This window comes from Papaver somniferum, unplaced genomic scaffold (assembly GCF_003573695.1).
Source record: "Papaver somniferum cultivar HN1 unplaced genomic scaffold, ASM357369v1 unplaced-scaffold_158, whole genome shotgun sequence".
Classification (NCBI taxonomy): Eukaryota; Viridiplantae; Streptophyta; class Magnoliopsida; order Ranunculales; family Papaveraceae; genus Papaver; species Papaver somniferum.
Genome location: NW_020625264.1, coordinates 474378 through 546466, shown reverse-complemented (window position 1 = coordinate 546466; position 72089 = coordinate 474378). Strand labels below are relative to the sequence as shown.

General features: G+C 36.3%; 6 protein-coding genes across 11 annotated transcripts in view; 1 reads left to right on the top strand and 5 right to left on the bottom strand.

Moving 5' to 3' along the window:
* Positions 1–20119: 20119 nt before the first annotated feature.
* Positions 20120–23848, bottom strand: LOC113337174 (disease resistance protein RGA2-like). Of its 2 annotated transcripts, XM_026582870.1 has the most exons (3): positions 23441–23848; positions 20519–22686; positions 20120–20427 (listed from the first exon to the last, which is right to left on the bottom strand). In XM_026582870.1, the coding sequence occupies exon 2, from the start codon at positions 22546–22548 to the stop codon at positions 20596–20598; it is 1953 nt and encodes a 650-aa protein (XP_026438655.1). In that variant the 5' UTR covers positions 22549–22686; positions 23441–23848; the 3' UTR covers positions 20120–20427; positions 20519–20595. The 2 variants fall into 2 exon arrangements, with proteins under 2 accessions (XP_026438655.1, XP_026438656.1); XM_026582871.1 differs by having other exon boundaries at positions 20519–23848.
* A 16549-nt stretch (positions 23849–40397) lies between these two features.
* LOC113337012 lies at positions 40398–42686 on the top strand. The gene is made up of 2 exons (XM_026582714.1): positions 40398–42134; positions 42591–42686. The coding sequence occupies exon 1, from the start codon at positions 40434–40436 to the stop codon at positions 41853–41855; it is 1422 nt and encodes a 473-aa protein (XP_026438499.1). The 5' UTR covers positions 40398–40433; the 3' UTR covers positions 41856–42134; positions 42591–42686.
* Positions 42687–48567: 5881 nt separating this feature from the next.
* On the bottom strand, positions 48568–49832 carry LOC113337266 (putative disease resistance protein RGA3). The gene has a single exon (XM_026582973.1). It carries the CDS (start codon positions 49799–49801, stop codon positions 48698–48700), a length of 1104 nt encoding a protein of 367 aa, XP_026438758.1. The 5' UTR covers positions 49802–49832; the 3' UTR covers positions 48568–48697.
* A 516-nt stretch (positions 49833–50348) lies between these two features.
* Positions 50349–55289, bottom strand: LOC113337267. Of its 5 annotated transcripts, none has more exons than XM_026582974.1 (6): positions 55149–55289; positions 53504–53642; positions 52113–52364; positions 50869–51045; positions 50630–50759; positions 50349–50489 (listed from the first exon to the last, which is right to left on the bottom strand). In XM_026582974.1, exons 2-5 carry the CDS (start codon positions 53638–53640, stop codon positions 50630–50632), a joined length of 696 nt encoding a protein of 231 aa, XP_026438759.1. In that variant the 5' UTR covers positions 53641–53642; positions 55149–55289; the 3' UTR covers positions 50349–50489. The 5 variants fall into 5 exon arrangements, with proteins under 5 accessions (XP_026438759.1, XP_026438761.1, XP_026438760.1 ...); XM_026582976.1 differs by lacking the exon at positions 50349–50489 and adding an exon at positions 54945–55021 and having other exon boundaries at positions 50601–50759; positions 55144–55262; XM_026582975.1 differs by lacking the exon at positions 50349–50489 and adding an exon at positions 54945–55021 and having other exon boundaries at positions 50601–50759; positions 55149–55249.
* Positions 55290–63855: 8566 nt separating this feature from the next.
* On the bottom strand, positions 63856–67252 carry LOC113337234. Its single transcript, XM_026582942.1, has 2 exons — positions 66412–67252; positions 63856–65787 (listed from the first exon to the last, which is right to left on the bottom strand). The coding sequence occupies exon 2, from the start codon at positions 65467–65469 to the stop codon at positions 64045–64047; it is 1425 nt and encodes a 474-aa protein (XP_026438727.1). The 5' UTR covers positions 65470–65787; positions 66412–67252; the 3' UTR covers positions 63856–64044.
* Positions 67253–71684: 4432 nt separating this feature from the next.
* LOC113337035 overlaps positions 71685–72089 on the bottom strand; it is a 1458-nt gene continuing 1053 nt past the window's right edge. Inside the window, exon 1 of the mRNA XM_026582727.1 lies at positions 71685–72089. This exon is cut by the window's right edge and continues 1053 nt beyond it. Within this exon, the coding sequence (XP_026438512.1) occupies positions 71685–72089 (405 nt within the window).

Here is a 72089-nt window from a genome sequence, read left to right as displayed (position 1 = left end):
CCAACATTAATTTGCAACGGAAAATCATAGTTTTATCATGGAACTTGGTGAAGCCAATGGACAACTTGGCTTGATTGGATTTTACCCAGATTTATATGGACGTAGTGCCCTTATTAATGGGAGGTCAAAAATGGGTGAAGTTACTTTAGTACCCTGTACTAATTAATCCTATTACTTAATTAGATAACCCTAAACTAAAAAATCTAAAAAATATGTTAATCTTCTCTTCTTCTTCTTCATCTACATTTTCCATCAAAATCATAGAAACAAATCTCTGCAAATCATCCAATTTGACTTTCTTGAAAAATGGTTGATTCCAAAGATCAAGTAGCAGCACAGATTCAACATGACATATCAAAAAATCCAAACCAGAGAAAAAAGGTAAGGGAAAAGTTGGAACTAGTAAACCCGAAAATCCAATCCCTGAGAATGTTGAAAAGAAACCTCCACAGGTGAAAAGAAGACTGTAAGTGATTTCTAAACTCAAACCCATTATTATTTTGTGTTTTTGATTGTTATATTCGATGAGAATTCGAAAATGATGATTTTCAGGGTTTTTGGTCGGCATGGTGTTTTAAAAAATAGGATGTTGGCCTTGGGATGTAAGTATTAGTCGGTAGGGTCGTAACATGAAGATCATGTCGGCTTTCCATAACATCCATGGCGACTGTGAAACATTAACTAGGGCCGGCATGGTATTCAATAACCAACCCTGCCGAGTTTTTTCTAGTCGGCATATTCTTAGACTTGTACCTTTCCGACTTTATGTCATAGAACCTTAGTTTCCTGAGTTATCAGTCGGCATCTTTCTTGAATAGGACCCTACTGACTGTGTGTTAGTCGGCTTGGTATATGATTACAATCTTGCCGACTAATACTTAGTCGGCAATGTTTAGATTCTCGACCTTGCCGACTTGGTGACCAGAACCATGTTTCAACGTGTAGAATTTTCATATCTTTTTTTTTGTGTATTGTTTAGGTCCCCATATGAACAAATAGAAGATATCCCTCGTCTTGTTAACAATGCAGAAGAGTTGTTAGAATTCATTGACAAGATTTATCCTTCTTTAGAAGATTCTAGAGATAAAACTGAAGAGAATTGCCCTGTAAGAATCAAAATTGCATGAATAAAGTGAATTACATCTTCCCATGCTCTGTTTTCTATTGGGTATAACTAAAGGTCGGCAAGGTTACATTGCCGACTATTAGACAACCAGTAATGTTAGAAATTATTTGTGTGCTGATTATTAGTCAGCCGACAGGGTAAGAAATATTTATATGTCGACTATATGATAGTCGACAGTATAGGAAATATTTATATGCCAACTATAAGATAGCTGGCCCATGATAGTCGGCATCTTCTTCATTCATAGACCTTGTCGGCGCAAGATAGTCGTTATTTTCTTCATCCGTAGACCTTGCCGGACAAAGTTAGTCGGCACCATATTTAATCGTAGACTTTGCCGAATTTATAACATTTTCAGAATCAAATTTTTTGATCGAACTCATAAGACAAAAGGTTTAATCTGCTGAATTCATAATTTCATAAGTTTTAATCTAAACTAAATTAATTAAGTTAATTAAATTTGTTAGTGTTAATTAAATAAGGATATATTAGCCATTTTGAAAATACAAGATTAATGGGTGGCTTCTTTTACATCAAAATGACCTAGCTTTTGTCTCATTAGACACACCCAATTAATCTGGGTATACCCCAATCAAGCCAGGATGGACAAGTCCCTTGATCGAATGAAGATTTATTCAATTTTCTAATCACAAGAATAGTGAAAGCAAGCCAATATCCATGACATAACTCTGAAATTCACTTCCATATATTCACGTATTATGTTCTCTTCGCGTAACATTCCAAGTGGATGATTTCCCCTTTACATAAATCCATACATGGTCACTCAAACGAATTTTCTTACAAACAATTGGGCTATTAAATGTAATTCAAAATCAGAATGATTTTTGGTACGTCAATATTTGAGTGAAGGAACTCGGCTTCAATAGTGGTGTTGTTGATTCAGTTTTCTCCCGCATCTAAAGAAAATTGAAAGCAAGCGAATATCCATGGCATAACTCTGAAAATCACCTTCATTTATAAGCTATGTTCATGCATTATATGTGGGGTTCACGAAATTTATAACTATCTACCATTCTGAAAGAATGATTTTCCCTTTACATGATCCATGCATGGTCATTCTAGAAAGTATTTCTAACAAACAATTGGGCAAATGAAGTTTCAGCTACAGGCCCACTGCTGTGTAATTTTGGTGAAGTGACTGATCTACCGTAAGACTGAAGGGATAAACTGAAAAGACAAATATCATGTAATCCTAATTTGGTTAAGCAATCGGTAATCTTATGGTCTTGTGACAACGATATTTTTAAGTATGTGGATCCTATTATAATTTGGAGCAATTTGGACACTTTAATGTGCTTTTTATTTTTTTTGGAGATAATTTGTGTTACCTCCGGTACAAAAAAATACGTGTAAGTTAGTGCTGAGTCAGCTAACTTGGAATAGACATGATTATTGATGAGAGAAGGTTTTGGTAATTTTATTTTTATAGTGGAGGTAATGCAAATTACCAATATTTACAGGGGTATTTGAGAAGAAGAAGTAGATTTTACGTTTCTCCCTCAAAATAAATAACTGTTTTGCATTACCCTTTTAAATCCATAATTGGTGAATGCCCCTTTATGTCATAATTGGCGTTTTTTAAGTAACTGACCATTGATCGTGGGATTTTCCCACTATCTTGCATAATCTCAATTCTTATATTTTTATTTCTTTTTTTGATTTGACCCAGTTGGACTCGATTCTTTTTGTGTTTGAAAGTGTAACTGTGTATAATTTCCTACCTAGCTAATATGTTCCTCTGCAGGAAATCATGATGCTTGGAATGCAAAATTTTCATAACACGTAAGCTCGGTTTTTATACAAGGACGATATGAAAAGACAAAAAAACATCAATGAAACACAGACCGGTAAGAAGACAATTGTGTCTTGACTATACATTGAATAACCACCCTGCACAAACTAAATTCCAGATATACAACTTGAATTCTTCCGAGTAGGTAGTAAGTGCAATTGACTGACTTGGTGGAGTAAGAAAGAGAGAATTGGGTTATGAATGGCCAGTCAGTCAGTCCTTGACATCAGTGACACCTTCTGCAGATATCTGAAACCGTGCTTCCGCTTCAGCTAAACATGGGGAGCTGATTACTTTACAGATACGCTCCTCTGCTCTTCCCTTACGCAGTGCTAGTCTGACATATAATTTTTATTAGCATCTGTGTAGTATTATCAACCGAAAAAAATGCAGTTGAAGGATATAAAAACTCGCCAAAAAGAACAAACCTTGTAGTAGAAGCATGAGCCTTGATGTTTCCACCAATTGGTTTAATTTGTGGCCCAGCAAACATAGCAGAACCGTCAACTTGCGCAACGACTTGGTTTGTAATAACTACAGCAACACCGAACTACAACAACACAGCAGCAACCCCAAACGATAACAGTTCAGAAGAAAATCTTTCAAATACGAAACAGAGCAGTCCCCTGTAAAAGAAGGATGCATTTCTGTATGGAGTTGCAGTAATAGGTTTTACCTCATCAGCCAACTTCTGCAGGCTCCTTAAAAACTTCACTAGATGCATTTGCCTAGCTGACAGCTCTCCTCTTCCAGAGAAATCTGTCCTATAAAGAGCTGTAGCACTATCCACAATCACAAGGGCAAACCTGTGTCCCATAAAAAATCCGTAAAGATATTACATAAGTCGGTCAGTTCAACTGATCCAGAATGGCTCAAATAAAACTATATGCACATTCAACAGGATAAAGTACCCGTTAATGCAGTACACCTAAGACACTAAGCTCACTATCTAGTCTAACGAGCATAATAATATAGGATAATTAGTTCGGATCAAGAAACTTGGTTTATCCTAGGTTTCTGGTGTTACCAGCCATGCACCCAACAAAAAATCCATTAAGATGGCGTCAAGAAAATTGTGGGAGCATTTCCTAAACCTATTGGAGTCAAGATGGCGACCGCCGGATTCATGTATGGAGCTTCTTATCTCATGGCAGTTGAAACTCAACATTGAACCTATTGAATTCCTAAAATTTTGCCTGCCTTTTGCTTTATGGCAACAAATTTGGAAAGAAAGGAACGAAAGAATCTTCCGTAACAAAGAAAAATCAGTGGAGCGGATTATCCTTCAGGTGAAAGCTTCTCTATTCAGTTGGGCAAGTGTTCATATTTCCTTTAAGCATTTCAAGTTTGCAGATTTCATCCATGATTGGCGGGCTTTTAAACGATAATGGATGGTATCTTGTAATAGGGAAAAACTTTTATGTGTTTTTTTAGTTTCTAGCATGCTGTTGTTGTAAGTTTTTAGTGCTTTCTCAGCACTTTCTTCAATGAATTTTATCTTTTCCAAAAAAAAAACAAAAAATCCATTAAGATATTACATAAGTCTGTCAGTTCAACTCATCCAGAATAGCCCAAATGAAAGCATACGCACATTCAACAGGATAAAGTACCAGTTAAATGCAGGACACCTAAGACACTATGCTTACTATCTTATCTAATGAGCGCAATAATATAGGATGATTAGTCCAGCTCAAGAAACTTGGTTTAACCTACTACATCTGTTGTGTTACCAGCCAGCACCCAACATAATTTATCAAGTTTATCTCTCACCCTAGGTTTCGCTTAAGTAGGAAGCCTGAAAGTTACCAAGTGTTGTTCTAGAACATTGTAGAAAAATCATGAGAATGTGATCCAATCAAAAGAGTAACATACCTCGTCTCTACCATCATAGAAGCTGCTTCAAGAAGAAGTCTTGACTGACGATCAGTGTTGGATGAAGTCAGTTTATGAGTCAGATCCAGAGTCTGAGTCAGCCAAAAAACAAACAGACCGTAAAGAGTCTACTTCATGGGACAAGTATGAGATGTTTGGTTTGATCCATTTTTCTTTCTCCTTTTTTTTTTTGACTAGACATCCTCTGAAGAGTACTACTCTCTCAGTGCCACTATTTATTGACCTATTTATTTTTAGATTTTGTCCTACATTCGTTACGTAGGTGTGGAAGTATAGGATCGAGCAAGAGAGAGGAGAGCATAAACGCGGAAGCATTAAAAGACTACATTGATAATAATCTTGGTATATCTTTCTCATTAATTCTCTAGCTATTTATACAATCACAAGACTTGGCTCTCAAGATAATTCCTAATATAACTCTCACAACCTAAATGCATATCTCCTAAATATAGACTCTCATATATTATTTCCTAATACCCTCCCTCAAGATGGAGCATGTAGATCACGAATGCCCATCTTGGACCAAAGAAATTTAACTTCGGTTTTATTTCTTTTCTTTTCTTTTTTTTTCAACGCTTTTGCGGAAAAAAAAAATCTTCAGATCATAGTTTAAGGACGTTTCGGTCCTCTTCGTAGTTTAAGGACATTTTGGTCCCCTTCGTAGTTTAAGGACATTTCGGTCCTCTTCGTAGTTTAAGGACATTACGGTCCCATCTTCGTAGTTTAAGGACATTACGGTCCCATCTTCGTAGTTTAAGGACATTTCGGTCCTCTTCGTAGTTTAAGGACATTTCGGTCCCAATGCAAGTTTAAAGACATTGCGGTCCCATCTTTGTAGTTTAAGGACATTGCGGTCCCATCTTCGGAAGAATACTTCTTGTACTCTTGTTTTCTTGGTTTCTTCGATAGAATACTTTGTGTACTCTCTCGACAACTCATAGGATTTTAACCTACTATTGTTGTTCTTTTTCTCATCACCTCTTGGTGATTGTTTTTTTTTTTTTTTTTTTCTTCACAACATGAATGTTGTTTCTTCTTCTCTTGTTCCAGTCACGCTATTGTTGCGAAACCTTCACACTTCTTTGTTCTTCAAGATTCTCTCACAATCCTGTCGTCTTTACAAAGTCTGCCACACTTTGTAGGATCTCCAAGTTTCTGCCACAAACTCTTCAACCACACTTCACTTCTTCCAACATGTTTAACAGCTTTCTGCAATACCTCTGACAGAACTGTGACACTTGCTTCTGTTACGCTTCTGTAACGATTCTTCTTTGTAACATCTCTTCTCTAACAATTCTGTAACTGTTACCGACTTTCAATAACACCTCTGACAGAACTGTCACACTTGCTTCTGTTACACTTCTGTAACGATTCTTCTTTGTAACATCTCTTCTCTAACAATTCTGTACTGTTACTGACTTTCAATAACACTTCCTCACAAACCCTAAACATCACGTACTGTGATTCTTTTTTTTTTTTTTTTTTTTTTTTTTTTACGTATAGTACTGTACTTCATCTATGTTTAGGAAACCCATAGCTCCAACTTCAAGGAAATCACTTCATATGATTCAAGACTCTCTCTCACTGCTTAACTTCGCAGCATCATATCACAGCATCCATAACAATGCCTGCCAATCTCTGTTTTCCCGGATAAAGCTTGTCATCTCTGTTCCTACGTTAATGGCAGCAGCAAATCATCCTGTTTTGCGTTATAAAACTCTAACTCGTAGCACCACCTTCTCTAACTGATGACACCAACTCATTCTCGACCTTCTCTGTTTTCCTCAACATCATCACCATCACCATTGTGATTAGTGGCAATCACCGAGGAACAACATCACTTCCTCAATGGAAAACCATTCTTCCCCTTCAACTATCCCGTTTCGCAACTAAACCACAGCTTATTCTTTCTCCATTGCATCAATGTCACACTTAAAACTCGCAGCCAATTTGAAACACCGACTTCACTATCTCTTAGCACCAAAAATCCATATGCCAGCGGTGATCACCAGCTCGAGTATCATCATCTCTCATCACGTTCATCTCAGCACAACTGCATGGCATCACTAGTCAACAACAGAAACTCAGCTCCATTGTCTACGTGATCATCGTTGTCTTGGTCACAGGAAATCAATATAAACCCTAACTTCACCATCTGGAATTCTTTTACCAACTTGAACGAAATCTCCTTATTGATCTCTTGGTATCATTCAAATACCATCAAAAATTTTCGAACACTAGTGATAAGACAAATCAACACGGCTTGACAAGCCTTCGCACAGATCATCAATCCTCAGCACCAATTATCATCACGTTCACTTTTTTTTTTTTTTTTTTTTTTTTTTTTTTTTTTTTTTTTTTTTTCAAACCCTAAAACCATGAAAAACAATGGAACTTCTTTTCTTTCTCCTTCTCCTCTCTCTTCCTCTCACCTGGCTCTGATACCATGTTAAGGATCGAGCAAGAGAGAGGAGAGCATAAACGCGGAAGCATTAAAAGACTACATTGATAATAATCTTGGTATATCTTTCTCATTAATTCTGTAGCTATTTATACAATCACAAGACTTGGCTCTCAAGATAATTCCTAATATAACTCTCACAACCTAAATGCATATCTCCTAAATATAGACTCTCATATATTATTTCCTAATAGGAAGTATATACTGTATATTGATATGATTATGACATCCGTGAAATGAGGCTTGGGTGTGGAAGTAGGTAGTAATATTGTAATTGATTATATAGTTACCTGGATTAGAAGCTCATCAGAAGAAGGCACCATTCTACGGGCGATTGAAGTGATGAGATGGCACTGCAGGTTAACTATTGCAATTGTGGTCATTATCATTACAGATGAGCAAGGAGTCGGCAGGGTATAAAGGTCCTTCCATTGCAAAGTGAGCTCGTTAGAAGAAGGCACCATTCTGTGGGTGATTGAAGCGATATCAACAACAGGATTTGCAACATAGAGATTGACGACGAAAAGGTGATCAAGCAGCTCAATCTACAGTATCATTAAACTCGAAAATGTGGACTTATTTTGTTATTTTAGAAACTTTAATTGTATTCCTCTAAGGGCAGGTGTGGATGCCAAACCTTTTCGTCGTCAATCTTCCATAAACTGATGAAGTGTATACAAAACTGGAACAAGTGAACAACTCAATCACAATCCACCAATTGCTAATGGCTAGTCAATGTATACAAAATTGCAGACACTAAGAAGTCAACAACAAGGAAAATTAACAGCAAAATTTTATCATAACCCCTAATTCACTCAAAAGAGCTAAAAAAAAAATCCAAATCTGTAGCGAATTATAAAATCACTCACCGAGATCATTTCTCATGGTTTCCGAAAAGCAATCGAAGTCGGGAAGGGAGAATCAAGAGCTGCTTCTACTGAGTGGACACCTGAGCTATGAGATAAAGGGAGAGATGGTCCAGTCTCCCTTTCATCTGGATGTTTATCAAGAATGACCAACGATTCAATTCTTTGCCGAGGAACCGTTAAGTCAATCAGCTCAAACTGAGTGGATAATAACTACACGCTAAAATCCAGTAGTGTGGTACAGAAAGACAACAAAATGCTTCTGAAAATTACTAGAAAAATGGAAACAAAATTCATTTTCCATTTAAGGTTTCATTTTCCCATCTATAATTTACAGCTACAATCAAATTCAAAACCAGTCGATAAATCAAAATGTTTGTTTATAACAGCAAAAACTGGAATAAAGAATGATAAAACAGACAACTGTGTCTCTTCGGCAATCATCTCTCCTTAATCTCATATTAGACAATGCTTAGTAAAACTTTTACTTTTATCTCCTTATGGCAAGTTAAATGTGGAAATTGCTAAGTGGGGCTAGTGCTTTTGATGAGAACATGACAGAAAGAGGAATTTCAAATGCTTCAAGATGCATCTAATTGTGTCATAAGACGGAAGAAAGTTTCAACCATTTAATTGTGAGGTTTATTACAGCTTGATTATGGTTCATCCAGATTACGCACCAAAATGCTGCTGACCTAAAAAAAAGTTTGATTGGATGCTAATTTCAGTAAATCGAATAGCATAAATGAAGTAAAAAACATACCCAGATGTAGTGATTTCATTAGCCTCCTCCTCCTCATCAGACCTTACAATTCGAAAAGATTCAGAAGTACTGTTTGAGGAAGGGTTGTGCTCGAGTTTACTAATCTGAACTTCTTCTACAATAGGACTGTAAAACAAAATCAAAATCAAAGCACTTAATGAGATTAAATGTACTACTAAAGATATAAGATGAGTAGTAGGAACAGGAGTTAAAAATATGTATTTGTTACACCTCATGCTCAAACACTCAATTCTGATGCAGGGAAGCAGGTCTATGCAAAGTAAGGTTATGCTCAAATCAGTACTGAAAGTTAATTTCTATAGGCATAGATATTTGTGACTTACCAGTTCCAACTAATGAAGTGAATGAGTGAATTTGGACTGGTAATTTGTAAATGATTTCCGAAATTGTGATACAAATTTTTTTTCAAATCATTTGAGAGGACACCTGAGCTATGAGATAAAGAAAGAGATGGTCCAGTCTCCCCTTCATCTGGATGTTTATCAAGAATGACCGGTGATTCAATTCAATCAGCTCAAACTGAGTAGATAATAACGACACACTAAAATCCAGTCGTGTGGTATAGAAAGACAGCAAATTGCTTTTGAAAGTTGCTAGAATAACGCAAACAAAATTCATTTTCCCATCTATAATTCGCAGCACCAATCAAATTCAACACAAGTCGATCAATCAATATGCTTATTGAACAACAAAAACTGGAAATCTAAAAAATGGAGAAACAGACAACTGCGCCTCTTCGACAATCATCTATCCCCAATCTCATATTAGACAAAATGCAGCAAAATTTAGTGGAAATGGTGAGCAACTGTGGAAATCCAGTGGTACTTTTACTTTTATCTCATTATGATGGCAAGTCAAATGTAGAAAATGGTATGTGGAGCTTGTGCTTCTGATGAGAATATGATGGAAAGAGGAATTTCAATTGCTTCAAGATGCATCTAATTGTGCCATAAGAAGGAAGAAACTTCCGATCATATAATGTGCGAATCAATGTGAGGTTTGCAAAAGCTTAATTATGGGTTCGTCTAGATTACACACCAAAATGCTGCTGACTTAAAAAACAAGTTCGATTGGATGCTAATTTCAGTAAATCAAATAGCATAAATGAAGAAAAAAACATACCCTGATGTAATGATTTCATAAGCCTCCTCCTCCTTTTCCTCATCAGACCTTACGATTCGAAGTTTCTCTAATTTAGCCTTTTCCCTTTTGTTCTTTTTTAGCTTTTTTCTATAAGCCTTTTTGCTCTCAGAATGATACCTTGCCTTATTCGTCATATCTGCCATCAACAAAACAAAACAAAAAAGCTAACGAAAAACAACAAGAATATAGATCAGAAATCACAGATCTACACATACAAAGATTCAAAAAAACCCTAAAACAGAGAAAAAAAAAAGCAAAGCTTTTTAAGAGAAATAACAGCTAAACCTTGATCTTTTGAGTTAAGGGGGGTAAAGCACTGGGGTTCTGGATGGGTCTTATTTCTTATCGTCTTTTGCGGTCAAACTCAGTCGTTATAGACACTAAGAGTCTCTTTTATGATATAGAAATACGAAACGATAATAGTTTTGAGTACCGAAAAACAGAGAATCCGATGAATTATGCATAGAAGTCACAATCTGCATCCCATCATTTTACTAAACCTACATATAATTTTATCAGGTTTTTATTCTAGCCATCCACAGAACAAGAATATCAGTTTGAAACATAGAGCTTACAAGAAACATAAGCAATAAGCACGGATTTATGTTGTTTGGTTATGATTTAACAAGAAGTTTAGCTAATTGCAAGAGAAAACTAAATAGTTCACCACCCAATATCGTCCCAAAGAGTTCAAGTTCCCAACGAGACGTTATAGCTCAAGGAGTCTGCTTCCTGAAATAGTTATTGATGCAGAGTGCTACTGCTACTACACATCTCAGCCATTCTAAAAGCATACTGCATAGTCAGTGACCAAATGTACTGGGAAATTGCATGTGCTCTACTCAATTACTTATAAAGACTATAAAGAGATCAATTTGATTATACCAATGTATATATTCAGCGAATTCAGTTGTTATAAACTCGGACATTTCAGCTTAAGTATTTACATGAATGCCATGAGACATGAAGTAACAGTTGTTAGGTCTCTTTCATACAAACCAATTAAAATACGATACTCATAATTATCAGGTTAACATATTTCAGTTATCCTGACTTACTGAAATCTGAACATTGTCGATAACTCAAAATTGAGGACCCAATCTAATAAAGAACGCCCCATAGACGAACATAGTCTTGCACATGAGTCCTACAGCCAAGAAATTTAATTCTTCAGATGGACAGTCATGTCTAGAATCTTGTCAGTATGAAGTTGCAATTCTCCCGTTGTCAATGGCATGACCAAATTATACAACAAACATTTTCTAAAATGTTTTTGCTGATCAAGTCACTAGTAAACCGTCTTTCGTACAAAAATCCATCCAAGCTTAAAAATGATTGAAAGCCAGAAAAAAGAGAAACGAAATTTCGATGGAGTAGCTAAAAATCCCAATTCGATTCGAAATTGATCATACCAAAAAAAGGATATTTTTTTTTTATAAATCTCTTTACTAATATAAAAAAAAAAATCATGATCCTAAATAGAAAAAGAGAAAGAAGAAGAAGGAGTGAGCTCAGCTCAGCTCAGGGTTTCTTCATTTCAGGTTTCTTATCAACACTAACCTCTGATATCTTAGACCTCCAGTCTCTACATTTTCCTGGTTTATGTTTATTGTTAAGTAGATTTGATATCAATATCTCCCCAAATTGTTTCTTTGTGTTTAAATCCCTAACAGCAATCTCAACGCTTCGGAGACTGTTCATAGACCATTTTTTAAGGTTTGTTCTTTTCCAATTGCAACTTCTAAGATGCTTTTTTGTTGTTGTACTAGTTAATCAGCAGCTATCAATTTCATAGAAAATGGTTTATTTTTATCAGTATCTTCTCATTTTGTATTGTCTTAGTTTCTCATCAGTGGGTTTGATTTGGTTTCAAATGTGGACATTTGTTTTCCATTTTTGTGGCTTCCAGAAGGAACTATGATTGTGTTCCTTCTAATTGACCATTGCAGCTGTGAAGAATGCTGTCAAATACAAAACGGAAAGAAAAAAAGAGTACAGAAAACTTTGTTGGAAATGATTTTGGAGTTAATGGGCTAAATGGGTATTGAAAATGATTGGAGAATGGGCTCACAGACACTCAACTGAGGTTTAAGAGAAATGAAATTTTATTGCTCTCAAAACTTTGTTTGGTGGTACAAGACCTTACTTCTTACACACACTCCCTTTAATTCTCACCTTACCACTAACTTTGGTTTTCACTGAATTACATTTTCCCCATGATGTCTATTGCCCTATTATAGGAGCTCTTAACCAACTCTTCACTACTCTAGTTTGGTCTAGAATATTCATGACTCATTCACTTTACAACTAACTAGAATATTCTAGAGAACTTGGGCTCTAATAGTCATGAAGTCTCTAGATGGGCTAGAGTATTATGAACTAATCTACAATAGACTAGTTGGGCCTAGATAATTCTAAACACTTCTAAATTAAAATCAAGTTTACATTTTTAACAAACTTAACTGGAAGAAGAAAGTCCAAAGAAGAAAGGAAGCTGCTCAGGTCAATATCACTTCCAATATATGGTTGCTGTATTCAAAAAAATTTCATTTGATTCCTGAACCTAATTACTTTCATTGCAGCGTTTACAAGAGGAGTTGAAACTAAACCCGGGATCTCATCCTTCTAATGCGGTAAATCATCTTTAGTTTTGGTTGATTTTCATATGGGCATTATTGCTTGCTTAATTCCGAGATAATGCAAACTTGTTTAAAACTCACTAGTGTTTTATGGGTTGCCATCTTTATTTATTTTGCAATAAGACGGGATATCATATAATGAATCTGTCAATTTTGATCCTACCCGCGTCTAAATTTGCTGTTAGAGCTAAATATAAATACTAGGGTAACAAAGACGAACAGGATAGAAGCATGGTTACTTAGAATCTCAAATTGTGACATCTGTTATTCTAGCCAAGTTGTCATGCCTTCACCAATGTAGCCTCCAAGTACCGTAAAATCAGTTGCAAATGCAATAGCTGCCAGAAGTGTTGCCAATACCATAGGAGCTTGACCCTCTAGATCTTGTAGGTGTTCATTATTTGCTATTTTTCCTTCTGCCCTATTCTTCGGAGAAATGTATGGAAGATGCCAAATCAAATGGCATAACCATACATTCAATCCTTGGTAGTGATAAATCCGGGCAATCCAACTGGTCATGCATAACAACAAGATACAATTAGTTTGTTCTGCACTGCACATTTGCTGACGTTCGTTGCAAGTTTCTTGAATGTTTCTGTTAGGTTCTTGTTGGTGATTGTAGATTATTGTGGAGGAAAACCAGCGGACAATTGCGGAATTGCCTGGAAGGATGTGTAGGCGTCACTTCTTACTGAATCAAGCAAATGACATCATCTCTATCTAGAAGTCATGCTTCAACTTTTGTTGTTTACTAAAACTCAATTCTTGTTGTAAATTTGATGATCTAAGAACTTGTTTTCTTTTTGAAAACGGACTCTTTATAATTGAATTATTATTTTGCTGCTGTTTTCTGATACGGTACTGACTTACGAGGGCATATAAGATTACTAGCACCTCGATCGGGTTCTTCTAATGAGTCAACTCATTATATTACGAGACCATGCATTGAAATTGGCTAGCGACCATGATCAAGCTAATAAATTGTTGGAGCTTTTGCTCGCAAGAACCGTTGTTGCTTGAAAGAGAAAATATTGGTTTAAACTTTGTTTTTTTAGTGGCAGCAGGGGTATATATAATATTTTTAAATATCGTTTACGCAATTTATGGTTTTACCGTAATTGGGAATGCAACACTGCACCTAACGTATGCAATTTTCAGTTTCATTTTGTTGGAAAATGATTAATAAAAAAATAATTTCTTAAAGTTTTAATAAAAAATTATAATTTATTGTTTTATTTTGTGAATGAAACTTTTTAGTCCCACATCGTGGAGTTTCCAATTTTTAGTAGTTTTAAGAAACTATATAAAGCTTTTAGTCCCACATCGGGGAGTTTTTCTTCTTAAGTTGTATTTGTCAATTATATAAAGAAATTCACTACTTTTGTAAAATATATGGGAAAGGGGTTGCTCTATATTTTAGAGGGACCCCTAAGGGAAAATATTTTATAGCGGTTTTTAAGCATTCGCGATTTTCCTTAACGGTTTTTTCGGAGTTGTCAAGCTCAAGTTGAGCATCTACTACATATGCTAGTAGTAGGTGTATTAGGGTGTTTTATCCTGGAGATATCCGTCCTGTGAGGGCTATAGCATCACTCTTGAGTGTAGCCGGGCGCTAATGTCTTAAGGACAGCGTGTTGAACACGTGACTCACTCTATTTTCCAAAGTTTTGCCTTGTTGCTGTTGCGGAGATACGGGAGGCTTGTTCGTTTCGTCAAAGCAATCACTTCCATTATAAAGGAGCTAAGTATCAATAACTTTTGCTTATTTGATTTTTCTTTGTTTTTGATTATTGCCCAACAATCTTAAGACATTAGATTTGTAATAATCGAAAACGATTGATTGGTTTGTGAATCATGGATGTTAATTGTGGAGTGAAAAACAAAAACGAATTTCTGGTCAGCTGTGTAGAGTTTCAATTTTATCTTTTAATAGAAGGAATTTCGATGAACCCTTTTGACACAACGTAGTAGACATCCTGATAGTTACCCGCGTAAAATTTCAGAATTTTTGGAGTTGTAAAGTATTTTTTGATATTTTACAAAACAGAAAAACGTTTCTGAAAAATTCTGACGAGCAGCAGAAAATTGTTGTTAACTAAATTAATTTTTGTGGGGTAACCATGAGTTTTTTGAAACGCTGATTCAAACGAAGTTTGTATATATAGATGTTATCTTCAAAACTCATATTTTACTTTCTGATTTGGAATTGTGATTTGTGAATAAAGGTGTCATCTCCGAGGGACATGGCTAATAGCCGCATGTGGTTGGAAACAAATCTTCCAAAGATGGCAAAGGTGAGAACATCGAACGCAACTCTAAGCATGGTCTTCATGATAAAGGTATATTTCGTAAACCTGAATCCGGAATTACTTTAGTTAAGGGTGAGTGTTATGTTTGTAAAATTCCTGGCCACGCGGCAGTAAATTGTAGACAACATAAAAACCTTAATAAGTAGAAAGTTAATGCTAATTTAGTTGAAACAAACTAGAACGAGTTTTGGTGGCATGATGTCGGAAGTTATTTTAATAACCAATGTGAGAGACCAGTAGGTGGACTCTGGAGCCACCAAGAATGTTTGTTGAAACAGAGACCTGTTCACCTCCTATCATAGGATAGGGGATGTCGAGAAACTCTTATTGAGTAACTCATATGCAATAGAGGTTGCATAAAAGGAAAAGGTCGAGCAGAAGCTCATATCTGTAATATTCTCACATTGAATGAAGTTTTCATGTTCCGAGCATATGCGAAAATCTTGTATCTTGTTCTGTTGTAGATGGAAAAATATTTAAGATCTTAATTGAATCTGGAAAACTTGTTGTAACTAGGCAGTGATTTTTTAAGCAAGAGTTATAGGACTTTGGGTCTATATAAGCTTAACGGAAAAACTGATGATGTGAACGTAGTTGATTCTTGTGATATCTTTGTGTGATTGATTGTTTTACGTGGTAGACTTGGAACCGTAAACTTATAAGTCAATGCTTAACTGGCTAGCATAGGCTTCGTACCCAAATTTAGTTTGGATTTTGAACACAAAAGTGAAATCTGTGAAGAATCAAAATATGCTATAAAATCTTTTAGCACAAATGTTCAGAGTAATTCTAAGCCTTTAGAATTAATTCAGTTAGGCCTAGTTGACATGAGTTCAACCCAAAACCACTGTGGTAAAAGATGGTTATAACTTCCGTAGATGATTGTACGAGGTACTATCTTGTATACTTGCTTAGGATAAGGATGACGCCTTAGAAGCCTTAAGATGTATAAACTTGAAGTTGGAAACCAATTAGAAGCCTTGAACATAACAACCGTATCCTTAAGGAGATGATAATTTCCATGTTGATTAGTTCAGGATTACCTGCGGCCTTGTGGGGGGAGGCAGTCCTCTTAACTAGTATATCCTGAATAAAGTACCCTTTTAAGAATCAGATGAAACTCCATATGGTTTATGGAACGGTAGATGACCTTCTTATGAATGTGTCAAAGTGTGGGGGCGTTTGACTAAGATTGTAATTCCTCTTCCTAAAAGAACTAGATTGAAACCAAAAATGTTGATTGTGTTTTCGTATAGGGTATATTGAGTATACTTCTACAAATAGATTTTTGGTTGTGTGTTCTGATTTTTTCTGACATTGGTGTGAATATTATTACGGAATCTAGGGATGCTGAGTTCTTTGAACATGTTTATTCTAAACCTGTACCTCATTAGAGATGTGTTGTTGATCCCCTAGATTTATTTCAAATAGTCAGAACTTATTTTAAAGGAAGATGAAGTTGATGTTGAGCCTAAGAGAAGTAAAATAATTAGACTTGAGACTTCTTATGAAACCGACTTCATAACATGCCTAGCTTAGTCTGAGCCACAGACTTGTAAAGAAGCCTTGATATCTACTGAAACCCCATTCTGGTAAGAAGCTTCATTTTAGTGAAATGGACTCAGTCCGTTGGAACCAGACTTGGGAGCTTGCTAGTTTACCTCCAGGTTGTAAGACCATGGGATGTAAATGAGTCTTTAAGAGGAAACGATAGGTAGATGAAACTGTGGAAAAATATTAAGCTAAGTTGGTAGCTAAAGGCTATAAACTAAAAGAAGGTGTAGATTTCCTTGATTCTAATTCAATTGTGACGGAAATTACTTCCGTTGAGATACTAATTGTTATTGCTGCCATAAAGAACGTAGAGATACATCAGATGGATGTTAAGACAGCTTTTTCTAAAACCGTGAATTAGGTAAAGAAATTTACATAGATCAACCTGAAGACTTTGTAGTGAAAGGTTGTGAATACAAAGTTTGTAATTTGAAAAATCTTTGTATGGTTTTCAAATAAGCACGTAAACAGTGACATGGAAAATTTAATCATGTGATAATGGATAGTGGATTTAAATTAATGAATCTGACAAGTATGTTACAAGTAACTTGTTAAGGATGTCTGTGTAATTGTATGCTTGTATGTTGATGATATGCTTGATACAAACATAGATGTGATCAATTCCACTAAAAACATGCACTGAATGAGAACATTGACTTGAAAGACTTGGGCCCTTTTGATGTAATCTTAGGGATGAGGATTAGAAGATAATCAAACATTTATAAGTCTTAGTCGTTCTCATTATGTTGAGTTGTGCTTAAGAGATACAATCAGTCTGATTGTAAACCTGCTTGTACTTCGTACGATTATTCTTGTAGTCTCAAGAAAAATAAGGGTAGTGGAGTATCTTAACTTGAATACTCAAAAGTTATAGGATGTCTGATGAATTTAATGAACTGTAAGAGTCCAGACATTGCCTATATTGTGAGTAAGTTAAGTGGATATAATTGTAGTCCAGAGCAAGAGAATTCAGATGCACTGAGTAGAGTATTATGGTACCTAAAATACTCTTTTGATTTATGAAAGGTATCTTGTTGTCCTTGGGACTTTATGATGCAAACTGGATAGTTGACTCAGAGGAGTCTAAGTCTACGAGTGGATATGGTTTCACTCTAACATGTGGGTTTGTTGTTGGAAGATTTCCAAACAAACATATCGCTCAATTCATTATGGAATCTGAGAGTATTGCGTTAGATAAAGCATGAGAGGGGGCCGAGTGCCTAAGATGATTTTTAGAAGACATTCCTCTTTGGCATAGGCCTGTGCCAGCTATATCTATACATTGTGTTAGCCAAGCTATAATAGTTAAAGCTAAGAAATAACTAATCTCAATCGGCGTTATTTCCATTGATTGGATAAAGTCCAAGGAGAATATCGCGCAATCTTTGACGAAAGGTTTGTACAAAGAGATAGTTAAAAATGCATCGAGGGGGTTGGGGCTTAAGCTCATATATTAAACTTGCCATGAAGGATACTCAACCTTGCTGACTGGAGATCCCATGATCAAGGTTTCGAATGAGACAACTAATTTGTGGTGGGTAAAGGTAAACACTATCAGAGATTTTCATTCTCTGTCCCTTCCCTATGGTGTAGACGTGATAGTGTGACTGCATGTGGAGGATGACTTTTTAATAAGTCTTAATGAGTTCTATAGTTTCAATTTAAGATTGAAGTGGGGTGTAGCAGTAACACTCTTTATGGAAACTCACCTATCTGAATGAGGAAGTGGGTCGCTTCCTGTGAGAATATGAGCTGATTCTCTAGAGCATTCTGAGAAACAGGATACGTCCAGGGCCAAAACGGACAAAACGGCACGAGCTTGGCAGCAATCTTGGAGATATCACCCGTGGTTGTTATCACGAATTACATCAAATGCTAGCAGTTCAAGACATAGTTCACTGTCTCTAGCAAGTAATTCTGGTAATATCTCACTAAGCAAAGGTTCAAGACCTCATGGACACCTCTGCCTAAAATGGTATTTCCTGCGTTTTTTATGTGATTTTCATTTTGATGGTTTTGGTATTACTGGAACTTAGGACCTAAAGGTCACTAAGGGTTCACTAGTTCATGCTTTTTCACTTTGGTGAAAGATACCTATAGTCTCACCATGTGAGAATTAAAGATGAAAGCTCTCAATACTATTATGATTTATGCAATCCATAGTATGACCCTGGGGTCAACACACTTTTGTGTGAGGGAGAGGACGTAGAAATGACTAGTATGATTTCAACACTTGCACGATCAGTCTGTTTGGATCGTGAGGTTGGGATGTTTATTTACCAAGATCTATCTGTGTTTTCATGTTTTATTGAGTTTTCATTCATGTGGGGGATTGTTGGAAAATGATTAATAAAAAAATAATTTTTTAAAGTTTTAATAAAAAATTATAATTTATTGTTTTATTTTGTGAATGAAACTTTTTAGTCCCACATCGTGGAGTTTCCAATTTTTAGTAGTTTTAAGAAACTATATAAAGCTTTTAGTCCCACATCGGGGAGTTTTTCTTCTTAAGTTGTATTTGTCAATTATATAAAGAAATTCACTACTTTTGTAAAATATATGGGAAAGGGGTTGCTCTATATTTTAGAGGGACCCCTAAGGGAAAATATTTTATAGCGGTTTTTAAGCATTCACGATTTTCCTTAACGGTTTTTTCGGAGTTGCCAAGCTCAAGTTGAGCATCTACTACATATGCTAGTAGTAGGTGTATTAGGGTGTTTTATCCTGGAGATATCCGTCCTGTGAGGGCTATAGCATCACTCTTGAGTGTAGCCGGGCGCTAATGTCTTAAGGACAACGTGTTGAACACGTGACTCACTCTATTTTCCAAAGTTTTGCCTTGTTGCTGTTGCGGAGATACGAGGAGCTTGTTCGTTTCGTCAAAGCAATCACTTCCATTATAAAGGAGCTAAGTATCAATAACTTTTGCTTATTTGATTTTTCTTTGTTTTTGATTATTGCATCCAACACATTTCAGGCATCATATGAAATGGAGACGGAGAGCATTGAAGTTGGGTCCGTGCCAACTGTGGCTGTGCCGCCTATGAGGAGAGTGAAGATGAGTCTAATAGCAACGCGGTGTTCGTATGACATACCCTTCTAGTATACTCAGTGGGACGTTCTAATGAATGCAATGTCGTAGTTATAGTTAGTACCAAGTACCAACTCTGGCCACTAAAAACGCCATCTTTCTTTCTAGAAACTTTTGTGTTAGACTTTGATTTGCTTGTTTGGTTTTCTGTTCTTTGTTGGTGCGGTGTGTTTATTTTTCTTTTCGAAACCCGAGATGTCCCTTGTTTATAATTTTGGACGTTGATGAAAAAGACTTGCTGGAAAATAATTACTACCGGTTCAGAAGCAGATATGAGACCAGAGTGCATGTCATGCGCCATCCCTAAGAGCAAATACTATGATGGAATCGGTCCAAGCTATTCTCAGAATGATTGATTGCTTCCCCTTAGTATCTTGAAGGAAACAAACCAAAACAGGCACAAAATTACACAATTCAAAGAGAGAGAGAGAGAGAGCAAAGAATCCGAATGCACTGGACTTCTTCATTAATGCCTTTATATTGCATCACGACTACGGGGACTTACTGTCATCCCAACTATTTCTGAGGCAACAAAATATACCATTAATTGTCAAACCAAATACTAAAAAACTGAAATTTAGACTCTCATTGGTCTACTCTTCAAGGAGAAGGAGATGAACCAGATTGATCCAATTGCACTGAAATGAGGTACCAGCATCCTTGTCGATCCTGATGCTTGCAGTGACATGGTAAACTAGACCAGTACATATCTTTCTTTACCTTCTTCACAAGTAGCTCAAATTGAACCCTGTAAAAATCACAACATTATCAGATTTTTCGGAAAACATTAAAAATAAAAATTAGAATTGAAAATAAAAAGAGTGAGTGAGAAGGTGCACCTATCATTTATTGGTGTTGGTTGATACTTGTGTGGTATTCAACACATGGGAGGAACTTCAAAATAAACTTCCATATGCTACTCCCTTTCCAGCTTCTCGCAACCCAGTATGCTTAGAGAAGAAATTTGTGATCGTAAATCCGGTATAGATGTCAACTTACCGCAATATTCGATCTCTACTCTCTCAAGGAAAGGGAATGAATTATCAGGTGGCGGAGGTGCAGACCATTCTTCTAAATTTTCCAAGTCCCTGATGCGCAACTCAGTCAAGGAAGGGAATAATGTTCTAGCATAACCTTTGCTTTCTTCTTCTTTTTCTTGTGGATGATAATAAAACTCCTCACCTAAACAGTTGACTGAATTCATTCTATATATCTTGAGAATCTGAAGACACGGGAGTTGACCCAGTCCTACTAATTCCGTACAACTCTTGCAGTATACTAACTTTAATTTCACTAAATTAGGAAGACAAGAAGATGATCCCACCCACTCCGGAAGCTTTAAACCGGGGAAACCATGAATCCATAATTCCTCCAAATTATGGTGAGGTTGGAGACCTTCCAACACCAAGACAGAATTATTGACAGCCACTCCTTTTTCTTCTTCTTCCAAACAATCCCATTGTAATTCCAAATATATAATGTTTTGCTTGCCTTTCAATTTTGCCTTCTCTGCCTCTATTTTACCACCTCTCACATTCCCTAGGTTTACAATCAATAACCACCGAAGGGAATTTAGATGTGCTAATTTTTGGATATTGGAGACGTCTTCTTCTTCATTGACGATAAAAGGTTTTAATAGTTCCAGGCGAGTTAGATTTTCAATACCTCTAGGCATTATTACATTATCCCTCCTTCCACGGTACCACAGAAATTTCAATTCCACCCAATTCTTAATGTCTTCTGGAAGCTTACAAGCCTGCAAGTTCACACACTCTAATTTACAGATGTTGCTAGTCAAAGACTCCGGCAATTCTGTTATAAAACTCAAATTAAGTGATCTTAGTTGTGTCAGAGCTCCAAAGTTACGAGGTAGTGCATTTAAATAACAGCAACGTTTAAATTTGAACTCGGTTAAATTATGGAGGAGAGATATTGAATCGGGTAATTCTGAGATTTTTGTCCATGAAATATCAAGGGACAATAGACTCTGGAGATTCCCAATATTTATGGGTAAAATTGTGGCGTCTGAATGATAGAGATCTAGATGTCGCAAATTAATCAAAGAGCCAATTCCATTGAGGATATTTTGAACATTTTTGGATCCATAAAGGCTGAGAGTTTGCAGATTGTAGAGTTGATGAATGGACACGGCATGAATATCTTCAAGATTAGAATAACTGAGATCAAGGTACCTCATATGTTTGAACTTGAAAGTGGAAGATAAAGTTTTCAGGCTTCTATTATAGTCTCCTTTTAGCCGATGTACTACACGAAGACGATTGTTACTCAGTGGACTCGGAAAAACAAAACCTTCTTCTTGGTAAAGAATTGTCCGCAATCTTGTTGCATTTTTTAACACATCAGATTCTTCTTCTTGTGGTTTCCCTTCCATGATTAAACGTAGCCGACGAATTTGAGACACATCATTTTTCATTTCACTTTTCTTCAGACTCATGACTTCATGACTTCCAACGACGCTCATTGCAAGATCATGTACAAGATCATGCATTTTGAACGAAAAAATGTCACCCAAGTAATAAAGACTTGTCACATCTTGAAAGAAAGACCGGGACAACAAACTAAGGAAGTAATCATTACCAATATCTTCTAATGAGTTTTGATTTCCTTCATTAGATGGCGGATGAATGAATCCTTCGGCCATCCACAATCGAACCAATGTTTCTCTATTATATTCCCAATCTTTGGGAAATAAACAGCAGTACGAGAAACATTGTTTCAAATGGGATGGTAAAGTATCGTAACTCAATTTCAATATCGGTATGATTCCACCACTCTGATTTCCTAGTGTTTCTAAGCCTTCGTTGTCTCTGAATGACAACCACTGCCTCTCCTCACTCTGTGAGTGCATAAGACAACCAAAGAAGTTTGCAGCAAGCGGCAAACCTCCTCATTTTTTTTGCTATTTGCTCTCCTATAATTTTCATCGTTGGAGTCTCGGATGCCCCGCCAGCAGAAAAAGCTCTGTTCTGGATGATAGACCAACACTCTGCTTCAGATAATACATTTAGATTGTAAGGAGGAATTAAACCTTGCACCACAGATGCAACTGTTTGGCTGCGTGTAGTGATTATAATTTTGCTGCCAACAGAACCGCAGCAATCTAGGACACTCTTAAGTTTATTCCATTCTATGGGATCTTCATTCCATAAGTCATCTAGAACTAACAAATATTTTGTTCCTTGTAATTCTTCGATAACCTTTTTTACAAAGACATCAAAGTTTGAAAAATCTTGACATCTAGAACCAGTTGCCGACTCCATAATGTTTTTTAAGATTTTAAACACATCGAAGTCATCTGAGATGCACACCCACATTTTTTTGTCGAAGTATTTTTCTACTGATTTATCATTGTAGATGGATTGTGCTAGGCTGGTCTTTCCAAGTCCCCCCATACCCACTATGGATATGACGGAGACATTTTCATGTGTATTAGAATTTACAGAAGAAGAAGTTGATGGTAAAGATGATGATGAAGACATGCTCATGTTTGTTAAAAGATTTACTATTTTTGATTTATCTGCATCTCTTCCTACAAATTTTGAAATATCTCCAAAGAATGATGTAGTTATCCGCTTATTATGTTGCTCGTATCGACCGCTGCTAGTAATATTAGTAATTTGAAACTGAAATCTGCCCATATCAGTTGCAATTTGCTTAAACTGTGTATTTATGCCTTTGATTTTATGAGCCATTTTTAAACGAAAGGCAACTTGATTGGAGGATGAGAAAAATACTTTTACCTTACTGTCCTTATTATGAGATCGATGCATAGCTTCATAAGAAATTTCGTCCAGAACATCATCAGCATCGTAAGAAACTTGCTTGAGCCTTTTTAACCAAAGTGAAATCGCAGCATCATTAATCTGCTTGCTCTCTGCGGCGGATGTTACGGCGGCAATAACCTCCAATGTTTGTTTAAGCCTTCCCAGCTCATCCTCCACACCCCAAGCCAGACTACTCTCATTGCCAACTGCAGTAATCAAGTTTTTCAATATTTCAGATGCACCATTAATAAGAATACGCTCGAAAGCCATTATAAAAGGATAGTAAACAGATTAATTAAGAGATTGAGTTTTTTTTTTTTGTTATTCTTTCTAAGGAACAAGGTTAACATGTAATAGCAAAGAGATAAGCTGAGGAAAAGTGTTTGTGGCTAGGAATGTGTTATTAGAGTCCGTGGTATCCATCCATCTATTTGTAGAAGATTGAAAACATTATCAACAGCCAGGGGACCATGAGATGCAATAATGTATGTATTCGAAGAGTTCGCCTTATCAATCTGATTTACTGCCTCATCTTTATTCTACACCTGCAATGCCGGGTAAATGCTCTCAAAAATCCCATCCACTTATCAGAATGGATTTCATACTAGCCAGCCAGCCTTCCACTGGCGAATATTTACTGTTTTGAAACAAATATTTACTGTTTAGAAGGAAAGCATATATGTGAAATCTTATTCAGTGCGTTTAATTTCAAAGAAGGCGGCCTCCTCGTGGAGTTGTATTATTATTATTATTATTATTATTCAAGGAATAGCAGTGCGTCGACTCGTACATAATAACCATACAACTTGATCTTTGATTTTTGATATCACTGATAGAAAACACTACTAGGGTTTGAATTTCTCCAACCACACCAGCACCACCACCACCTGTATACCAATAACAACTTTATGGTAATTTCCTCTGTCAGGTCTTGACTTACAAACCTATTCATGAATAATAATTCAACACACAGGCATAAAAAAATCCGAATGCATTCACACAATGCAGTACGCAGGTTATTTGTCTATACTTTTAGTCGTACCCTGTGACTTCTTTCAACCACCACACGTAATAGTACTGGTCTCAATTATCAAAGGAAAGAGCACTGTGAAGTCAAGTAGTCCTCTCCTTGCTTTAAATTCATTCATTCACTGTGCACCAAATTTGAGAAATATCTCTTAAGCAATCCTTAGGTCGGTCATCGCCTAATATCACTGCAAGTGAATCACATTCTATGTACATTCTTCCATTTGGGTCATGAATAATTAAAATGTTATATCTCCAAATAATTTGTTTATATCAGGGTGACATAAATTTTCACTGTTCCAAACGAAGAGAGTTTTTTTTTTTTTACTGAATTTCTCTTCTCAATTATTGCATTGTCAAGTCACAGCTACCAAGCTACATGGTACGGGCAGTGGTTCACAGGCTACTTGGTCAAGTCATTAAAAGTGAAGGACCCGATTATTATGCAAAAAGTCTAAACACACCTTGTGAAAAAATCTCCTCAAGAAAACCATTTCAAAAGCTCTCACAAAATCAAATCCCTGCAGCCTGCTGTTTTCCCCGGGACCACATCTAAAAAAACTGTGACACAAATTTAAATTGCGGTTTTGGCGAGGTCTGCTCACACGGTCTATGCAAAACCACTAATTATGATGTTATTAAGGAATTTTATCTCAGCTCCCAACGTACACATACTTGATCAGTTGCAGATAGGGCTCAATTCCATACAGGGAAACCTGGAGATATGCCTCAAAACTCACGATCATTTTGAGAATACGCCCCACATCGTCGGTTTTCGCTAATATGCCTCGGTGGTTCAAATTTCCATCCAGGAAAGTTAGTTATTCAATATCTCAACCTTGACCAATCAACATTTCGACATAAAAGATATCATGGGTTGAAATGACATTTTTGACCTTATTTTATTTTCAAACAAAAATCTTCTCCCATGTGCTTATTTAATCATCACCTCGATGATATGGAGCGGCAGTGGTCGTTATCTAATAAAATTACATATAATTGAACGGCTAAGTAAGCTTAAAAACCGAGGCGCACGTAACGCCTTTCCTCATTTGTCATTAGAATCTTAAAAACCACCTCCTTTTACCACTTTGCTTCTTTTTGTTTTTTATTTTTTAAATTTGTAAATTAGAACACAACATTGAAATTGAACGAATCTCCAGAGCAATGACTTTCTGTGCCTCTCGAAAACTCAGGAAAGGAGTTTGAGGGCATCAATTTTTTCTCAAGAAAAAAATCAAAGGAACTTGAACAGACATGAAACCAACATAGTAAAAAGTCAAAGAAAGACGAGAGAAAATGAGTGCTGAGATCGGATACTGTTAGATATGAATCATATTATTTAGAATTCGGTCTGTGAGTTATAACTCCAAATGGGTCACTATCCATCTATAAAAAACCCGTCAAAATAAAAATGACACAAAAACTCCGAAAAAATAAAAGTAACACAAAAACCTCACAGAATTTGACGAAACCAATTTTGGTTTCATCATAAAATTTGATGAAACATCATAGAATTTGATGAAACCAATTTTGAAATTTGGGGTTTTTGTATCAATGTTTAACAACTTGAGGTTTTTGTATTAATTTTGTTTAGAATGGAGTTTTAATGGATCCTAACATTTGAATGGGATTTTTATACCACAAGTTTTGGTCACCTTGGATTTTTATGACTAATTCCATTGATGTTAGATTTTAGTACGAGGAGTAACAAAGTACCAATAAATAAGGCAAAAGAGAGTGTATTCTCCGTCGGAAGGTGTGTATTTTTCTTTTTGACGAAGAGAGTATATTCTTTTCTGATTTTAACATAATTTCAGGGAAAACGAAAATAAGAAAAATGTGAAAATAAAACGGAAAAAAGTAGGTGGTTTCAAAAAAGAAAAAAATTAAACAAATCAGGGAAGCCGTATTGTGCACCTCGGTTTTTATGAGGTGCACAAATTTGGACTCACCTTGCGACGGAGTAGTTATTAAGCCTTTCACAATCCGTGAACTGTATAAGAAAAGCTATACCACCATGATTGAATGAGAATTTCTTGTAATTGATGATGATTTCTTCCCAAATCAATGAATGGGTACTTCAACTAAAGAATATGTTACTAATGGCTCAGGGAATCTTGACATCTTCAACTAGAACAAGGATTTAAAAGGTGCATTATATGACATGTGATTTACAAGTTACAGAACTGACCGGACTCCTTTTTCCGTCCACCTTCATAGCCTTCAGTAAGCTACAAAATTGCAGCCACTAAAAGTCGATACTCCAGGAAAATTATCCCCAAAATTTTATCATAACCCCTAATTCACTCAAAAATATTCTTCATTTTCTCAGAGAGCTTTTCATGTGAATATAGTTATCTTCCTAGAGACGGTATTTCTGACCTAAAGGTCTCATGCTCAAAAGTACGATTCCACACATTGCAAAGAACTGGATAAAACTGTCTTTTCGTTTTAGTATCCCAATCTTAGTAGCCAGGAACGTCCAACCACCTCACGAATCTCATTTGAAATCGCGATTTTGCGTTTCCCACTGAAATTCGTGATGGGAACGCGCTCCTGACATGGAAGAAACGCGCTCCCACTCGTTGAGAAACGTTTCAATGCAAGGGAAAAAAAAGAAAGGGGAAAAAGCGCAGAGAAAAAGAAAGGGAAGAGGAAAGGGGAAAGAAAGTATAGTAGAAGAACAGGAAGAAAGAGAGCAAAGAAAAAAGACTGGGAAAAAAAGTACAGAAGAAGCAAGAAAGAAGAAGACGGCTGCGTGAAAAATAAGAAGAAGAAAAAATGTTGTTTTGAATTAAAACCCTAGAATTGGCTTGGGTTATTTTTAATTAAGAATGTCTTGTTTTTACCGTGGCCTAAGTTGGAGCCCAAGCCCAATATCTTTCCTATATTTTCTATGCACCAAACTAGCTTCCAAATTCTTTGAAGACACAAAAATAAAAAAGAAAATGAACGATAGTGTAGGAAAATTAGTGGTATATCTAATTTTTCTATGAACCTAATTTACGTTCCCGATACGTTCCACGAATTTCATTTTTTGAGATTTTCACGAATTCCGTTCCCGACCTCGCTCCCGCTCCCGACCTCGTTCCCGTTCCTGGCTACTAAGATCCCAATTACATTATGAATAGAAACAAATTTAAAATTTTCAGGATTCCATTTGAGAATTTCTCTAATGTTACGACATGGTTTCAGGAAATAATATTCCATTTGGTGTGATGCAGACATGGTGCTGTGAGTAGTATTCATTTTAAACAAGCTACAATATACAAGGAAAGATGAAATAGCTCAAAAAACGAATTACTGGTAAGAATTGCCTCAACCTATTTGGCAGTATAATCATTTGATGGGTTACCTTCAACTGAACTAACACTTTCTCCTAAAACTCCAAAACCCATAGCCTGCGCCAACTTTTTTGCAAAACCTCTGGATCATTTAAGTGCCTGAAAACATGTGAACAATCAATCTAAGTTAAAAGGAACCAATATTTAGAACAAATACATGTTATTTTTAAGATCGACAAGTTATTAAACCCTCAAACGTGGACAAAAATATAGCTTACTACCTCATCATTACAGTTGGACCACCAATCTCAATATCTTCCAGAAGTATCATTGCTCTAAATTTATTTCAACCATTTTATCGAGTAATATGTTACGTTGACAAAGATTTAGAGCAACTTAACTGACTAATAATAAGAGGGTATTGGATGTACAAGATTTTAGTCGGTACAAACTTTCAACTTGTCTGAAATTAGTTTCTATAACCTTTGAGTTTGTCTGAAATTAGTTGCTCATTACACGGAATGTTCCGGTTCGTTTAAAGGCTTCCGACCAATTTTGACTCGGCTGAATAAAAAATGAAATCATAATTAACACAAAGCAAATACTACAAAACAAACTAAATGCAAAATTAATTTAATTTATTATCATTAAATTCAATTTACAACATCAATTGTTAATCAGGAAAATTACAATCTCATTTTACAAAAATTAAATAAAAATACAATCTCATTTCTTTAAAAAAACAAATTACAAGCTCTTCAACATACTTTAATTTTAACACCATCGATACAGCTACTTGAAGTTTTGAAGGCTACATCACGCTTCTTCTGAACTCATTCAGATTCATATTGTTGCGACCTGATACCGTATTTTCTAGATCTGGTTTTCATGTCAAAGTTTAGGCTGCAAAAGTAGAAGGATACCCAAGTTAGTTGACTACCTATAACTCAAATCCTGTAAACATAAAATTAATTAAAATAAACACTAGCTGAAAATTGTGTATTATTTTTTTCAGTGAGAATGAGAAGCAACAGATCTAAGCATACCATGAACGATTCGAATATTAAGCATCAATCTAGATCTCTATGTCTCACTCAGATTACAAGGAAACAAACAGATCTCATTCTTGACACCTCTTGTTGGTTTTGATTATTGATGATTTTGACCCCTGTAGTTGAAGCTTGGCTTGCCATTTTTCCACCATATTTCAGACCTTTGCCGCTGATGTTGTTTCAATTGATGGAACAAAACCAAGAAACATCAAAGACTCAGTACTCAAAAACAGAAACAAACCAATAAACAAGCCTCACAATTAAAAGATTAAATCTAAAATCCTAAACATATGAACCTAAAATAGATCATTGAAGTAAAAAAAAATACTAATTCCACATACCGATTTCCTCTTTTCATCAACGGCTAGACGGCGTTGCGAATTCCTAAAAATGGTGTAGTGATCGAAATTGGTCACAGCATTCAAAATATACTAGCATTATTCAAATGTAAACCATCAAAATGTGACAGCATTAAACTAGTCTTAGATCTCGAGACTGCAAATTATTATAACCATTCTTACTTGTGAAACTGTCAACAATATAAAATGTAATCATTCACCAAACTGAGACTCCAACAAATTATCTTATACGAGAAACTCCAGCAACACCATCTTTTAGACCTAGATACTGCAGAATCATCACCATCAATCTTCAGCTGCTCAGCGCGCCATCATCTACTCTTGTTGTGAGTCTCTAGATGCAACTTATTCAGTCATTCCACCTATGCAAACCTCTCAACAATTCAGTGCAATAACCTCAAACCAAAAGCCTACAACATACACAACCAGCACCCATCATGTCATCAATTTCTTCATCACTAGAAGTACCATGAACAGAACATCAACAACAAATCTTCCCCTGCAATAGAAGACCCATTGAATTCCTTCTGCTGTGCTATTTGAGAAGCAATATTGTGGTCAAAAAAATATAGAGAAACTACCATCACAGCTAGTACAATGGCAGCAAAAAAGTACATGGGTGGGACTTCTCCCATATCCTGCAGTTTCGATAAAATTATTTTAGTATTTCGTACTTTGGATTTAGATCCTTAGACTGTGTAGTCAAATAATATCTAAAAAAAGAAGAAAAAAATCAAGTTTACAATAGATTGTATCTACAAAACTACCTTGATTACTGTCCAATGATATGTCGATGTCGGTTCCCATGGAAGAGGAGTAAAAATACTTTGGGGAACTCCAGTTGGAACTTCCTTTGGAATAGTGAATGACATCGCTGTCTACACCAAAACCATGAAAGGAACCCCATAGTCTGCAATAAGGCTTATGAGAAATCCTGCAATAAAGTTTGAAACTGCATTTAGATTCCAAGTACTCTTAGAAGTACACTGTTAGATCAGTTTGATATTTTTCAAACCTGTTACGTAATGCCATGTGAAAATTAGTCCCAGCAGTCCATTCGTACATATCCACTGAAACTGATATCTTTCATGAATTGGATTTTAAGCCTTTGGAATTACAAATTCACTAACCATTCCCTGTAATTCAAAGTTGGAAGAAAAAAAGTTAACAAATTTTGTTCATTAAAATCTCAATATGTTTTATTTGCCAAAAGGGAACTACTATTAGTCTTCTACCTTAATGGCCTCTTGGATGAAAAGAACATTGATCAACATGCCGAAAATCTCCCCAACAATCCTTGTAAATATAGTGATAATAGTATGAGCATTGAATATTGCAAGGAGAAACAGCATAAAGGCTGTCCAGATACAGACCCTACACAAAAACATCACACATAAAACTGCTTCAATCGAACCTATCTTGCTATCTTGCTATCTCAGTACCACCATCTCAACCAAACCGCTTCAGAATCCCATGAATATCAACACCATTCTTGCAATTCCTCATCTGCAATATAAAAATCAAATCCATCAACTCACAATTCACTCTTTCATAATCTTCACTCTTGACGGTACTTTATCTTTCAGAGATTAATCATTTTTACCAGACCCTTCCTTTAGAAGTTCTTTAGTTCAATTTGATTGTCCTGAAACCTTCAAAATTGTAATCAAATTTTATATATTCAATTGATCGAAAATAACAAAATCTAATAAGAAATGGATGACTAACCTTATGGACATTAACACTGCTTGCAATCTCTCATCTGTAGTTGTGGATGCAACCTCCACCATCACCTTGTTATTCCATATGCTGCTTCACCATCTCACCCTTGACTGTAATATGCTACCTCCAAGACCATCAACATCAGCACCTAGAAACTGCTTAGCCATTCATAACATCAAACCCCCATCAAATTCTGAATCAAAACATCAAAAACAAGTACAAGGATTAAGGAAGAAAGAGTGAAAAATCAAAATACCCCAAATCGAATCCAGTAAATTCAATCAAAAATCCCCAAAATCCAACATATACAGACAAAGATTAACAAAATCAAAGTTTGAAAACCACACAATCCAACCAAATCGAATCCAGATCTTGGGAAAAAATAAGAAAAAACAAACAAATGAATTGCAGGGCGTAATTGAAATAAAAAACCAAACCCTAAGTACTAAAAAGGATATCTCGATCATAACTCTAAGGATTGTAAGAAAATTGAAAGAATAAAGGAACCTTGCCCATATGTAAACCAATTCCTTCCGATTCACTTCTCCGCTGAGTAACTCCACAAAATCCTCACTAATTCCTTCCGATTCACTTCTTCTCTGATTTAAATCTAAACCCATTTAATTCACGACATCAAAGTTAAAATCAGAACCCCACATCGAACCAACAACTGGTAGCAGCACAATTCATGTATACTCTGAGTTTGTGTTCTTCCCCACCAAGACCTAACCTAACCTGGGAGAACCATAGAAAGTAAATGGTTTGATTATGTAAAAGAATTAGGGTTTTTGAAGAGATTTGGTGAATCAAGTGAAGAGAGGGAGAGGAGATGGCGATGATGAGTAAAGATGGGTTGAGTGAATTAGATTTTCTCAAGTAATGCCGCCGTCATCTATGGAGGAGACGAAGAGCTGAGAAGATGAAGATAGAGCAAAACAGATAGAGTTCGAGTGGTTGGGAGGGTTTGGTGGGTGAATTAAAATTATGGACGGAGATCCATGGATCCAGCCATACGGATTGAGAAAAGAATATGACGGTTGAGATTGTAATTGTGATGCTCATACGGATTGGGCAGCATTTGTGTTTCTTTTATGTTAATACGAACTCATGTTTTCGGTTTAATTATCAACCTTTAACATGAAAAAAAATCCAAAAAAATATAAATAAATTTAGAACATTGTTTTCAACATTCTGATATAAAAAAAATCCAAAAAATGTATAAGAATGAATCGGGAAAATGAAAAATGAATTCGATAATTGGTGTGTTTCTCTGTGCTTTCTCTTTGTGTTTTTGTACTTTCTCTTTGTGCTTCGGGTTTGAATTTCGACTAGTCATGAAGTAATTTTTACAAGTGATACAGGTCATGAAGTAGCTTTAGTTCACACTGGTAAACTCAGGTTATAAGATTACTAGAGATGGACCATGAAATTCATGATGGTTCAGACTTTAAACTTAGATGGATACATCATCAAAATCGATAAATATGAAGCTCAGTGTTGATTCGAACTCCAAATGTGGTATAACAACATACAAACTATGATCCAAGAACCTACGGGAGGGTTTATGACTTCAAACTTAGCATGATACATCATCGAAATCGATAAATATGAAGTTCAGTTTTGATTCGAACTTCAAATGTGGTATAACAACATACAAACTATGAGCCAAGAAGCTTTGGGATGGTTATGACTTCAAACTTAGCATGATACATCATCTAAATCGATAAATATGAAGCTCAGTGTTGATTCGAACTTAAAATGTGGTATAACGGAATACAAACTGTGAACCAAGAAGCTTCGGCAAGGTTCTGGCATATTGTACGCATACGATCGTAACCTGGACGTGAGTGGACTACTATAAGTCCATATACTTCGTACGAACGACGAATTCATCCGTTTACATGTAAGATTCCTTCGGAATATACCCTGAAACGTTAAACAAACCATGTTCTGGCATATTGTACGCATTCCTTGGCTCCGAGATTGTAACCTGGCCGTGAATGGACTACTATAAGTGCATCTACTTCGTACGAACGATGAATTCATCCATTTACAGATAAGATTCCTTCGGAATATACCCTGAAACGTTAAACAAACCATGTTCTGGCATATTGTACGCATACCTTGGCTCCGAGATCGTAACCTGGCCGTGAGTGGACTACTATAAGTCCATCTACTTCGTACGAACGATGAATTCATCCATTTACAGGTAAGATTTCTTCGGAATATACCCTGAAACGTTAAACAAACCATGTTCTGGCATATTGTACGCATACCTTGGCTCCGAGATCATAACCTTGCCGTGAGTGGACTACTATAAGTGCATCTACTTCGTACGAACGATGAATTCATCCATTTATAGATAAGATTCCTTCGGAATATACCTTGAAACGTTAAACAAACCATGTTCTGGCCTATTGTACGCATACCTTGGCTCCGAGATCGTAACATGACCATGAGTGGACTACTATAAGTCCATCTACTTCGTACGAACGATGAATTCATCCATTTACAGATAATATTCCTTCGGAATATATTTCCTGAGTTTAAACAAGACAAGCTTGAACTTGCAAAACAAGTATGCTTAACCTTAGGTACTTCATGTACTTTTGCCTTTCCACTTACGCTTCCGAACTATGTCAGGTCGACCAGGTATGCGTACCGACTATAGGTACCTTTGGAAGTTGTGAAATCATATCCAAAAAGTGTACATACCTGTGTGCGTACGTGCTCTTGAAAGTTCGCGAAGTCATATCAAAATAGTATGCATACCGTGTATATATATATCGCCAGTAAGTCCCGAACTCAGATAAAAAGGGTATGCATAATAATGGTAACAGTTGTTTATGCATACCGTGTATACATATCGTCAAGAAGTCTTGAAGTAATATCAAAAGGGTATGCATATTGATACATACCTGTGAGCGTACGCGCTCTTGGAAGTTCTTCGAAGTCATATCGGAAGGGTATGCATACCGTGTATACATATCGTCAGGAAATATCGAACTCGGATCAAAAAGGTATGCATGTTGATGCATACATGTGAGCGTATGTGCTCTTGGAAGTTCGCGAAGTCATATCAGAAAGGTATGCATACCTCGTATATATATCGCCAAGAAGTCCTGAACTCAGATCAAAAGGGTATGCATAACGATGGTAAGCAATTGGTCGTTTTCTTGGGAAATTTTCCAAAAGGTCAATTTTAAAGAAAACAGTTTGTGAACAAATAAATTGTTCTAACTGAGTCTCTATAGATTTAGAAAAAAAGCGGATTTTTATGGTTTATTGTTAGATTTAGAGTTCCGATATAGACATCGTGACTAATTAGAGGTCGGATAAGGCATATTTTGCTCCACTCTAACCTCTGGTATACAGTCAGATCAATGGGATATGGAACAAAGCAAATTTTGTGCTTTATGGCTGGATTTAGATTTTCAGTATAGATATTTAGAGACTGGACAAGATATATTTTGGTATATGTTGTTAGGTAGACATTCTGATCAACGGAACACGGAAACAAGCAGATTTTTTAGTTCATCAATAGATTTGGAGTTTCAGTATAGATATAAAATTTGTAAAATCTGACAATGATTAACGCAGAATCAAGAATCATATGGACCACCACCCCATCCAATGATCACAAATTTGTTTCGAGAATCTTTTTGTCCAATATCGGCATGCTTCACTTTCTCTCGGATTCCGTCGGTTATTACAATTTTCTATCATTTCACCCGTTATCTATCAATCTTATCCAATATTGCTCGACTTCACTATATATTTTATGGGATGGGTTTATATGGTTACCTATCGACTCAAGCCAAATTTCCATCGATTTCACTTACTTTTGTTTGTTATCTGTCATTATTACCTAATATCGATAGACCTTATTCATTTTCTCTCGAATTCCATCGATTTTCTTCAGTTATCTATCATTTCATCGAATGTCCATCGTCCTTAGAAATTTCACCTGTTATCTAACAACTACAGCTCGACCCCATTAGATTTTTCATGGATTCCATGATACATATCGATTCAAACGGATTTTTCATTTGTAATCTGTCATCTTACTTTATGTCGGTCGACGTTACTCAATTTCTCCCGGATTTCATTGGTTTCTTCGGATATCATCAATGTAACCTAGTATCCGATGATATCAATCATTATCATCCGTATTTTACTACCCGATATCCATTTTTTATTAAGATCCACACACACTTAGGAATGGACCTGTATGATTTTAGCCCGGCCAATAGGAAAACCAAAGATTGTGTAATGAATTAGAGATGGATCCGTATGGTTTAAACATAGCCAATGAGAATCAAAGACTCAAATAAATTTGAAAGGGATCCGTATGATTTTAACGTGGCCAATGGGAATCCAAAGACTCTAATCATGCGGATTACCAACTTGTCCGGTAGAGGCAAAACTGGCGGCAAAATATTCAGGGGGAATTTGATTTAGCGGGAATGTTGGCCCCTTGGTTCATTTTTTAACGTGAAAATATTTTTGAAACCCACTTACTTTAAAACTCAAGACTTGAAACCTTACAAATTAATTCCATTATTTTTCTCTTTCACGAAACCATATCATTCCCGACCATTCTTCTCCTCTTCCGGTTCCCGGACATTTACTTTCTTTCTCCAGGACTGCCTAACTTCCACCAAGTTTTCTCATACCGCTATCTCGCAATTAGTATCTCAAACGCTATTAAAAATTCCAAAATCCCCATTATGATGCTGGACTTAGTATCTCAAACGCTATTAAAAATTCCAAAATCCCCATTATGATGCTGGACTTGGTAGTCTCAGAGAGAATTGTTAGTTGACCCCTAACGTTTTTTTGGATTGATTTGATCAAATACCATTAAAATCTCCAAAATCCAGGGTATGATGCCGGACTTCTTAGTATGAGAGAGATTGTTAATTGATACTATAAACTGGAAATTAAGACTGTGTATGCTCTACTCTACATTCCAAATTAGTTTCCTGACATTCCATATCACAATTAACCATCGCTTATAACCTGTTTGAAAAAACTACTCTAAGAGCTTTCTCTCGGGTTTGGTTAATACTAATATTGGGTTTTTCTTGAAATTGAACAACATTAATTTTATCTTGTAGTTTTGGCGTCGAATTCAACTTGAGCACGATTAGCAATACCTAATTTATAACTAATAAAGCTGGTGCAAGGATTACACACCACTTTCTTTCTCCTGAATCATAGCTCACATGATGAGTAATTGATGCAAACTGTCCGATAAATTATTATTAGGTCTCTAGAACAAAATTGAAATCACATATGAAAACTTCAAAGACTGATCACTTCTCTTTTATGGGTGGTGTCTACAACTTGTTGGCTGATAGAGGAGGTTTAGCCGACCATAGATTCTTTAGTCGGCAGTCTTTAGTCCCTCAAAGTAAATACCGGCACAAACACTTCTGTGGTTGCTCTTGTTTACTTGATCAAAACATGGAGCGACCAAATACTTTTGATACTTGCTGAGATTAAGTTGATATTTAGTGAAAAGCAACCAAAACTTTGTGTTCTTGCTAAGATTTTGGTCGCTTGAGCTATGTTTTCTTGTAGTGAGATCATACATCCACATCCACAGATATTCAACCACAACAAAATAGAAATAATTTTATATCAATTCTCAAAAACCAAGTTGTTTGTTTACAAATGATACCCGCTTCCTCTCAAAAGCAAGCTAAAAATTAGAAGTATTGGTGTACCATCTTTGAACTACCATTAGTGTCCGAGGCATTTGAGTGCTATTTTTCTTGTCCACGGCAAACACTTCCTTAAGGGTGCACAGGAACCGAGCCGAAAAATCGAATCATACCGGAACAGATGGAACCGTATCTGATTTTGTACCGAACCGAGAAAGAGGTACAAGTACCGGTTCAAAAATTGAGAACCGACTTCTAAGGGTTACAGTTACACGGTCCTATTCATGTTCCGTATCGTCCTGTCCCGTTTGTACCGAATAAGTAACACCATGGAAATTTATGAAAACCAGCAGTATAAGTAAAACCACTAGTAGTGATGGGTTTGCTTAAGTGGTTAGCATGAATAACACTGATCGTCATAAAGAGCCATCTATATAAGAAACTTGCATTCCATATCAAGTACTACATCCAAACCGAAATCATTATTAACTTTCTCATAAATCATTTTACAAGCTATTACTACTACTACTTAGAATTAATCATTCAAGATGAGTTCAGCAAGCAAAGCCTGGATGGTTGCTGTTAGTGTTGGTGTTGTTGGAGCATTGAAAAATCAAGCTGGAATGTGCAGATGGAATTATGCTCTAAGATCAATCCACCAATACACTAAAAACAGAGTCAGATCATCAATATTTCAAGCAACTTCTTCTTCAGTTCCAGCTTCTTCTGTGATTCCGGATCAGATTATGATGATGAAGCATCAGAGAGATCACCAGATGAAGCAATCTGTTGGGGGCCCAATTAGAAGGATCTTAAACCCAAAATTCTAGCTGAGAAGATCGAATGGTTCTTATCTGAGTTATTTGTGTTAATTAGTGGTTGTATATACAAATGGAATTCGTATCACAAATTTTCTAAACTTCTTCTTCTAATTATGGTTTTGTCCGGATAGTTGAGTGATTCGTAAAGTTACATCCAAAACAGAGGCACCCTTTGTTATGGCATGAAAATACCGACGGGTACCGGAACCGTCCCTGGTACCGCACTTGTCCCGAATGGTATCGTAACCGAAGAAGAAGGTACAAGTACCGGGTCAAAAACTAATAATCGAGACTAGAGAGATACAAGTACTCGGCCTCGACAAGAATCGAACCATACCGTACCGTGTGCACCCTCACTCTTCCTGTGTCTGAAATGCCTAAAGACCTCATCAACCCGAACAACTGTCATGCACCTACATGAGAAAGACCATCTTGGATATGGGCAGATAGGAGGACCTATCTTGTTATCAGCCGGGTGCCGTTAGTAGTTCTTCGTATTGTTAATAATGTGAGTCTGGGGTTTGTCACGTTTGACATCCGACTCCAATCGAGTCATGTTACGAGTCAGATCCACAGTCTGACTCAGCGTAATTAGGGTTAATAAACTTTTATTCCACTAAATCCAATTTCCACCCATAGAGCTTCTCCTCCAGATTAAAAAAAAAAAAAAAACCTAGCAACGCTGCTTTTCCCGACGATCGATTTATGGCTTCTCCACCCGAAAATGGAGATACTCAAGGTTTATTACCACTAACTGTTAAGCAACTTCGAGAATGTTGTGGATCAGATGTCGACAATGCCAAACTTGTTGGAAAGGTGTTGAATAAAGAGGAAAAGATTAATGAGGAAGGCATTCTGATCACGTTACTTTTATATTTGAAGATGAAACTGGCAAAGTTGACTGTCACATAAGGCTTTGTGATGTGAAAGAGATGGCGGAAATTGAAAATGAAATGTATGTTGAAATCCATGTGAATCTGAAAGATTTCCAGAGTAGAAATCAGATGGAAGCTTTTTCTATCAGGCGTGTGACCGACGATAAACAGGTTGCTTATCACTATTACATGTGTGGACATTATGAGGTCCCTTGGATGCCTGGTTATCATGAAATCAAAATGCAGATCCTTGAATGTTTGTCAATCTAAAAAGAGTTCAACTATATACTCATTTTCATATAGAGTACAGCTCATTACGGCTGAGAAATGTTAAATTGGTAGCCATAAATCAGGTGCACGGTTGGAAAACTAGGATGTTTACGGTTAGGATATTCTAGTTGTATATACCATACCACCCGTAGGTTTATTGTGCTACGGCTTGGTTGACCTCTCTATTTCCCAGCTGTAATCGGAAAGCGGTTAAGAAAACCATCCGTATAGTTTTACTGTTGGGAAGTACCTAGCCGTATATTACTCTGATAACCGAAAAAGCAATGGATTCCTGGTTAAGGCAAGGTATCATGTATGTAACCCAACCGTACATAGACTCATGTGATTCTGGGGAATATAATGGTCAGAAGTTCTTCACTTTTCATCTGTTATTTGTAATTACGGCTGGGAGTTCCTCAGTTTCCAACCGTGGTTATCTATTTACGGATGGTTCGACACATTTTCCTAGCCGTAATAAATAAAAAAAACTCATACTTTGCTCTGATTTTTAACGGATTTGAATCGACAAAATTTCTATTGGGAATTGATTATAAGATTTCCCTGAGTAATTTGACGTAGGGTTTCATCATTTTTCTTCAAATTTTTTTAAATAAAATTCATCTAAATCACCGTTTTTCCTTCTTCAAAATCCAATAAAATCAAATTTTGGTTTCCAAAAGATTAATGATTTGATTAATTTAATCCTTCACTTAGTTTGCTTAATAATTTTAATTAGCACAAATCAAATTGAAGGTTGATTAGACATTACAAAAAAAATCAGGATAAGGGAATCCATGGATAAGAAAATCCAACCGTTTAAAGTCCCAATAATAAGATTCTAAAAAAATAATGTATAATAACATTAATTTGGGTTTGATTAAAAAACCCTGAGGTTAAACTCAAAGAAAACCCAAAGAAACTTCCTTACGCACAGTCACACTAGCTTTGTAACAAATATCGGTGACTACATCTCGAACAAAATCATGTCGAAACTTGGGGCCTATATCCTTAACACAATGGAACGCGTGATCCCCAAAGATGTCCATGGATTTGTTATAACGCGAGCATAAACTATTCACAACAAACAAAGGAATACCGAGACGGTAGCAAAGCATAACTCTAAAATGTCTGGGTCCAAGGCACTGGTTAAGCCCACTGACAGGAACAACCAATAAGTAATCTTGTGCATGCTTGATCTGGTTACACTGCCACATGATGGAATCTCTTGCAGACATAGAAAATTGTTCTGGAATTTGTTTCTTAACTACATCAAAATAAGTGATTACCAGGGATTGCATGGAGAGGGGACAGTATCATCGACACAGTATCATCAAAATAACATTAATTTGGGTTTGATTAAAAAACCCCGAGGTTAAACTCCATTAACAAGCACTCCCTTTTGACTCCGTATTCCTTTGATATTTTCTCCGTGGGATGATGAAGAAATTTTATTATGTTCTTTGATCATTTCAATAATTAATTAGGTAGAACGTCATATAGAACAAAGACATCCCCAATTTTTGTGATGAAGATAAATTATTGTTGACGACGAGCTAGGCAGTTTGCAAGTGGGCATGTCGCTCGTCCTTTTGACTCCGCATCAGCGTTGATTTTTTCTTTAGAACAAGAAGAACTTTGATCATTTCAATTAATTTTGGTAGAATGTCATATAGATATGTAGTTGAGCTTAAATATAGAACTTATTGTTCTGAGAACAGCTTGAATTAAAGAAATGATTTTTTATTCAACGGACCTCTCCATGTCGGAAGAGACATGAAAGTTACAAAACGTCTGTTTGAAACATATATACAAGCATAAATTGAAGAAACAGAAGCAGAAAAACAAAATTTGAGCTTAAATATAGAACTTCTTATTCATTCCGGCCGTCATGGAAAAAACACTCCCCAACTATGTCATCATCCAATCAAACGATAACAATAGATATGCGCGCCTCGACAGCGAGAATCAATTATTACCTAATGCTCTCCGGTTTGAGGGAGAGTATAGTTTCGGGCTCGAAACCAGATTCGAGGTAGTCCCTGCTACCACCACTTCAACTGGATTCGTCCATATCCGATGTTTGCAGAACAACAAGTACTGGTCAAATTCCGGTTACTGGGTCACTGCTACGGCCGTCAAACCTGAAGAGAATATGTCCAACAAACATTGCACCCTCTTTCAGCCTGTTTTCTTGAAACTCAACAACAACGACCACCACGTCGTCAGGCTCCGGCATGCAAATACCGGCAATTTCGTTAGGAGACATAATGATAACAATGATTATAACGGTTGCTTGACTTTACGGCCTAAACTACATCCAGAAGATAACACCGATGTGTGTACCTTCATCGACTGGGAATCTGTCGTTATGTTGCCCGACGTTATCAGGATCAAGGGAGACAATGGAAACCACCTGAAGGCCAATGCCGATGGGTTTATGGACTTCCTAAGCAAAGCCGACGATTCCTCCAAGTATGATTATGAGGTGTCTCCGAGTCGCGATGGAGGCATACGCCTCAAGAGTACTCATTTTGGAACCTACTGGACGGATATGGATCCTGTTTGTTTTGTATGGTTACAGAAGGCTGACCCGGAAGAGCTTGATACAAAATCCATCTTTTTACCCGTAAAAGTTGATGGAAACCGCATCCTCATGCGGAGTTTCAAGGACGGGAATTTCTGCAAGAGATACGATGGAAACAAGTGGAGAGATGGTTATTCTAACCAGAGCTGCCTCGCTACGATTTTTAACTATCGTGAGCAGCCGTGCTACATGGAGATTGAGGAATCTGTTTTAACAAGGACGATATCTAATGTCAGATATCAACTTGCTGATGCAAGGCTCTACAACGAGAGAACTCTTGCGCTTATCACCGATGATTCAAGAAACAGAACTCAGCATCCCCAGACGTCACAAATAAATCTTAAGACGACGGTTACCAACACAACAAATTGGAGTAAGAGTGTCTCGTTCAAAGAGGGTGTCAAGATTACGGGTACCTTTGGTGTTCCAAACATAAAAACTGGTTCCCTTGAGATTTCCAGTGTGTTTACACAATCTAGGGATTGGGGGGAAACGGAGACAGAAAGCATTGAAGTGGGATCTGTGCGAACTGTGACTGTGCCACCTATGAGTAGAGTGAAGACAAGTTTAATAGCAACACGGTGTTCGTACGACATACCCTTCTCGTACACTCAGCGTGACGTTCTGATGAATGGGAATACAAAAGTTTCTAGAAAGAAAGATGGCCTTTTTAGTGGGGAGAGTGGGTACAACTACAACTACGAGATTGTTGAGCTTCCTCTCTAGTTAGAGCTCGCATGCACCTGATCAGTTTGCTTGTTTGGTTTTTCTTGGTTGGTGTGGTGTGTTTATTTTTCTGTTCGCAACACGATGCCTCTTGTTTATAATTTTGAAAGTTGATGAAAAATATTTGTCGACAAATAATCACTACCCATTCAGAAAAGCAGATATGAAACCTGAGTGCATGTCAAGCGCCATCGCTAAGAGCAAATATTACTGTATGATGGAATCGGTCCAAGCTATATTCAGAATGTCAAGCACATATGAGGGTCCGTTTGTTTTATGGTATGTTTGTTTGCGGAATTCACAATTTCAAGGATTTATTCTGGGATTCATGTAAATTTCGTGTGTGTTCAGTAACTAATTTAAAAATTGTAGGATTCATAGAATTAGCTTGTTTCAAAGTTACACAATTGATTTCTTTACCTTAATAACTTGAAGGAAACTAATAAATTATGAGTATCGAGGGATCACAGATCGATTGGAAAAACAGAGATTAAAGTGGTTCGGCACTAATACCTACGTCCACTGACAAACCCCTTAGAGTGAAATTATATTGATGATCATCAGAATATTCTGAGATAGGTTTTCATTTACATTAGACTATTATTTATAGTGTAAACTAACCTTACCAAGATAATATCAAATCTTAATTATCTTTGACTAGTTAATATATATCTATAAATTAATGACATAATAATCTAGAATTAACTTTTGATTTGGTCTTCATTTCACGTGCAGGAATAGCACGGCCATTTGATTTGGTTTTCACTTTACGTGCCTAGATGCACGATCACTTGACTGGGTCTTTATTTCACGTTAAAGTTGCCTCGGTCCTTCTTTGCACCTCGGGTACTAGTATGCTGACGTGATGTATACTCTAACAGAAACAACCCAAAACATGCACAAAATTACAGTTGAAAGAGAGAGCAAACAATCCGAAAACACTAGCTAGACTTCTTCAATAAGGCCTTCTTTATGTTGGAAAATGTATCATTAGTTGTCAAAACAAATAAAAAACTGAAATTTAGATTCTCATTGTTCTTCAATTGCACAGGAAAATGAGTTACCCGTATCCTTGACGATCCTGATGCACGTGTTTAATATTTGATATTGCAGTGACATGGTAAACTAGACCACATATCTTTACATTCTTCTCATGTATCCCAATTTGAATCCTGTATAAATCACAAGATTCCAACATTATCAGATTTTCCATAAAACATTACAAAACGCCGAACTACAAAATCTAACGGCCGAGACTTAAAGCGCCGAATGGTTAGGCGCTCAAAAATTAATCAAAACGTCGAATGGTTCGGCGTTAAGCAATACACCGAATGGTTAGCCGCTCACAGATGACGTGGATGGCCAATCTAACAGCTAGATATCTCTCCCATAAGACTTAGGAGGTCGACCAGGCTGACGTGGATGGCCAATCTAGCAGCTAATTATCTCTCTCATAGGACTTAGCCTTAATGTCTTTAGGAAACTTACACTTTTCTCCAAAGTCCACAAACTGTTGCTAGTCGATGAGTCGGTCAATTCTGTTATTTTAGTACCAAACAAATCAAGTGATCTTAGTTGTGTCAGAGCTCCAAAGTTACGAGGTAGTGATTTTAGATTAAGACAGTTGATGAAGATGATAATCATAAAAAAAAAACCTTGCACCACGGATGCAACTCCTTGACTGCGTGTAGTGACTATAATTTTACTACCAACAGAACTGCAGCAATCTAAGACACTCTTAAGTTTATTCCAATCTATGGGATCTTCATTCCACAGGTCATCTAGAACAAACAAATATTTAGTTCCTTGTAATTTTTCTCTCAATTTTTTTACTAATACATCAATGTTTGGGCATCTTGAATCAGTGACAGACTCCGTAATGTTTTTCAAAATTTTAAACACATCGAGGTCATCGGAAATACAAACCCACATCTGTTTTACAAACTGGTTTTCTATTGATTTATCAATGTAGATGGATTTTGCTAGGCTGGTCTTTCCAAATCCCCCCATACCCACTATGGATATGACGGAGACATTTTCTAGCTAGTTGATTAGAATATACAGAAGATGATGGTGAATACATTGACGATATGCTCGCCGTTGTTAGCATTATTGGACGTGTACATGTAGTACCCCAGCTGTGCAGTGTCACCAGTCACCACCAGGTGCAAGTCTTCAGCTGTGTAACAAGTTGTTTTAAGTCCAAGTCTGTTTGTAAGTCCGAGTCTCATGTATCTTTAGTCTTTGGTTGCTGTAACTAGTTGTAACCTTCCGTGTATTATCGATTTACTGTTTAGATTTGGATTGAACCTTCTCTTTATTGTATTTGTCGTCATATAAATAGGTAATGAAATATAAGGAGTCTACACAATTTTGAAATATAACTAGTCTGCACCAGCTGTCCGGCGCTCTACTAGAAAATCTCATCGTCGGTCTCATCTGCAGGAGTACATTTGCTCAGTCAAACATTGTACTTCCAGCTCTCCTTATCCTCTTACTAATTATATTTCTTTTCATAAATTTACTCCACAATATCGTGCATTCCTCTTATCTGTTATCACCAATGATGAACCACGCACATTCATGGAAGCTATTAAAAATCAAATGTGGCGTGATGCTATAGTCAAAGAACACACTTCTCTAAATGACAATGATATTTTTACTATCACTACTTTTCCACCGGAAAATCAGCCATTGGCTGTAAATGGGTGTTTAAGATCAAGTATAGACCTATGGTGCGATTGAGCACTATAAGGCACGTCTTGTTGCTAAAGGATACACACAACAAGAAGGCATTGATTATCACGACACTTTTAAACCTAATGCAAAACTTGTCTCTGTTCGTGTCTTGCTATCTATTGTTGTTGTTTATAATTGGCCTCTCCATCAACTAGATGTCAACAATATTTTTTTACAAGACTATCTTCAAGAAGATATTTACTGAAACTCCTTCCAGGTTTTCAGAAAAAGGGGATAATCGTGTTTACAAGCTCAACAAGTCTTTATACGTACTCAAACAAGCCTCTCGTCAATAGTTTGCTAAGTTTTCTGCAGCCTTACTTAATGAAGGAATTTTTCAATCTCGTGCTGATTATTCTCTTTTCACCTTTCATTCAGATGAGGTGTCCATTTATGTTTTAGTTTATGTTGATGATATTATTATTATGGGTAATAGTGACTTGGCCATTTAGGAGCTAAAACATAAACTCAGTCCAATTTTTCTCTCAAAAATCGTGGTCGTTTATAGTATTTCCGGGGAATTGAAGTTTCTCGTTCTCCTAAAGGTATTTTTATTTGCCAACGTAAATATATTCTTGACATTGTTCAGAATTCTGGTCTTTTAGGTGTTAAGGTTTCTCCTTCCCCTATAGAACAACACCTTAAGATCCTCCCAACCTCAGGTGCTCCTCTCCCTGATCCTAGTGTTTATCGTCGCTTAATTGGTCGACTTCTTTATCTTCAGGTAACTCGTCCTGATATGTCCTACTATGTTAATGATTTAAGTCAGTTTATGCAGTAACCATGTTCTGGCCATTTGGATGTTGCACATCGTGTAGTTCGCTATCTTAAAGGAACTGTCAGTCACGGCATTTTCCTCTCTGCAAATAGCTCACGGTCCCTTGATTGTTATACCGATTCTGATAGGGAAGGTTGTCCAACTACTCGACGATCAACCACATGGTATTTCAAAATGCTAGGGAACATCCCTATTTCTTGGAAATCTAAGAAACAACCAACAATCTGATTTTCTGCTGAGGCAGAGTATCGCGCCCTAGCAAGGTTAATTTCTGAACTACAATGGTTACTTTATTTGTTCACTGATCTTCGTGTCACCATTCCGAAGCCTATTCCAGTTTATTGTGACAACCATGGTGCTATTCACATCTATGAAAATCCAGTTTTCACGAACGAACTAAACATATCGAAATTGATTGTTACTTTGTCCGAGAAAATCTTCTACGTGATCTCATAAAACCAACTCTTATTCCGTCGGCAGCTCAATTAGCTAATCTCTTCACAAAGCCACTTAGAGTGGACCAATTTAGATGTCTTGTCAACAAGTTAGGCGTTCGGTATCATGATCCTCCCGCTCCAACTTGAGGGGGGTATTGGATGTGTACATGTAGTACCACAGCTGTACAGTGTCACCAGTCACCACCAGGCGCAAGTCCTCATCTGTGTAACAAGTTGTTGTAAGTCCAAGTCTGTTTGCAAGTCCGAGTCTCATGTACGTTTAGTCTTTAGCCGCTGTAACTAGTTGTAAGCTTCCCCGTATTATAGATTTACAGTGTAGATTAGGATTGAACCTTTCTTCTCTTCATTGTATTTTTCTTCATATAAATACGTAATGAAATATAACGAGTCTACACAATTGTGAAATATAATTTTCAGAAGCAAATTTGTTGTATTTCTATACCACACAACTGGATTTTAATGTGTAGTTTTATTTATGCACCAAATTTGAGCTGATTGATTCACGTTTTCTCAGCAAAGAAGTGAATCATTGGTCATCCTTGATAAACATTCAGACCAGATGAAGAGAGACTGGAATGCAGCATCTCCCATTATCTCATAGCTCAGGAGTCCACTCGTATGATTTGAATGCATTATTCGTAATGTCCAGTTAAAGTTTTGAGATAAACTGAAATAAAGAGATAAAAGCCTTTTAAAGGCTGTACATACATGATGTATTAAATGTTACAGACAATATGATAGTTACAGTTAACAAAGCAGAAAGAATGTGTGACAAACACACTTACAATTCAGATACCCTCTCATACAGTCATTCAGACTTAAACTGGATTCAGAAACTATGCAGTCTGAATCCTTACACACCCACCCCCCTCCTCAAGCTGACATTGATGTGAAAAAAACATCTTGCCAGCCAAATCTGGTATAGATGTTAAATTGCAACAATCGATAACATGTACCTGCTCAAGGCAAGGGAAGGAAATATCAGGCAGCGGAGGTGCAGACCATTCCTCTAAATTTTCACAGAACCTGATGAACAGGCTAGTCAAGGAAGGGAATAATGTTCTTGTAGCAGCTGTTGCAGAACCTTTGCTTTCTACTTCTACTTCTTCTTCTTGCTGGCAGTAAAATTCCTTATCTCACCAAATTAGGAAGACAAGAAGATGATCCCATCCACTTCGGAAGCTTTAAACCCGGAAAACCCTGGATGAACAATTCCTCCAAATTAGGGTGAGGTTGGAGGCCTTCCAGCACCATAAAAGAATTATTAACAGCCACTTCTTCTTCTTCTTGGAAATTCCTCTTCCATTCTAAACTCAAATATCGAATGTTTTGCTTGCCTTTCAATTTTGCCTTCTCTGCCTCTATTTTACCACCTCTCACATTCTCTAGATTAACAATCCCTAACTCCCGAAGGGAGTTTAGATCTGCTAAATCTTGGATATTGGAGACGTCTTCTTCTTTATTCACGATAAAAGGATCTAATACTTCCAGGCGAGTTAGATTTTCAATACCTCTAGGCATTCTTGTATTTTCTGTATCTCCTTTGTGCTCCAGACGTCTCAATTCCACCCAATTCTTAACGTCTCCGGGAAACTTACAATTTCCCCAAAGGAACACGCTATCTAACTTACAGATGTTGCTAGTCAAAGACTCGGGCAATTCTGCTATTCCAGTATCAAGCAAATCAAGTTCCCTCAGTTGTGTCAGAGCTCCAAAGTCACGAGGCAGTGCTTTTAATTGAGAACAAACCATGAAGTCGAAATCCCTTAAATTGCAGAGGAGAGAGATTGAATCGGGTAACTCTGAGATTCTTGTACCAGAAATATCAAGGGACGATAAACTCTGGAGATGTCCAATATTTGTGGGCAAGACAGTAATCCCCTGACAACAATGGATATATAAAGACTTCAAGCTTGTTAGTGTCGTAAAGGAATCAGGTAAAACTGTGGCGTCTGAAAAAGAGAGATCTAGATATCGCAAATTAATCAAAGAGCCAATTCCATTGAGAATATTTTGAACATTTTTGGATCCATGAAGGCAGAGAGTTTGCAGATTGTAGAGTTGATGAATGGACACGGCATGAACATCTTCAAGATTAAAATAATTGAGGTCAAGGTACCTCATATGTTTAAACTTCAAAGTGGGAGATATAGTTTTTAGACTTCCAGGTTCAAAACCCAACCGATGTATTGCACGAAGACGCTTGTTACTCAGTGCACTCGGAAAAACAAAACCTTTATCTTCGAAAAGAATTGTCCGCAATCTTGTTGCATTTTTTAATACATCAGATTCTTCTTCTTGTGGTTTCCCTTCTATGATTAACCGTAGCCGACGAATTTGAGACATGTCATTTTTCATTTCACTTGTCTTCATAATCGTGACTTCATGACTGCCAACAACGCTCAAGGCAAGATCATGTACAAGATCATGCATTTTGAACCATAAAATGTCACCCAAGTATGAAAGCCTTGTCACATCTTGAAAGAAAGACCTAGACAACAAACTAAGGAAGTAATCATTACCAATATCTTCTAATGAGTTTTGATTTCCTTCGTTAGATGGCGGATGAATGAATCCTTCTGCCATCCACAATCGAATCAATGTTTCTTTATGATATCTCCAATCTTTGGGAAATAAACAGCAGTACGAGAAACATTGTTTCAAATGGGATGGTAAAGTATCGTAACTCAATTTCAATATCGGTATGATTCCCCCACTGTGATTTTCTCCTGGTGTTTCTAAGCTTTGGTTGTCTCTGATTGACAACCACTGCCTCTCCTCACTCTGTGAGTGCATAAGACAACCAAAAAAGTTCGCAGCAAGCGGCAAACCTCCACTTTTTTTTGCTATTTGCTCTCCTATAATTTTCATATTTGTAGTCTCAGATGCCCGCCTGGAGAAAAAGCTTTGTTCTTTATAATAGACCAACACTCCGCTTGAGATAATACATTTAGATTATAAGGAGGAATTAAACCTCCCACGACCAACGCAACTGTTTGGCTGCGTGTAGTGACTATAATTTTGCTGCCAACAGAACCGCAGCAATCTAGGACACCCTTAAGTTTATTCCACTCCATGGGATCTTCATTCCATAAGTCATCTAAAACTAGCAAATATTTTGTTCCTTGTAATTCTTCTCTCAGTTGTTTTACTAATACATCAATGTTTGAGAAGTCTTCGCATCTAGATCTAGTGACAGATTCCATAATGTTTTTTAAGATTTTAAACACATCGAAGTCATCGGAAATACAAACCCACATTTTTATAACAAACTGGTTTTCTACTGATTTATCATTGTAGATCGATTGTGCTAGACTGGTCTTTCCAAGCCCCCCCATACCAACTATTGATATGACGGTTACATTTTCTAGTTGATTAGGATTTACAGAAGATGATTTTAAAGACATTGACGATGACAATATGCCGGTCGTTGTTAACATACTTATTGTCTTTATATTATCTTCATTTCTCCCTACAAATTTAGAAGCATCTCCAAAGAATGAAATAGTTAGCTGCTTATGTTGCTCGTACCCACCTCTACTATCATTACTATTAGTTTGAAACTGAAATCTTTGCATATCAGTTGCTATTTGCTTAAACTGTGTATTGATACCTTTGATTTTATGAGCCATTTTTAAGCGAAAAGCAACTTGATTGGAGGACGAGAAGAAGTCTTTTACCTTGCTGTTCTTATCAGATCGACGCATAGCTTCATAAGAAGTTTCGTCCAGAACATCATCAGCATCGTAGGAAACTTCCTTGAGCCTTTTCAACCAAAGTAAAACCGCAGCATCATTCATCTGCTTCCTCTCTGCATCGGATGTTACAGCGGCAATAACCTCCAATGTTTGTTTAAGCCTTTTCAGCTCATCCTTGACACCAGCATCCAGACTAATCTCACTGCCAATTACAGTAATCAACTTTTTCAATATTTCAGATGTACCATTAATAAGAATACCCTCAAAAGCCATTATGAAAGGACAATAAACAGAGATTGAGATTGAGAATGAGAATGAATTGGCTATATGATCAATGCAATAGTAAAGAGAGAATCAAATTCAGAAGCTTAAGAAAAGTGTTCGGTAGAAATGTGTTATTAGACGCAGAGCTGTGGTGTGTATCCATCTACTTGTAGAAGATTGAAACTAACATAATCAACAATTTAATTAAAAAATATAATAATCCGAGTTGAGTGCTGCTAGGTTAGGACCATTGGGGGTACAAACTCTGGAGCGCGCACAGCTCGATATTGGTTATTTTATACATACTCCAACCTCTAGATCCACGCCCAGCCTGGGTCCTGGTCATCGTTTCCTGCCATCCCAGCTAAATTGACGGTGATCGGATTAATAAATCATATAATTGTCGATAGTGTAGCAGTAACACGCGTTTACATAGAATTTACACCAACTGTGAACTTTGATCGTCGAAGCTTCATCCACAGCCCTAAAATAGTTTCTAAAATTATTCTGCTCCAAAGGAGCCGATCTGAGCAATGAAAAATCTGGCGAAAGAGGACTTCGTTGAGAGTCTTTTTTTGGAGAGAGTCTTCGTTGAGATTCTACCCATTGCAAAGAACTGGATAAAACTGTCTTTCCAGGATTCCATTTGAGAATTTCTCTAATACTACAACATTGTTTCAGGAAATAATATTCCAATCTGCTCTTGCACAAGACAGACATGGTGCTGTCAGTATTATTCTCATAAACATGTATCATATATGCATTTTAAACAAGCTACAATATACAAGGAAGGTTGAAATAGCTCAAAAAAGAATTACTGGTAAGAATTGCCTCAACCTATTTGGTGGTATAATCTCCTGCATCAGCATTTGATGCATTATCCTCAACAGAACTAATATTGTCTCCTAAAACTTCAAAACCCATAGCCTGTGCCAACTTGTGCAAAACCTCTGGATGATTTAAGTACCTGAAAACATGTGAACAATCAATATAAGTTAAAAGGAACAAATAAATGTTATCTTTAAGAATGCCAAGTTATTACACCCTCAAACGTAGACAAAGATATAACTTAATACCTCATCATTACGATTGGACCACCAATCTCAATATCTTCTAAAATAGGTTTCAAATACGGATCTTTCTTGATGGAAGTCATCAGTTCTTCAAGATCTTCTTCCGAAATATATGCTGAAGTACTGTTTGAGGAAGGGACATGCTTGAGTTTAGTGATCTCAGGTTCTTCTACAATAGGACTGCAAAACAAAATCAAAGCACTTAATGAGCTTAAATGTAGATAGAATCTCTATTTCGTATACTTCTTGCTGTAGTAGTAACAGTACACCTCTCGCTCATACAATTAAATTTTGGTATGCAGAGAAGTAAGTCTATGCAAAGCAAAGTTAGTTCTTAGATTCATAATGATGAATGGCAAATTAGTGCTGAATTTCATAACACGTTAATTTCTATAGGCATAGACATCAGTGACTTTACCAATTCCAACTAATCAAGTGGACTAGAGAATTTGGACTAGTAATTCGTAAGGGAAAATCTTAATTTTGTTGATGCATCAATTCGGAAATTGCGGAACAAATTTCCAAAAATTTGCTGGAGTATATCATTCGGAAACAAAATGTTCAAAACATTTGGGAGGACACCTGAGCTATGATATAGAGGGAGAGATGGACCAGTCTCCCCTTCATCTGGATGTTTATCAAGAATGACCAACTTCTTTGCAGAGGAACCGCGAATTAATCAGCTCAAACTGAGTGGATAATAACTACACATTAAAATCCAGTTGTGTGGTAAAGAAGGACAACAAATTGCTTCTGAAAATTACTAGAATAATGCAAACAAAATTCATTTTCCCATCTATAATCAAATTCAACACCAGTCAATAAATCGAACTGCTTATTGAACAACAAAAACTGGCATAACAAATGATAAAACAGACAACTGTGTCTCTTTGACAATCATCTCTCCTAATCTCATATATGACAAAATGCACCGACAATTTAGCAAATTTACTAAAACTTTTACTTGTATCTCATTATGGCAAGTCAAGTGTCGAAATTTCTACATAAAGCTAGGGCTTTTGATGAGAACACGACAGAAAGAGGAATTTCAATTGCTTCAAGATGCATCTAATCGTGTAATAAGAAGGAAGAAAGTTCAACCATTTGCTGTGGGAATGTGAGGTTTGCTAAAGCTTAACTATGGGTTCGTCTAGATTACACACCAAAATGCTGCTACCTTTAACAAAAAGTTTGATTGGATGCTAACTTCAGTAAATCAAATAGCATAAATAAAAAAACAAACATACCCTGATATAGTGATTTCATAAGCCTCCTCCACCTTTTCCTCCTCAGACCTTACAGTTTGTAGTTTCTGTAATTTATCTTTTTCCCTCGAGTTCTTTTTTAGCTTTTTTTTAAATGCCTTTTTGCTCTCAGTGCGATACCTTGCCTTACCCCTCGTCAGTTCTTCGAGATCTTCTTCGGGGATAGATGTAGAAGTACTGTTTGAGGAAGGGTCGTGCTCGAGCTTACTAATCTCAAGTTCTTCTACAGTGGGACTGTAACATGAATATGGAAACACAAAACCAAAGCAGTTAATGAGCTTAAATGCACCACTGAAGAGAGAAGATGAGTAATAGGAACAGGAAAATCTCTGTTCGCTATACTTCTTGGTGTAGTAGTAGCAGTACACGTCTCGCTCAAACACTCAATTCTGCGCAGAGAAGCAGGTCTGTGCAAAGTAAGGTTAGTTCTAGGATTCACATTGACGAATGGCAAATCAATATTGGAAGTTATATTTCTATAGGCATAGATACTAGTGACTTACCAGTTCCAACTAATGAAGTGGATGAGAGAATTTGGACTGGTAATGTGTGAAAGGAAAATCTTAATTCTGTTGATGCATCAATTCCGAAATTGCGGAACAAGTTTCCAAAAATTTGCAGGAGTAAATCATTAGGAAACAAAATATTCAAATCATTTGAGTAGACACCTGAGCTACGAGATAAAGGGAGAGATGGTCCAGTCTCCCCTTCATCAGCATTTTATCAAGAATGACCAATGATCCAATTCTTTGCCGAGAAACCGCTGAATCAATCAGCTCAAATTGAGTGGATAATAACTATACATTAAAATCCAATTTGTGTCGTACAGAAAGACAACAAATTGCTTTCGAAATTTCAAGAATAACAGAAACAAAATTCATTTTCCCATCTATGATTTACAGCACCAATCAATCAATATGCTTATTGAACAACAAAAACTGGAAATCTAACAAATGCGAAAATGGACAACTGCGTCTCTTCGACAATCATCTATCCCCAATCTCATGTTAGACAAATGCACCAACAATGTAGCAAAATTTAGTGGAAATGGTGATCAACTGTGGAAATCTAGTGGTACTTTTACTTTCATCTAAATATGATGGCAAGTCAAATGTAAAAATTGGTAAGTGGAGCTTGTGCTTCTGATGAGAGTATGATAAGAATATGACGGAAAGAGGAATTGCAATTGCTTCAAGATGCATCTAATTGTGTCGTAACACAGAAGAAAGTTTCAACCATTTGATGTGAAGTTTGCTAAAGCTTAATTATGGGTTCGTCTAGATTACACCAAAATGCTACTGACTTCAATTTTTTTTTTTGATTGGATGCTAATTTCAGTAAATCAAATAGCAAAAATGAAGAAAAAAACATACCCTGATGTAGTGATTTCATAAGCCTCCTCCTCCTGAAGTTTCTCTAATTTAGCCTTTTCCCTTTTGTTCTTTTTTAGCTTTTTTCTATAAGCCTTTTTGCTCTCAGAATGATACCTTGCCTTATTATCCCTCGTCATATCTGCCATCAACAAAAAAAAAAAAAGTTAACGAAAAACAACAAGAAGAAAGATCAGAAATCACAGATCTACACATACAAAGATTCAAAAAAACCCTAAAACAGAGAAAAAAGCAAAGCTTTTTAAGAGAAATAACAACTAAACCTTGATCTTTTGAGTTAAGGGGGGTAAAGCACTGGGATTCTGGATAGGTCTTATTTTTTATCGTCTTTTGCGGTCAAACTCAGTCGTTATAGGCACTAAGAGTCTCTTTTATAATATAGAAGTACGAAACAATAAAAGTTTTGAGTACCGAAATACAGAGAAACCAATGAATTATGCATAGAAGTCACAATCTGCATCCCATCAGTTTACTAAACCTACATATAATTTCATCAGGTTTTTATTCTAGCCATCCACAGAACAAGAATAGCAGTTTGAAAATTAGAGTCTTACAAGAAGCCTAAGCAATAAGCACGGATTTATGTTGTTTGGTTATACTTTAACAAGATGTTTAGCTAAATGCAAGAGAAAACTAAATAGTTCACCACCCAATATCGTCCCTAAGAGTTCATAGCTCAAAGAGTCTGCTTCCTGAAATAGTTATTGATGCAGAGTGCTAATGCTACTACCCATCTCAGCCATTCTAAAAGCATACTGCATAGTCAGTGACCAAATGCACTGGGAAATTGCATGTGCTCTACTCAATTACTTATAAAGACTATAAAGAGATCAATTTGATTACACCAATGTATATATTCAGTTAATTCAGTAGTTATAAGCTCGGACATTTCAGCATAAGTATCTAAGTGAAGGCCATGAGACATGATTCGACAGCTGTTAGGTCTCTTTCTTGGCTCGTACAAACCAATTAAAATATGATACTCATGATTATCAAGTCAACATATTTCAATTATCCTGAATTACTGAAATCTGAACATTGTCGATAGCTAAAACTTGAGGATACAATCTAGGAATGCCCCAACGACCATCATAGTATTGCACATGAGTCCTACAGGGATTATAAATAACAACCACGAAATTTAATTCTTCAGATGGACTGTCATGTCTAAAATGTTGTCAGTATGAAGTTGCAATTCTCTCTAATATACTTCCGTTGTCGATGGTATCACCAAATTAACCAATAAACATTTTGCTGAGTAAACCAACTTTGTAAAAACTCTATCAATAATCCCATCCAAGTTTAAAAATGATTGAAACCCAGAAGTAAAAAAATTGATGGAGTAGCGGCAGGAATAAATATTCAGTCCACTGAGTAACAATAAAACAAACAGATGATGAACAGCACAAAACCATAACCACACCTACTCCAATTGAGTCCCAAATTGCCGAAATCTTTGAGAAGCAAACAATTTTTTTTCAATCCAATCAAAACCCATTACTAAAGAAACAACAAAAAATCAAACGATGAAACTGATATTAGTAACAGGGATTCCTTCTTAAAACCCTAGAAAAAGGATCCACACTAGATACAGAAAAGGAGAATGAGGAAAAGGGGAGTACAGTACGAAATACTTGTGTTGATTTTCAATCCATGGCTGCTTTTTCATCCTTCATCATCGTCTTTAAAAACAAAAAGAAAAAAAATCTCACGTTTTCGTTTTGGTGTCTAAGCTTTGAACTGAAGGGAACTCGGAGTGAAATTGAAAGAAAATGAAATCCTAGTTCCAAAATCTCGAGGACATTTTAGTCATTATACGCAAGTAAGTCATGAGTCAGGGATTCATAACGAGTTAGATCGCGAGTCAGCTGTGTCAAACATCTGACATTGACTCTAATCCGCGAAAATACTAACCACACAATAGAGGGGGTTTATGAAATGGCGGGAGGGCAAAGAAATCCCAATTCAATTCCAACGTCTCTCATACCAAAAACAGATTCATTTTGTTTTTCTTGATTTTTTTGAATAAATTTAAAGGATGAAGAACCAGAATCATGATCCCCCTTAAAACAGAAGTTAGAGAGGAAGAGAAAGAAAGGAGAAGAACTGAGCTCAGGGGATTATTCATTTCGGGTTTGTTTGTAATCAATTTATTGTTTCTTCAGTGGTCCTCGACCTAATCTTAATTAATCATTCTCTGATTTACTCAGTTTCTCCTCACTGGGTTTAATTGGTTCAGAATGTGGACATTTCATCTGTTTCTCATTTGGTTGTTCGTTTCTAGAAGGAATCTAAGATTTGTTTTCCTTAAATTGAGAACAGAAAACTTAACTGGAAGAAGAAAGGAAGAAAAATTTGGCTGCTCAGGTATATATTTATCACTTCCAGTGGTTGTTGTATTCAAGATATTTCAAGTGCCAAATCTGATTACTTATGCTTCTTTTGCTTTCATTGCAGCGCTTACAAGAGGAAGCCCCCGTGCAATCTGATTATTTATCCTTCTGATGAGGTGGTGATTCATCTTTTATTTTTGAGGAAGCCCCGTGCAATTGATTTTTATATTTGCATGACTTTGCTTCATTCTGAGTTATTTTCACTAGATACAAACTTGTTTAAAGCTTGTATTTAAACATTGGAGTTGTATTATCATTTTGATCCTACTCGCATATAATTGTGTCATAAGACGGAAGACAAACAGCAGGAATATGCCAAATCAGAAGGCATAACCATTCAATCCTTGGTAGTGATAAATCCAACTGGTCATGTATAGCAACAGCACTCAATTGCTTAGCGTACAATAAGCTTGTTCTGCCTTACACATTTGCTGACATTTGTTACAAGTTTCTTGAAGATTTCTGTTACATTCTTGTTCATAATTGTAGGTCATTGTGGAGGAAAACTAGCCGCCAATTGCGAAATTTTGCAAGAAGGAAAATTTGGTTCTTCTCGCAGATGAGGTAACTGCTTACTGGAATTTAGGTGCCTATTTTATTTATGCTCAGATCAGCTCTAAAATAGTTCCTATAAGTTAGAACTTAGTAAAGCCAGTAATCTCCAAATAACCACCTCTCTTTGCATACTTTCTGTGATAACTTGACATGAAAATTAAGAGTTTCAGTTCTAAATCTTAGATTACTTTAAAAATAAATCCGATTTATAACATGAGAGCCCATATTTTAGAAACTGACTGGAAAGATGCTAATGATATGTCCTTCTCACCATTTCCCATTGACATAGCAACCTTCTTGAAAGTGAAATCTCTTGTCCTTGACATAAACAATTTCTTCGTAGACCTGCCAGTAACTCAAGTACGCAACTGCCATCTTGGTGATACCCAGTTAGTCTTGGAATTCATAATGGATTAATATTCAAATTGATAGAGACTACGAAGTAAAACTGAATTCATAACATTTAGAGAATTTTGTCAATTCGATTCATACAAAATTCCAGGTGCTAGGTCATCTCCCATGTTGAAAACTTTCTTGTGAATACATAAATGATCCCTGAACAAGATGCTTTACATAATCATCGTCTTATTTAGTATTTATTTACTCTTAGGTGTTCAAGGAATTCATATATATTTAACGGATCAAATCTTGTTTAGGTTGGGGAGGGATTCTATGAATCTTATTCAGCCAAGAAAAATGGAGTTTTACCTTCCCTAGCTAGGCTTTACAAGGTTGGTTAATTTCATATGTTGTTGAATGAATATATGAAGTCAGTCGTACAATAATGTATTTACTTATACACTTGAATATTGTATTCATAGGCACTTGAAGACACCTTCAATAGCTTAGAAGGTGTAACGTGTGACAAAGCTAACGATGGAATGTATTTATATCCTCGTATTCAATTTCCTCAAGAAGCAAGCAAAGCTGCTGATGCTTTAAAGACTGCCCCAGATGCATTTTACGCTAAGCGTCTCCCAGAAGCTACTGGAATTGTTGCATCACCTGGATCTAACTTTGGACAGGTGGGACTATTCACTTATCTTCTTTACTTTGCCCTACTTTACATGTATTCTATTTTTCTCTGCAGGGCACATGTGAGCATGTCAATTGTTTTTTTTTTGTTTGTAGTCGGTTCCTGGTGTATGGTTTGTTGGATTGTCTATTCTAGTTCAAGAGGAAAAGATCCATCAGGAAGAGATCCCGGTTATTGTCGCACGCCTGACAGACTTCCACCAAGCTTTCATGGCTGAGCTCAATGATTGAGGAGTTCTCTCTCCCCCGGTAAACATATATTTTGAGCCACCACATCATGGTCTTGGTAAAGTGAAACCCATCCATTCTAGTTTTACAAATGGAACTTTCAGAACAGTTCATGAATTTTGATGAGGCCGCGTCCTGGTATCTGATCTTAAAAATGATTAAATTTTCATACATTGGGGATAGTGGACTAGTTAGTGGCCACCTCTCTTTTAATATTTCGCTTGTCGCACTCCTATTTCTCTACATGGTCTATAACTTTTTATCTCCAATTTTTCTCATTTTCCTTTTCCTGCTACCATCATGAAGTTGATCGAAAATGTTCTTTCGAAGTCTTTGAATATTCCTGACGCCGTAGAGCACAAAAAATCGGGGTTAGATAGGTGGTGAGACATGCACCCCGGTTCATTTACGATTCAAATGTTGAATACACGTTAGACTATGCCGTTCAAAAAGCTGAACAAGGTATGTTTCTCGAAGTGCAGCTGCAACTATTACAAATGACCCGAATCAATGCTGATTCTCAAATATGGGACTCGCTTAGAGCTCACCACGAAGTTGATGACTCGGCTTATAAAGCAGCTTTTCAGAAAGAAGATGAGTTTGGAGTACTAAAGATCTGATACGCGTAGCACTACCAACTTACGAGACCAATTACTAGCACCTCCGGTTCTTCCAATGAGTCAGGTCATTCACATGATTACTCGGTTATCTCAGCAAGGTGAGTTGAAACCCATTGTTCCCGAGGGAAAGCAGTGATTGAACAAGCGAGAAGGGTTTTTATACTCAACAGCGAAGCTACTTAATTAGTCGCAACAATTCAACTATATATTAATTGGCTTATTTTGAAACTAAAATGAGGATGTTAGCATTTGGAATCGGGGTTAAAAGAGGTGATAAAATGTGGATGTTGTTATTTGGAATCCGTTTGAAAGTGTGTATAGATATCTAACAGAAACTTGGTAATTGATTAGTAATTTAAGAAATTTTGATAAGGGTCTATTTACCATTAAATTTTAATTGGCAAAAACAATCATGTGAAATAATGATTTGTTAAAGAATTATTAGCAAATAATCCATGACATGATAAGAAACATTAAATTTTAATCTAACCCGTAAACAAATACCACTAGTGACCACAAAATGGATTACCCTCTGTTTCATCCATTAAACTGCAAGTGACCCTAAGCTATCATGAGTTCATGGACTACCAGAAAAGAGAACTCATTCTAATTTAATTAGGTGCCGCAGAGATAAATACATTGGAACTAAATGTAATTGTGTAACTAGATGTTATGCAGAACTTTCTCAAGTACTTGGAAATTTGTTGCAAGGGGTCCAAGAAACTCTTGCCTGTATTAAAAAATAGTATTTCCTGAAGGAAGTTCACTACAGCAAATATATAACCCTCTAAAAACAGTACTTCATCTTGACAAGCTTTGTTTGACATGAGTTCAACAAAGATTGCATAGTTGTAATCATCAGGGTTAGCCCAGTTGGGCAGTAACCTAACTCTTAAGTAGGAGATCAGCAGATCCAGTCTCCACTCACGGATTCTGGAAATCTCATGAAATACTCATCTTAATTAAAATTTAGTTTATGTTATAAAAGGATGTTTATTAGGTAGATGCCTACTTTAGTGGAACCCATTATTTGGGTACCAAGTACGTAAACTGTATAAATAGAGTCTTAAACCTTTGTAAACACGCTATATGAATAAGAAAGCTCTCTCTCTTTTTCTTCTTTCTATTTTTTGTCTCCTTCTCGATTTACAAGATATTATCATGCACGTCGCTCTGCCGCTTAGCCTTGTATAGATTTCACTTGATTAAACAAATGGAAGAGTTGATCCTGATCCCGGAAACAACTTTCTCTTCAACAGAATACTATTTTATTATTCCTTATTTTCAATCTTACATACGGTCTATTTTCTTTTTAGTTACTGTATATATGAACACAAAATCCTAACTTAACTTATGTTTATTTGATTTTGATTTGCATGTTAAATTATTGGTGCATTTTGAAGCTCAGCAAACATTGTACGATCTTCCAGCTTGTTTTCTTGAAGGCTTTTCTTAAATATAGCCAACACATTTATTAACCGTAACTCATTTAAAATAAGTATTTAAGCTAACCAAACATAATTTTATAATCATTTTACATAGCCCACAAAATTATATACAATTATTATATATAACCCAAAATAATAAGATAATCACTAATCCCTAAATCAACATCAACAAAAAAAAAACAAAAAAAAAGTTAATTATCTAATTAAATTTATGTAAGATATTTGACATAATTAATGTTTTTGAAGAATAATAAAGCTACTCAATCGATTCTAGTGTAATTATGATTGAGAAGAAAACAACATCATTTTAGAGATTTTTTTTGAATAGATTATGTTTATGGCGTTCTAGGAGAATGGTTATTGGAAAAGAATAAAACCCTAGTCGGTTCCATTTCGATTGATGTTTTTGTGGAATATTTTTAAGAAAACAATTAGAATATACACCCTGATCAATTTTAATATAATCATGATTAAGAAAAATTATTTTAAAGAAAATTATGATTAAAATTTATTTTGTTTCGGGGGTAAAGAAGAATTAAGGTTTCTGTATAATTGTTCAACTTTTGAGAATATTAAAAGAACAATGACAAGTTTTAAGTATGATTAACAAAAAAGTTAGGGTTTATGTTGTTTTGAGTATAAGGGAGATTTAAGTTTAATTGTTAATAAAAAATAAAAATTTCTTTGACTTTTTGTTTTAACTTTTAGCTTTTCATTTTAACTTAAATTTTTTGGGCAATGATTAATAAATGTGTGAGATATATTTAAGAAAAGCCTTATTGAAACTCAACAACAACCACCATGTTGTTCGGGAAAATTCAATGAGCAACCTAAAGAACTATCCTTCTTGAAAATAACATGTATTTGTTCTGTTCATTGGGTTCTTTTTAACTTGATTTTTAGGTACTTGAATGATCCAGAGATTTTGCAGAAGTTGGCGTAAGCAATGGGTTTTAAACCAAATGTTTTTGCAGCTAACGTACTTTGAGGATCATGTAAGTACGCCTTAGTTGTTGTGATCCGAGTCAAGACAGATTCTCAAAGAAACAACTCGTTAACTTGCTTAGAAGTTAAAACTCACCAAGGAGCTTATGGCTCGCTCAGAAAGAAACCGAGCTGGGAATATGACTTGCTAAATATCTGATAAGCTGCATATGGGGAGCTGGAAAGAACTTATGGGACTAATATCTGATAACTAGCACCTTTGTTCGGGTTCTTCCAATGAGCCAACTCATTTTATATGGTTACTCGGTTATTCTGTTTTCTGATCCCAGCAGGGTGAGTTGAAAACACATTATTGTTCCCGCAGCTTTTGGTCATATCTGTATACATAAGGGGAGGGAAAACAATGATTGAGCAAGTGAGTAGTGTTATGAAACTCGGTGACAAAATTGCTGAGCCGACAGGAATATGAGTTTTGCACCAATGATTCGGGTTTGGTGCTTTTATGTGGATGTTGGCATATTTTGAAGGCAGAGGAAGGGTGAAAAGAGGTGATAGGAAAATGTGGATGTTGGCATTTCGGAACCGGGCTCAAAGTGCGTCGTATTGTGATTAAATCGTGTATAAGCTAGTACAACAGTTGCCACGGTGGGAGGGCCGATCGAAGAAAAATTTGAAGGTGAGGTTTGTCTGCGACTATTTTTGTTCTGTATTTGGAAAAGTGGTACTTTCGCTTCGTTTCGAAAAAAGTGATACTTTCATCACGTTTCAGAAAAAGTGATAGTTTTGCCCCATTTCAGAAAAAAATGATACTTTCGCCTCGTTTTAGAAAGAGTGATAATTTTTTTGAAACGGACCGAAAGTATTCCTTTTTCCGAAACGGAGCGAAAATATCATTTTTTCCGAAACAGTGAGAAAGTATTACTTTTTCCCGAAACAGAGTGAAAGTATCACTTTTTCTGAAACAGAATGTGAAAGTATCACTATTTCTGAAATGGAAAATTAGTCGATCCATAAACCAAAATACGGTTGCATGATGTGTTATGCATCCTTTGTGGTGGTTTGCATAATGGTTATGCATTCAATTTTCAAGAATCGTGTCTAAAATGAAAGTATCACTTTTCTTGAAACAACGGGAGTATATTCGTTTTATTAGTTGCAACGGAAAATTAGTTATGCATAAACCAAAATATGGCTACATAAAGTATTATATATCTTTTGTGGTGGTTTGCATAATGAATATACATTTACTTTTCTAAAATTGTGCCTGAAATGATAAATACCTTCGATTTTTTTTGTAAAACTCTAAATTTTATATTGTTGTTTGTACTCATTGCGTAACACTTTTTATTACCTTTCCAATGAGATAAAATTTGTAAAATTTCAAGGCAAGGATTTTTAGATATGTTATATTAAAGTTTTCTTTCCAATCATACCCCTAAAAATAGGATACACAATATAGTAATTGGACTAAAAAAGAGGGATAAATGTGTCAAGTGAAAAAAAACCAACCATGGACACCAAATCCAATCTTTTTGTGTCAATTGGTCACATATTATTTATAAAAAAGTGACCAGATAAAGATCCTCCCTCGCTTCGCTCGGTAGGTCCAATTATTCGCCCATCAACCAATTTCACTTTGAGAAGCAATTTGATTGTGTGATTGGTTGCTGGATGTGGGTCTTCAATCTTGATTAGTAATTTGAATATGGCGGATAGAGAAGATATTTTTACATGGTCATGAATTTACCGTTACAGTTTGAATTGGCGGTCGACAAGAAGATCAAAATGATGATTTTGTTAGAGAATTGGTATCACCAAATAATGATCTCTGCTGGTTCAAGTCAAACTGTCTATACACCTAAAATGGGTGTTGAAATTTCGCAAGACCTTCGCACTTTCCTCGTGAATAGGCTGATGTCATCTGATACGTTATTCTACTGGTTGTGTGCGAAGGTCTTCGCGTCTGTATAATAATTAGCGCTTCGCACCGCTAACGCTGTGTGGCATTCTGTATCTACAACCCCGCCTAAAGTTCCAAGTATTTGATTTTTGGCGGGTTTTTGACTTACAAGTATTGGGACTTGATAGATGTTTGATTCACAGAGTGTAGAATCTCTGTGCGACATGGTAGTCAAAATTGCCGAGTATGATCTTCTGACTGGTTTGGACGTGTTAAGCTAATTGATAGAATATTCTCGGAATCATTAATTACTTTCCATTATTTAACGGGGACTGACAATTCCTCCAAATTAGGGTGAGGTTGGAAACCTTCCAACAACATAACAGAATTATTAACATCTTCTTCTTCTCTGCTTGGAAATTCTTCCACTGTAAACTCAAAATTCGAATGCTTTGCTTGCCTTTCAATTTAGCCTTGTCTGCCTCTACTTTACCACCTCTCACATTCTCTAGATTTACAATCACTACCTCCGAAGGGAGTTTAGATCTGCTAATAATGTTTTAGATGAGTGTCGGTGGTTCTTATCAAACTCTCTAAAAATTTTGAAACATCTCCAAAGAATGAAGTAGTTAGCCGCTTATTGTGTTGCTCATATCCACCATTGTTAGTACTTTTATTAGTTTGAAAATCTTTCCATACCAATCATAGAAGAAAATGCAGAAGCTTAAGAGAAGTGTTTTGTAGGAATTCAAGTCTCTGGTATCTACTGAAAAGCGGTAATTATTTAAAAAAAAAAAAGTAATTCAAGTACTTTTATACAAGTTGTGGTTTTCTCTGTCGTACGGGGTCTGTGACTTCTTTCAACCACACCACGTTCGACTGGTATCAATTATCAATGGCAAGAATCTTGTCATTATCACTTATATCAGGTCAGTATGTGTAGTGCTACTGTTAAAGACCTAACACAATTTGATGATGAATAGGTGGTGTGGTCGGACTTGGACTCTCAAAGGTAAATAATTAGTGTACGCACATGGGTTGAAAAATGTTTTAGATGAGTGTCGGTGGTTCTTATCAAACTCGCTAAACTCAAGTCAAGGATTTATTTTTGAGGCCTTTAGTCGAGTCTTGTGTTACGGTCAAGTTAATTAGTAATTACTAAGAGGGGCTCTTGTTCTCCTTGTTGCAAGATTTACTGCTATTTTTTCTTAGTTGAACAAGATAACTACTTTATTTCAAGATAGAAGTTGCAAAATTATAAACAAACAAAACAAGGGACATTGGGTTTTCAACAGAAAAAACAAACAAGCAAATTAAAGTCATTGAGTGCAAATTGAGGTGCTTGCAATTAGGTAAATCCACACATTAGTTACCATCAACCAAGCGAGCTCTACTAGAACTAGAGAGGAAGCTCAACCATCTCGTAGTTATGGTTGTACCCACTCTCGCCCTTAAAAAGGCCATCGTTCTTTGTACAAACTGTTGTATTCCCGTTCATCAGAACGTCACGCTGAGTGTACGAGAAGGGTATGTCATACGAACACCGTGTCGCCATTAGACTCGTCTTCACTCTACTCATCGGTGGTACAGTGACAGTTCGCACGCACCCAACTTCAATGCATTCTGTATCCGTTTTTCCCAGATTCAAAGATTGTGTAGACTCACTGGAAATCTCAAAGGAACCAGAGTTTATCTTTGGAACACCATAGGTACCAGTCACCTTGACAACTTGTTTGGTCGACACACTGGTACTCCAATTCGTTGTATTGGTAACTTTCGTCTTAAGATTCATTTCTGACGTCTGGGGATGTTGAGTTCTGTTTCTTGAATCGTCGGAAATAAGTGCGAGAGTTCTCTCGTTGTAAACCCTTGCACTAGTAAGTTGATATCTGACATTAGAGATCGTCCTTGCCAAAACAGGCTCCTCAATCTCCATGTGACACGGCTCCTCAAGATGCTTATAGATTGTGGAGAGGCAGGTCTTCTTAGAATAACCCTTCTTCCAGTAGCTTGCATCGTATCTCTTACAAAAATTCCCGTTCTTGAAACTTCGTATGAGGATGCGGTTGCCATCCACTATGACGGGTAAAAAGATGGTCTTTGTATCATGGTCTTCGGGGTCAGCCTTCTTTAACCGTACAAAACAAACAGGATCCATATCCGTCCAGTAGGTTCCAAAATGAGTATTCTTCAGGCGTATCCCTCCGTCACGTGTTGGAGACACCTCATAGTCATACATTGAGGAATTATCGGCTTTGCTTTGGAAGTCCATAAACCCACCTGCGTAGGCCCTCAAGTGGTTTCCATTGTCACCCTTGATCCGGATAACGTCGGGCAACATGACGACAGATTCCCAGTCGATGAAGGTGCACACATCAGTGTTGTCCTCGTCTGGTTGCAGTTCAGGCCGTAAAGTCAAGCAACCGTTATAATCATTTGCATCATTATGCCTCCTAACGAACTCGCCTGTATTTGCATGCCGGAGCTTAGCGATATGGTGGTTGTTGTTGTTGACTTCCAAGAAAACAGGCTGGAAGAGCGTGCAGTGTTGGTCGGACATATCCTCTTCAGGTTTTTCGGCCGTAGCAGTGACCCAATAACCGGAATTTGACCAGTACTTGTTGTTCTGCAAACACCGGATATGGACGAATCCAGTTGCAGTGGTGGTAGCAGGGACTACTTCGAATCTTGTTTCGATCCCGAAACTATACTCTCCCTCAAACCGGAGGGCATTAGGTAATAATTGATTCTCACTGTCGAAGCGCGCGTACCTATTGTTGTCGCTCGATTGGATGATGACATGCTGGGGGAGTGTTTTTGCCATGACGGCCAGAATTGGGTATATGATTGATGTAATAGCAAATGGAGATCGAAGCTTAAGAAAAGTGTTTGTTGGAATGTGTTATCAGAGTTTCTGTAATGTATCTAGCTATTTGTAGAAGACAACCTAATTTATGGATTAGTTGGAGAGTGAATTAAAGTGACTTGATTTCACTTTATTTGATCGATCCTGTAAGTGGGCACGCTTGGTTTTCATGGACCAGTTTGATTGCTGGGGATTGGGGTTTCTGGTGATGTTTCTTGAGCAGATGTATGTGATACTAGCCACCGACGAATATTTACATGTATGTGTATAACTATCCTGCCAAGAGGTCCGTCATTGTATTAGGGGAAAAATATTTGTAGCCCAAAACAATAAAATTTTATATCCAAAACCCACCATTTAATTTGTTTATATAAGAAATCTAGAATTAGTTACAAACAAATTTGATTACAAAAATAACTTTCCGTAAATAATCCCTTAAAACTTTCCTAAAATTACACTTTTTTAATTTTCTTTTTACCTCAACCATTTGACCTAATCGAAACTCGTTTTCACTTTTTCACCTAAGAAATAGGTACAATTTTTCACCTTGCACAAGAATAATTTATTCCAAGTAAAAATTCACCTGATGAAATTTGCAATTTTCACAACTTTTGAATATTTCAATTTTCAATTTTCCCAAGTCATTGCCGTGAAACATGTAGTTATCACTTTTCACAATTGTCTAACCGAAGTGAAAATATAAAATTTTAACTCTAAACAGACATGAAAAATGAATATTTCTCAAAATTTATCCGAAGAAAACGCAAATCTTCACTTTCAAAATAGGTGAATAAAGAAATTTTCACTTGGATAACAGAAACGAAAATACATTTTTTCACTTAATCAAATGTGAAAAAGGAATTTTTCATTCCAAATTCAAGGGTGAATATAAATTTTCACCGTAACTATAAGTGGATGGACATGTTATTCCAAAAGCATATAAATCTGAAAGATCCATAGACACTTCTCTTAATGCTCTCATTTAGCTTCCATATATACGTAGCCCTCCTCATCTACCTTATTTGATATTTCTTCCGCTTCGGATTCATTCTTTGGAAATTTATAAAAACGACCAACAGCAGCCTCACCACCATCTTCAACATGCCTCTTGTTTGCGAGTTTGGAGTTGGTTTTGTCCTCCATTATTTGAAAATGTTATTATCAGAACTTACAGCAAAGTTAAAACCAAGCAAACAAATGGGTTAAATCAAGACTAAAACTGGAACATATAATTTTTTTTCAGTATTCAGCCGAACAAGAAGAAGAAAATAACTTTTCGCACATGGATTCAAAGTCAAACTATCGACAAGTTTGCAAGTAAAAACACAATTAAGAAAAATGGTTAAATATCGGAACTGAACGAACGAGAATGAGAAGCCATAAGTTTAAGAAACTTGTAATCAAATTTCTAAAGCCAACATGAAAAGTATTATACAAAAGAAAAAGATCACCGGGGACGGGGATTCATTATGATTCATCAATCATGGAAAAGCTTGCAAGTGGAAAAATAAACTGAAAGCTTTACCTTTTCATGTATGGGATTGAGACGGCTCTTGTGTACAATATTCACTGATTCAAAGTATAAAGATCACCTTGGGCACGTTATGGTTCATTGATATCACGAATTCTCTTTTGCAATGATACTTTCTATAGGGAGATGAAGAATCATTAATCACGAATTCTCTTTTGCAATGGATACTTCCTGTAGGGAGATGGAGAAAAAAGGACGAAGTGGATTTGATGATTTAGAAGAAAGGAGTTTTATTCGGAGGAGACTTTGAACAAGAGTGGGAAATGGGTTAAATGTCCAAATATTCTTAAAACAGGGTTCAAATGGACAAGTAAAAATTGATATGGGTAAAATGGACACCAAATTATTTTTGGGCAGGATGATACTGTTTACATCCTGTGTATTTTTAAAATTTTAGCAGGATGATACTGTTTACATCCTGTCTATTTTTAAAATTTTGTCCATTTAAACAGTATCAAATCTTATATATCTTTTTCACCCAGGAATTATTGATTTTGGTCTTAAAAAATTATACACCGACCGAAAATTATGGAAGTTAATTTTACCAATAATTGGTTAAAAGAATATGTTAACCGATTAAGAATGGAATTATCCGTAAAAGAAAATTTTAATAACACATATTATTAATTTATAAAGGGTAATTTAGTCTCCATAAAAATGTGAAAACCTAAATTCAATCTTAAGCTAATAATTTTGACCGTCGATCTAGGATTTGGGGTTATACATATATATGATTTTAATGATGGGTTTCTAAAAGAAAGAGGTATCACATCTGGGTTAGTCAGAAATTTCCACATTGTATTATTGAAGTAAAATCAATGCATATGTTAGGCCGGGACTGCTGTGATATCAACTTATAACCATACAACTTCATCAGTAGAGTTTTTATTTTCTCAACCAATTTTTCATCTGCCAACCAATTGTATCAATGTATTGTTTATCATTTACCAACATTATGGTTGGAAGTAGTTTTCGTCTTGAACACTAGTACAATACTACAATTATTTGGAAACCTAGCTAAGATATTTATGATTGTTCAGCCGAGAGGAATATGTGAATGCATTCAAATACTACAGTACAGAATTATGAGGAACCAACGAGGAAATTCCACGATTGTCTTAAATTTATAAATATAGTTGTACCATTACAACATGTTCGTTTTAAGGAATTGGAGGCTGGGTAATCCAATTTCTAGGGAATACACCCAATTTCTTAAACCTAATGGGACAAATGAATCCTATGTAAAAAAGTTAAATTAATTCTTAGAGCAATTGTAATGGTGCGATCAAACCCAAAGATCAAAGAGTAAAAAAAACGATTAAATTTGGGTTTAGTCCGTTGTGTGACGCAGTGGTAGAAGACTAAATTTGGTGGAGCGGAAGTATAAAATGCGCCCGATGAAACGAGGTCGAATAAAAAAAAAATTATGGGGCGGAGGCAAACAATCCCGCCCCACTCAAAAGCAATTTTTTTTTATGGGGTGGAGGTATAAAGTCCGCCCCACTCAAAACTTATTATAACAAAAAAAATTGGGGCGCAACTAATATTTGCGTCTGACGTCGGGCATAGTCTTAAATTACGCCCGATCAAAACCAAACTATCGATCAAATATAGTCTGGTATTTGATCGATGATCTGGTATTTGATCGATGGTCCACTCTGTAGCGTCTATGTTTTCGACCAAATTTTTGGTTATAGTCGATGACTGTGGTTGCTCTTAGGAATGCAATTCCTTCCAAAGTACTAATAGATTTCCATTACAAATACATTCAAATTACAAACACATGCTCACAGGACAACTATAGTACTTGCCTGCTTTCACTTTATTTTGATACATGTGGGGTGCAATAATAATAAAAAAGGAAAAATTAAATAAGCAAAAGTTATTGATACTTAGCTCCTTTATAATGTAGTGATAGATTTGACGAAACGGCCGAGCTCCCCAGATCTCCGCAAGAATATCAAGGTAAAACTTTGAAAACAGAGTGAGTCACGTGTTCAACACGTTTCCCTAAAGATATTAGCGCCCGGCTACACTCAAGAATGATGCTATAGACCTCATAGAACGGATATCTCTAGGATAAAACACCCTACTACACCTACTACTAGCATATGTAGTAGATGCTCGACTTGAGCTTGGCAACTCCGAAAAATACTTTATGGAAAATCGCGAAAATTAAAGAAATCACAATAAAATATTTTCCCTTGGGGGTCTCTTTAAAAAATAGAGAATCGCCTTTCCCATAAATTTTACAAAAATAGTGAATTTGTTTATATAGTTGACAAATACAACTTAAGAAGAGCAGCTCCCCGATGTGGGACTAAAATTCTTATATAGTCTCTTAAAACAACCTAAAAGTGGAAACTTCACGGTGTGAGACTAATAAGTTTTTCGTTCACAAAAGAAAACAATAAATTATAATTTTTATTAAAACTTTAAAAATCATATTTTATTAATCGTTTTCAAACAATCCCCCGCATGAATGAAAACACAATAAAACATGAAAACCCTATATAGATCTTGGTAAATCAACAACCCAATATCAAGACCCGAGCTGACTGAAACAGACAGACAGATCGTGCATGTTGAAGTCATACTAGCGATTCCAACGTCATCTCCCTCACACAACAGTGTGTTGACCCCTTGCAAAAATCATATAGTATAGAGAGCTTTCATATTTAGTTCCTCATAAGTGAGACTAAAGGTTCCTTTCACCAAAGTGAAAAAACATGAACTAGTGAACCCTTAGTGACCATTAGGTCCTAAATTCCAGTAATACCAAAACCATCAAAACTGAAAAATCACATAAAAAGTGCAGGAAATACTATTTTAGGCAGAGGTGTCCATGAGGTCTTGAACCTTTGCTTAGTGAGATATTACCGAAAATACTTGCTAGAGACAGTGAACTATGTATTGAACTGCTAGAATTTGAAGTAATTCGCGATAACGACCACAGATGATATCTCCAAGGTTGCTGCCAAGATCGAGCCGTTTTGTCCAATTTGTCCTTGGACATATCATGTTTCTCGGAATGCCCTAGAAAATCAAAGCTCATATATAGGAAGCATCCCCACTTCCTCATTCAGATAGATGAGTTTCCATAAAGAGTGCTACTGCTACACCCCACTTCAATCTTAAATTGAAACTATAGAACTCATTAAGACTTCTTAAAAGTCATCCTTCACATGCAGTCACACTATCACGTCTACACCATAAGGAAGGGACAGAGAATGAAATTCTGTATACCTTTACCTACCACAAATTAGTTGTCTCATTCGAAACCTTGATCTTGGGATCTCCAGTCAGTAAGTTTGAGTATCCTTCATGGCAAGTTTAATTTATGAGCTTAATCCCCATCCCCCTCGATGCATCTTGAACTATCTCTTTAGATAAAACTTTCGTCAAAGGTTGCGCGATATTCTCCTTGGACTTTCTCCAATCAATGGAAATAACGTCGACTGAGATTAGTTATTTTTAGCTTTAGCTATTATAGTTTGGCTAACATAATGTATAAATTAATATAGCTGGCAAAGGCCTATGCCAGAGAGAAATGTCTTCTAAAAAGCATCTTAGGCACTCGTCCCCCTCTCGTGCTTTATCTAACGCAATACTCTCAGATTCCATAATGAATTGAAAATGTCTCTTTGGAAATCTTCCAAAAACAAACCCTCCTGCTAGAGTGAAAACATAATCACTCGTAGACTTAAAGACTCCTCTGAGTCAACTGTCCAATTTGTATCACAAAGTCCCACAAGGACAGCAAGATATCTTTCATTAATCAAACAAAAGGTAATATAGTATTTTAGGCACTGTAATACTCTACTAAGTGCATCCTAATGCTCTTGCCTGGACTACAAGTATTTCTACTTAACTTACTTACAATATAGGCAATGTATGGATTCTTACATTTCATTAAATCCATCAGATAACCTATAACTCTTGAGTATTCATGTTAAGATACTCCATTACCCTTATTTTTCTTGAGTCTAGAAGAAGAATCATAAGGAGTACAAGCAGGCTTACAATCAGAATGATTGTATATCTTAAGCACGAATTTAATATAATGAGAATGACTAAGACTATAAATATTCGATTATCTTCTAATACTCATCCCTAAGTCACATCAACATGACCTAAGTCTTTCAAGTAAGTGTTCTCATTCAGCGCATGTTTTTAGTGGCATTAATCACATCTACGTTTATATCAAGCATATGAATATCATCAACATACAAGTATACAATCACACAGGCATCCTTAACAAGTTACTTATAAATATACTTGTCAGATCATTAACTTAAATCCACTACTCATTATCACATGATCAAATTTGTATGTCAATATTTACGTGCTTATTCGAAAACCATATAAAGATTTGTTCAACTTATAAACTTTGTCTCGTATCTGCTTTTATGATCGGGTAGTGATTATTTCTCGATAAACATTTTTCATCAACTTCCAAAATTATAAACAAACAATTGATATGCTGGGTTTCGAAATGAAAAACACAACACACCGCAGCAACGAAGAACAGCATACCAAACAAGCAAATTAAAGTCATTGCGTGCAAATTGAGGTGCATGCATATATGCTTGCAATTAGGTAAGTCAACCCATTACCATCGACCAAGCGAGCTCTACTAGAACTAGAGAGAAAGCTCATCCATCTCGTAGTTATAGTTGTACCCACTCTCGCCCTTAAAAAGGCCATCGTTCTTTGTACAAACTCTTGTATTCCCGTTCATCAGAACGTCACGCTGAGTGTACGAGAAGGGTATGTCATACGAACACCGTGTCGCCATTAGACTCGTCTTCACTCTACTCATCGGTGGTACAGTGACAGTTCGCACACACCCAACTTCGATGATTTCTGTCTCCGTTTTTTCCTGATTCCAAGATTTTGTAGCCTCCCTGGAAATCTCTAAGGAACCAGAGTTTACCTTTGGAACACCATAGGTACCAGTCATCTTGACACCTTGTTTGATCGACACACTGGTTCTCCAATTCGTTGTATTGGTAACTGTCGTCTTAAGATTTACTTCTGACGTCTG

What these genes read in the sequence shown, in the direction of transcription:
- LOC113337174 (XM_026582870.1), bottom strand. Translation starts at nt 22,548, where the DNA reads ATGCACTCACAGAGTGAGGAGAGGCAGTGGTTGTCATTCAGAGACAAC.
- LOC113337234 (XM_026582942.1), bottom strand. Translation starts at nt 65,469, where the DNA reads ATGGCAAAAACACTCCCCCAGCATGTCATCATCCAATCGAGCGACAAC.
- LOC113337012 (XM_026582714.1), top strand. Translation starts at nt 40,434, where the DNA reads ATGGAAAAAACACTCCCCAACTATGTCATCATCCAATCAAACGATAAC.
- LOC113337266 (XM_026582973.1), bottom strand. Translation starts at nt 49,801, where the DNA reads ATGGCTTTTGAGGGTATTCTTATTAATGGTACATCTGAAATATTGAAA.
- LOC113337267 (XM_026582974.1), bottom strand. Translation starts at nt 53,640, where the DNA reads ATGACGAGGGATAATAAGGCAAGGTATCATTCTGAGAGCAAAAAGGCT. An exon ending in TATGAAATCACTACATCAGG is followed by an intron (nt 52,365 to 53,503) that starts GTATGTTTTTTT and finishes TTCATGTTACAG; the next exon opens with TCCCACTGTAGAAGAACTTG. An exon ending in GGTCCAATCGTAATGATGAG is followed by an intron (nt 50,760 to 50,868) that starts GTATTAAGTTAT and finishes ACATGTTTTCAG; the next exon opens with GTACTTAAATCATCCAGAGG.